The sequence below is a fragment of the Sander vitreus genome, chromosome 12 (genome assembly GCF_031162955.1).
Source record: "Sander vitreus isolate 19-12246 chromosome 12, sanVit1, whole genome shotgun sequence".
Lineage (NCBI taxonomy): Eukaryota > Metazoa > Chordata > Actinopteri > Perciformes > Percidae > Sander > Sander vitreus.
The window spans coordinates 5,542,083-5,614,171 of NC_135866.1; the positions used below are offsets into that span (position 1 = coordinate 5,542,083).

The 72,089-nt window shown below is 40.3% G+C and overlaps 4 protein-coding genes and 2 long non-coding RNA genes across 7 annotated transcripts in view; 4 read left to right on the forward strand and 2 right to left on the reverse strand.

Annotated features, from left to right (window-relative positions):
• Positions 1 to 4,400, forward strand: part of kirrel1b (kirre like nephrin family adhesion molecule 1b) — a 114,119-nt gene extending 109,719 nt beyond the window's left edge. For both annotated transcript variants that reach the window (XM_078263354.1, XM_078263355.1), the window contains exon 15: positions 1 to 4,400. This exon is cut by the window's left edge and continues 1,315 nt beyond it. The gene's annotated coding sequence lies outside the window, so the exon portion shown is untranslated.
• Positions 4,401 to 17,770: 13,370 nt separating this feature from the next.
• On the forward strand, positions 17,771 to 21,915 carry LOC144526136 (SLAM family member 6-like). The gene is given in 5 exon segments (XM_078263356.1): positions 17,771 to 18,026; positions 19,077 to 19,225; positions 19,227 to 19,380; positions 19,466 to 19,747; positions 20,548 to 21,915. Coding segments are annotated over 5 exon segments (774 nt in total). The 5' UTR covers positions 17,771 to 17,968; the 3' UTR covers positions 20,679 to 21,915.
• A 6,057-nt stretch (positions 21,916 to 27,972) lies between these two features.
• Positions 27,973 to 45,245, reverse strand: LOC144526659 (uncharacterized). Its single transcript, XM_078264271.1, has 6 exons — positions 44,991 to 45,245; positions 32,545 to 32,689; positions 32,180 to 32,459; positions 31,194 to 31,310; positions 29,740 to 29,783; positions 27,973 to 28,426 (listed from the first exon to the last, which is right to left on the reverse strand). Exons 1-4 carry the CDS (start codon positions 45,243 to 45,245, stop codon positions 31,304 to 31,306), a joined length of 687 nt encoding a protein of 228 aa, XP_078120397.1. The 3' UTR covers positions 27,973 to 28,426; positions 29,740 to 29,783; positions 31,194 to 31,303.
• Positions 45,246 to 47,713: 2,468 nt separating this feature from the next.
• Positions 47,714 to 56,403, reverse strand: LOC144526820 (ATP-sensitive inward rectifier potassium channel 10-like). The gene is made up of 5 exons (XM_078264491.1): positions 56,058 to 56,403; positions 54,225 to 54,436; positions 53,579 to 53,710; positions 53,241 to 53,418; positions 47,714 to 50,274 (listed from the first exon to the last, which is right to left on the reverse strand). Exons 1-5 carry the CDS (start codon positions 56,401 to 56,403, stop codon positions 49,883 to 49,885), a joined length of 1,260 nt encoding a protein of 419 aa, XP_078120617.1. The 3' UTR covers positions 47,714 to 49,882.
• LOC144526822 (uncharacterized) lies at positions 51,792 to 53,659 on the forward strand. The gene is made up of 3 exons (XR_013502780.1): positions 51,792 to 52,223; positions 53,255 to 53,421; positions 53,569 to 53,659. It is a non-coding gene; the product is annotated as an uncharacterized LOC144526822 (long non-coding RNA).
• A 1,696-nt stretch (positions 56,404 to 58,099) lies between the features above and the next one.
• LOC144526821 (uncharacterized) lies at positions 58,100 to 69,800 on the forward strand. Its single transcript, XR_013502779.1, has 2 exons — positions 58,100 to 58,439; positions 69,174 to 69,800. It is a non-coding gene; the product is annotated as an uncharacterized LOC144526821 (long non-coding RNA).
• The last annotated feature ends 2,289 nt before the right edge of the window (positions 69,801 to 72,089 follow it).

Sequence of the window (72,089 nt, forward strand, 5' to 3'; positions counted from 1 at the left end):
TGTTTCGATGTATTGCAGCAACGGGGCAGCTTGGACTATATATATTTGGCACTTTTTCATCCCTTTTCCTCACTCAAACCTGCCCAGTGGCCATTTCTTTACAAGATCTACCTTGATTTAAGTGGGACAGTTAGTGACCAGAGTGCCAATGCTTTTGTGCCAACACACACAAACTATTACCGTAAGGTGGGTCTTCTTTTGTAAAGAGTGGACAATAAGATGGTCTGGACAATGAGGTTTTGTACGTGCCATATCTTACAGGAAAGGAAAGGAGTGGTAGCAAGTGTCTCTATATGCTCATTCTTCTCCTCATCAGTCATTTTTAATCATCATGACGCATTTCTATTCTTAACATTTCAATCGAGGTCAATGCTGTGTACAGTATTTGTGAAACGAGGTGTGGCAGGAGCGCTTTTTTCATTCAATGAATTTCTGCAATTTGTACAAAAAGATACCTCCCCTACCCTCAAGTGTCAAAAAGTAATTGTTTCTCTCACTTGCACAGTAGACTAGTTTTTCTTTTCCATATTTATACCGAAACGTATGAAGAAAAAAAAATGGCATTCAGAAACATTTTATAATATTTTTATAAGGAGTTGTGGACCAAAGGTTCAGCGTTTTGGGTGAAACTCACTTTTTAATGTGTATGTGGTGAAGTGAACGTTATTGGAAACGTTTTGAGTTTCTTTAAGAAGTGACGGATGGTGTTTCTAAAGTGGATGTTGTAGACTTAAATTAGAACATTCAAAGAGCTTCATTCCAAAATGATAAATATCCAGCGAGGGCAAATCCGTTTGGTGGATATCTCTGTTTGGTGTGAAACTCTTTCACTGACTTCCAGCCTTCTGACTGGACTGCCTTTTTCAAAAAGTCGACGACATTAAAAGTGATGGCTGGAGAACCAGCAGTTGCTCACTTTGAGCTGTGCTGTGAACTTTGTAAGCAAAGGTTCAAGTGTAGTCTAACATATCAAAATGAAGGTACAGATGGTTCTATCTAGCTCATATGGTACTTTGTACATTTCTACGTAAGTACTGGTTTGTTCACTGCAACAGACAATTTGGTGGTATTTTATGTTTATGAGATTTTTTCCATTATATTGTATCAGCTTCGGTACGTGTGATTGGCCTTTAATGATCAGCGTTTAAAATGTCGCTACTAACCTCGAACCTCTACTGATGCAGCTACTGTACGTAAATCCCATGTTTAAATGGATCTCTACCGCCCCACTGCCAAATTATTTTCCCCCGTGAGAGAAAATCAAATGTGTCTGTCTGGTAAGATCTTGCAGTGTCTGAAACAGTAGTTTTGCTTACCTAACAAACATCAACTAAGTCCAAATTCCCACTATGATCAGCTTACAAAAGGCTTACAAAAGCAGTGTGGGTTGTACCTGTCTACTCAGTGCAGCTGCAAAGTTGGAATCGTCAAAAAATGTCTTGCTTGATAGTAATGTCTCGATGAGTTATTATAAGTAAGAAGTTATAAAAAAAGAAAAAGAAAGCCTTCTAAAAAAAAGTTGTTTCAACGGAAACTATGGATGCAATCATTGAGCCAGCACCGGTTTGAAGACATTTATTCGACAGTTGTAGAGAACTGAAAGCTTTGAATGACTAACAGTTGGCTCCATTTTGTATTCTCTGCGTAGACAAAAGAAGTTCAGGTGACAAAATCACATCTTTAGGGGAGCAAAGAAACTTTCGATTGGCTGTTGAACACTGAGCACAGTTTTGGCCAACTTATGGCCAAGTTATGCAAGCTATTTCCTTGGACGTTCCCCTGTACAGGAAATAATTTGACTTCCACCCCCTTAATAATAATGTTGCTTGCAGTGTGAACACAGAACTGAAAACATTTGTCCAAAGCAGCAACCCGTTCTTACTGTAAGTAACATCAGTGAAAGACAGTTGGCACACAAAAGTCCCCCCGCTTGTAGAATTAGTACACTATTGTGCACCTGGCTTGCACTCTCCATCGTACCATCGCACAACTTCACCTGTTACGGTGACAATCAGTGTTGATTAGACTCCACATCTGTGGCAGCAATCTTTACTTCATACTGAGCTGGGAATTATAAGGTTCCATCTCTAATGTTCTTCAGTTAGGGACTTTAAATAATACATGACTCTTTTAAACTTGTTTTGGTGACCCCGAGGAATTGCTTTGACTTTTATCTTGATGTTTTACCTTTGCTTAAAGTGCCCATATTATGAAAAAAACACTTTTTCTGGGATTTGGGGTGTTCTTTTTGTCTCTGGTGCGTCCACACACATACAAACTTTGAAAAAAAATCCATCCATGCTGTTTTGAGTGAGATACGGTTTCTGAATGTGTCCTGCCTTCAGTCTCAACCGCAACCATTACCTTGTAGCGTTAGCGTTAGCATGCTAACGCTAATGCTAACGCTAGCATGCTACCTCGTTCTCAATAGCAAAGCACTGCTACAACACAAGTTCACCATAATCTACAAAAGAACTACTTCCATGTGCGCCCTCATTTAGAAGAAGTCTCCCAGCTAATCCTGCCTTGTAACTGACCGAAGTTGGAGAAACAGCCTTTCTTTTACTGTCTATGGAGCTAGCTAGCTGACATGATCTACATCTGAGCTACTGCGCATGTGCGAGTGCAATCAAAGATAGTACAGAAGAAGAAGAAGAAAAGAGGTCTCACTCTGTAGCTAAAACAGAGACCAGGTGAAAAGAGGATCTGCAGCAGTGAGAGAGAGCTGTGCAGTACAACAAAAATATGGTGTTTTTTGAAAATTAAACCATGTAAACCTATTCTGGTACAACCTTAAAATACAATTATGAACCTGAAAATGAGCATAATATGGGCGCTTTAAGGGCACATGTGAGTAGTCAAAGTAAAGAGGGACTGTATGAAGAGTCACGCACTTGTATCTATAGCATACAATTTTAAGCAGTTCAAAATGATAGCAGATGAGACGGTGCTTTACAAAAGACCTGAGGCTGCGAAGTGAAGCCAGACATTTCAGCACCACCAGAGGTAATCATTGAGTCTTTATACTTATCAGCCATCCTATCAACCCTTCACAGATACAGTATATTATGGTAATTCTGTGCCGAGGGGCAGTAAAAATGGTATTTATTGCCCCTATTTGGAATAAACAATTTCAGAAAGGAATCGGCAGCCACGCCATTTCTAATTAGAATATCAGATGGAACCCTGTAGCTGCAAGGTCACTATGTAAACCGTTTCAGTAGTTATAGAGAGAAGAACGGCAGATGGAGCACCCTTTTAAATTTATATGGTTATCGCAGCCTTGGTGCTGCATACTATTACCTCTTTACAACCTTTTTACAGAGTTGTAGCTGTGCAGTATTTTGCATCGACTTGAAATGTCCTTATGACCTTGTGTAGAATGAGTACACATGACAACGGAGGAGGTACAAATACACGGCCGGGCCATTAGTCATTACCTCTTAACTACTTACAGTCTACTGACAGTGGGGACATATACTGTACATAAAAGACACCCGGGATGCCAACAAAATGCAAAACAGATGTTTAGATTTGATTCGGTGATGAAAACATATGCAGTTTAGAATGGAATCTGGAAGCGTTTACTTAACTAAGGTGTTATTTCATGTCTTTTTCCCCTCTTTTCCATACGTACCTCTCAGCGCGTTGTGTACTGATACGCTTTACTCTCTCCCGTGTTATATTAACAGCCACCTACCAGCTTCCAAATATAGAACCTGTCTTTACATGAAGAAAAAAAAAAACCTCATCACAACATAACTAACCTTCTCTCACAGCTTTCTTCCAAATATTCTTCAAGCTGATAACATATGAAGTAGGTATAGCAATCTTAGCTTGCATTAATGTGTGTGTGTTGGGGGGTTGGGAGTCTGCTTTTAGAGACTAAATAGCTTCATGAGGTCATGACATCATCCTCATTTATTTCTCTCTGAAAATCAGTATTTTGAATCTTCTTTTCTTGGCATTACTTTGTGGTGTTACATCACCAGTGAAGGAAATGACTTTGGTCAAAAATATGTGTCTAAACTTTTATATACAGTATTTTATTTTGTATGCATCGGATAGGGGGGTTGTGATTTATCAACCCAGCGAGAAAAAGAGAGAGCATGTATGTGTCTGTGGCCAAAACGACTGCTCAGCCAGGCCACAAATAGCCAAAACTCTGTCTCAACTAGGCCAACCCAGGCTAGATCCAGGCCAGACCCACAGCTAACTGCTCTGTTCCATGCTGTGCTGTGCCGCGCCATCCCTGGCCAAGACTGACTCGAGTGGCTTGGTGTGCATTTTTACCTTGTGGAGTCTTCAGCGAGTGCCAAAAGACTGTGCAAAAAAAACTGAACTGAGCAGACAAACAAATGCAGCAACCATTTGTGTTCATCGTGTCTGTGTGTGTGTGTGTGTGTGTGTGCGTGCTACCTGTTTATGTACATGCACATGTAAGTACGTGTCCATCTGTGAACATGCATGTGTGTGTACATGTGTGTTTGCAACCTGTAACACCTGTTTGTTTCCATACCATGTATACATGTGTTAGGACCACTGGACTGCAAACTTTAGGGTTTGACTGAATGTTTTTGCTAAACATCGCATATTATCAGCATATTTCCTCAGTGCTTTGTGAATAAAAAATGTTGATTGCTCCTAGCAACCACTACAGCAGCCTCCGTGTCGACTAGAAATGACATACTGTAGGAGGGACAGGATACGGCACTTGCAGCTGATGGTTAGGGAAAAACAGAAGACAAAGATCGGCCAACATTACCACAATGTCAGACTAAATGATGAAGTGAAACGTAATGCCAATTCAGTCTGATTAACAGGCTAGTGATTGGACTTCTGTAGCTATCCTGGTCTCTGCTGATTGGGTATCACCTGGCACATAGCCAATAAACGAGAGATACACCAACCAGACGAGAGAAAACATATCTTGAAGCAGTTGCACACCGTTTCACACCATTCCGAGGACAGGTCGTTCAACCAGGAAACTGTAGCTTTGATTGAACGTGCCCCTGAATTATCAAAAAGCACTTGCTGTCACCAACAGTCACCAAAAATAACCCAGGACTAAAATCGGAAGGATTACAACTTTAAACTGCCTTAAAGAGCTGCAAAGCGTAACAGACTTTTATCAACATTTTATTGTCAACTGACGCTTTAAATCCCCCCCCCGACCAATTTGGAAACGCTGTTTATTTGGAATGGAACTTGTACATTTCGAGGGTGTTTAATATTTTTGGAAAAGTAACCATATCAGTCCAACCCTAGTGTAAAGCAGGACAGCTGGTAAGACAGAGTGAAGGAGACATTGTGTGGCCTTAGGACACGAGGAAAGGAGGCGAGCTCGTCCCTCATCCAGCTGCTGAGCCTGTCTGCTCTCTGAAACAGCTGCACGAGCGAACAGGATTAATTGATGTTCAGCTATTGCTGAGCAGATATGAAGACGATGATCAGAGCAGTGGGAAGGATTCCATATTGCACTCGAAAATGTTGAAGAGGTGTGCATGTGGGTGAGAGAGGGACAGTGTGGGTGTTCATATAAGCATATTCTCCATACTCCAATTCTTTATTTTTATCCCTATATATTGTTCATGTGTATTATGTGTGTTGAGTACTTGTTTATTCCTTTTATTCAAGAAAAAAAAACTGTATAAAAACATACAAGATATTATTGAAATTTTCTTTTCTTTTCATGTTTGATTTCTGTTATTTGTTTTCAAATTGTATGTAATTATTTTTCCACAGTATTATAGAAAATAAAAGAAGACACAGCTTTTCATATTAAAAGCAGCAAAAGCTCCTTTGTTTTGAATTTATTTCTTCTTCTTGTTGTTGTGCTGAAACCTAGTTTACAGAGAGTTTATTTTATGAAATTATACTTTGTACTTTTAGAAACAAGGCTCCAGGATGTGGCTTAAAAATGCTCTTTACTTTGAATGAAGTTTGTGCATCACACATACTGCTGTTTATTCAGGTCAAACTCTGTTTGGCTGTGTCTATGTATAGCACTCCGGCAGCAGGGCATGCACAGTGTTTACCTGAATGTGAGCCTGACAGTGGAGCTCGGAGCACGACGCCAAGACAAACGTCTGCAGAGTCTCATTAAAAACTCATTTTTGCTCTGTCCTCTCCTCCTCTCTACTCTTTTTTTGCTTCTTCTCTTTCTCTCCTCCCTTCTGCCTAGTCTCTTTACCGTTCCTCTAATGCAGGGGTCTTCTACTAAATAATTTCCCTGAGGGGATCAATTCTGATTCAGATTCAACGTTTTTTAAACAAAGGACCCCTTAATTGAAAGAGACAGAGCAGAGACAGAGTGTTCCCCTACTCCATATATTGTATAAAATGAAGTGCATATAAAACTGGGCCTGCAATAGGGCAGCTTAAAGCCTTTATACATACCTTTGTTTTTTAATTTTGTTTAGGTTTTTCTGTCTTGTTTTTTGTGTTTAGATTTTCTGTGATTGTGAATCTTATCTGAAAATGGGACTTTGAAAACCTCTCCTCTCCTCTCCTCTCCTTCAGTCTTGTCTTTGCTCTCGCTCCTTAAATCGTCCTGTCAGTCCTTCTCTCATTTTCGTTTCCTTTTTTCTTCTCTAACCTCCTTTCTCCATTTTGTCTCTCCTTTCTTCTTCTCTTTCACTCCTCCACCTTGTCTCTCTTTGTTTTGCTTTGCCCTGTGTGTCCTCCTCTCCTACTTCTTCTCTTCAGTCCTCTTATCACATCACATCTCGTCTCCTCCTCTCTTCTTTCATTTGGTTTCTTCAGCCATGCATCATCATCTTCCCAGTCTTTTCCTCACATCGCCAACCTTCTCCTTTCCCTTCTTTTCCACCTCTCTTACCCTCTTCTGTGTCATCCTTTTGCATTTCTCCTCTCCTACTGTCCTTTCGCTTCTCTTACTGTCTGATATTTTGTCTTTCCTTGCATCCTATTGTCAATCATCCTCTCTCTCCTCTTTTTTCACCTCTTTCCCCCCTTACAATCGCTTCAGTTCTCCCTCCGTCCATGTCGTTTTTTTCTCTTCTCTTTTTTTGCCTCATCTTCTCATTCCTTTTTACATTACCTTCTCCACCTCTCCCGTATTTTTTCTTCTACATGTTTTGAGTCCTTTTTGTTTTTAGTTATTGTAATTCTTCTCTGAAAATGGTCCAATAAAGGGACTTTGAAAACCCCAAAAAACCTCCTTTCACCTTTCTCTCTTCTATCCTCACCTCCCCTTTTCTTCTTTGTTTTCTTACCATTTCAATGGTTTCTTTTTAAGTTGTGTCCTCAGTCCTTCTTTCACGTCCCCTACCCTCATCTCTCCACTCCTTACTCCTCATTTCACATTTTCTCTGTTCACCTCCTTACCTCCTCCTCTCATCTCTCCATCCTTCCGCTGATCTCCTCTCCTATTTCCTCTTCTCAGTCCTCCTTTCACATCTTCTAACTGTTTTGTCTCTACACTCTCCTGCCTCATCATTTCCCTTCTCCTCTTCTCTCTTCCCTAACTTCGTTTTGTCACTTCTTCTCACATCACAGCAACTTTTTCCTCCTCTCCTTTGCATCTTCCCTCGCTCTTCCTTTCTCCTTTTTTCTCCTCCTTCATCCTCTCACCTCTCCTCTTTTCAGATTTTGCGGTAGCTCTTCAATTCTCTCCAACTTTCTCCTCTCCCCATTTCTCCCACTGTCTACCTTTTTCTCCCTGCCTCTCTCTTTTCATTCTTCTCTGTTTCCTCTCATTTCCTCATTTACCTCTCCTCTCTCAATTCTTCTCCTCCCTCACTCTCTCACCTCTTACATCTTTTTCAAATCCTCCCTTTTCCGACTTGTCAGTCCTTATCTCAACTGCAACCTTTTTCTTACACACCATTGTCTCCTTTCTCTCCTCAGTCCTCCTCTCCTCTGAATGACAGGAAAAATGAGGGTGGAGAAAAAGCGAAAGCATGAAAGAAACAACAGAACAAAGACAAAGGACAGAAGACAGACAGGAAGCGTTTTAGCCTTCCTTCCTCATGTTTACGTAGTGTAATAGTGATGATCCTCTCCTCTCTCCTCCTGCTCTCATTGAGGAATAATGTCTGGAATAACCTTCAGCACTCCCGACTCCAGCAGACCCCCCTCCTTCTCCACCACCACCTCCACTTTCATTTTATCCCCTTGTTCACATTTGAAGCAGTCGTATGGATTATGGCCCCTCTCATGCTTGGCACCGCACTAGCAGCCTGAGATATATTATCATATTAGTGCAGAATGATGTAATGCATTTCAGGACATTTGTCCTTCGTACACCCTCTGTCCCTCCGCAGATGATGTCACAGGCTTTGTGTCTCCGAGGCAGAGAAGTCGTTAAGTGGGTTGTGTTTTTCTTCAGTTTGATGCTGTCGCCATCCTGTGGTGGAGGAGCGGTATTGAGCGCTGAGTGGAAAGACAAGGGATCGTTTAAATTAGGATGTAGGCAATTATTTATGACTGAAGCAAAGGATGATGTGACTCATAATAGATGTCCTTGGTGTAAGTGTACCAACGTCGTCTGCTGGGTTCAGGGACAGAAGAATGGAGACAGACCCTTTGGATATGACTTGATTACAAATCAGGGTCTGACCGATATGTGTTCTTGGAGCTTGTTGCCAATGACAGGATTGTTGGAGGAAAGCTGTTGATCGCTGTTTCATGTAATAATCAAGATCTTTTAATTCGGCCATTTTCACCATTAAAATAAATCTACATTTTCATTTTTAAAAAGTGAATAAGCACAGTACACATGTACGCAGGGATTTAGAAATACAGAGGTCCAAAAACTGAGGATTCCAAGGGGATTTGAGAAATTGTTATTCATTTGCCTAAATAAATAACAAAGCAAAAATTGTTAAGTTGCATGAATGATCTATAAAAGCAGGAATATGTAATTTATATTTTAGATTATATATTTATTACACTATACTATGACTTTTTATGACGTTTTTATGACATACTGTACATTGACTTTTTATTTTTTATGACATACTATACTGTGACTTTTATGACGTATTATGTTTTACCATACTATGACTTTTTAGGATATTATCATGACATACTATACCATGACATTTTTATGACATACTATACTGTGACCTTTTCTAATATTCAATGACATACTATACTTTTCATGACATTTTTTATGACATGCTATACTATGACCTTTTATGAAATACTATACTGTGACTTACTATACTTACACTATGTTATGACTTTTTAAGATATTTTTATGACATACTATACTATGATTTTTGATTACATACATACTTTTTCGCCGGCTACTATGACTTTTAGCACTTTTTTTTCAACGTGCTATACTATGACTATTTTTTACATACTATGACTTATTTCGACGTATCATACTGTGACCTTTTAATGGCTTTTTACAACATTCTGTAATAGGATTGTTTTCGACATATGTCATGCAGTGGATGGTTGCTCAGTGGTTAGCACTGCTGCAAATAACACCAGCTCGTAGGCACTACAGACTCTGACCTGGTCTGGGCAGGGTCTTTTTTTCAAAACTATCCTGTGACTTTTTTTTCGACATGCTATATTGTGACTTTTTGTGACATACTATACTATAGCTTTTTACGACATACTATACTATGACTTGTTATCACTTTTTTCGACATACTATACTATGACTATGTTTTACATATATACTACGACTCATGTCGACATATGACTTTTTTATCGCTTTTTAAGACATTCTCTGATATTTCCAATTAATTAGTGGGCGGTGGTTGAGTGGTTTGCATTGCTGCAAATAACACTAGCAGGGGCTTTTTTTTGGCACTATCCTATGACTTTTTATCAGTTTTTTTCGACATGCTTTATTATGACTATTTTTGACATACAGACTTTGATTTTTGTATCACTTTTTCCACATAGTGTAACAATGACTATTTTTGACAAACTATACTATGACTTTTTCAACCTTTTTACGACATACTATACTATGACTATTTTTTTACATACTATACTATGACTCATGTCGACATAGCATATTATAGGACTTTTTAATGGCTTTTTACGGCATTCTCTAATATGACTGTTTTCAACACGTTCAGCAGTGGATGGTTGCTGGGTGGATTGCATTGCTGCAAATAACACCAGCTAGAAAGCAATGCAAAATGCAAAAGAAATCTTACCGGTCCACATTAAAAAAAATGGTCCGGCCCCTCTGGTATTTGCCAGAGTTGCCAGATGGCAGATGAAACCAACGCAGACTCTGAACTTTGGATAGATCCTCAGTCTGGGCAGGTTCTTCCTTGTGGACCTTCATGTTCTTCAACACTTTCTTTGACATACTATGACTTTTTATCAATTTTTTTGACGTGCTGTACTCTGACTATTTTTTTTACATACTATACCATGACTTATTTAGACATATCTTACTATGACTTTTTCATTGTTTTTACGACATTCTCTAATATGACTGTTTTCAATACATTAATCAGTTGTTGGTGGCTGAGTGGTTTGCATTGCTCTAATGTAAATAAATGTCAGTCTAGTATGTCAAAAAAGGTTAAAAAAAAAAGTCATCGTACAGTATGTCAAAAATAGTCATAGTATTCTATGTTGAAAAAAAGTGAAAAAAAGTCATAATACAGTATGTCAGAAAAGTGATGTTGAATGTTTTTTTTTAAATCATAGTGTAGTATGTCAAAAATAGTTAAAGTACAGTATTTTTGACTAAAAAAAGTCATGGTATAGTATGTCAAAAAAAGCAATGTAGTATGTCGAAAAAAGTAATAAAAAAGTCATAGTATAGTATGACGAAAATTATTTTTTTTAAATCATATAGTATAGTATGTCAAAAATAGTCAAAGTACAGTATTTCGAAAAAAAAAGTACTAAAAATGTAATTGTATGTCAAAAATAGCCATAGTATAGTATTTTGAAAATAATTGATAAAAAGTCATAGTATAAAAAAGAAAAATAAAAATAAAAAGCTCCTCCCTAAATAGAACAGATGAGAGTGTAAATAACTCAGACAGTGGTTGCTACATTTAATGCCCAAAGCCACTGGACTGATTTCCATTAAACATTGAGGAACAATGCATTCCGGCAGCTGCATTTGGGCACTATATTTAAAGGTCAGACTTAAACTTTGAAATGCCTCAACCCCTACACCAGTAGTTCTCAAAGTGGGGTCCTTGGACCCATAGCTTGAGGGTACGCAAAATAGTTGGTTATAAATTATGAAGAAAAACAATGAATGATATGATGGGGACCATTTGCGCCAATAAAACAAGTATCGTCCATTACTCCCACTCACATTAACTTTGGGCCACATCAAGTCAATCATGAATCAATCACTTTGCGCAAGCCGCAACAAAGTGAACGAACCGTTATTGTTGGTGCGTAGCTTGAACAAATATCTGAGCCAGTCAAGTGCTGGGCCCAAACTAACTAAATTGAGAAAGTATGCTGACAGTCCAATTCGGTTTTATTGAAAACAGCGACGGGAGACCAAAATGCGTCATATGTCTTAAGATGCTAGCTAACGAAGCCATAAAGCCAGCCAAGCTAAAGCGACATTTGATTACAAAGAACGGGGAATATAAGTGCAAAACAAAATCCTTTTTTTCTGTAGAAAGAGCGTCAGAAAACACAGATGGTGACCCTGACCAAAACTTCGGAGAAAGCACAGAACACAATTGGACAAGAACTTCCAGCGGCGGTTAAAATGTGTGAAGTTATCCTCGGGACAGAAGCAACTAACACACTGAAAACAGTACCTCTCTCAAATGACACCGTGAGGAGGAGAATTGAAGAACTAGGGCCTACACATGCATCCAGATAGCCTCATAAATCATACTGACCGGCCCTTAATTTATGGTCCAAACAGGAACCTCATCAGACGTCTGATTTTGATGTCTGATAAATCTTAACATTGTCCTCTAGTTTAATAAAAGATAATCATTAATTTGTGATCCTTGTCAAGAAAACCTTAATTCTGCTACTTCCTATCACTGAAAACATGTCATAGCATGTTCAGTTTTGAATTGCTGGACACCTCACACGCTGAAATAAAATATCAAACTCTATAAATATTATGCAAATCTACTGTACGGTAGTAGACGTGAATAAATTAAGTGGATGACAATGAGGATTCCTGGCTATATAGAGACCTTTCTTTTGTGAACATTGACGTTCACTTTTTGGCAGCAGTTTATAATGCATATGTATTCAGAATGTTGCATCCTTCCTCTATTTAAAGATGGATTATTTGAGTCATTTTGTAAAAATCCCTGGCTAATAAGTGAACACTGGTGGCAGATTATTCCTCCTCAGTGTTAATGCCTCTAAAGCCTCTTCTTTCACAGAGAGTTTATAGATGCAGAGATTAATCTGATGAGGCTATAAACCAAACAGCGGGTCTGTGAACTGCTCTGGTTTAAGTACAAGGTTTGGCTGGGCAGGAGTCCAGCCTCAAACACTGGACCTGTAAAATATAATACAGCAGATATATAAACACTGCAAGTTGTCAGTGAAGCAATGAGCATGGGTTTGAGATTCAGGGGTTTGCGGATTGGGAAAGATTATGAGTGAATTGCATGTAATCGAAATGCAGATGATCCATTAAAGCCAAATCTGTCATTGTTTGTTCGACAGATTTGGCTTCTACTCACTCGCTTCTTTACTGTATGTCAGAATCAAAAGATTCATGTCGGGATTCTCTGAAGAAAACCTCTTCACTGTGTGTGATACACATCACAAGAAACGAACACCTCGCCATTATTATAACCAGAACAGTGACAAACATACAGTGCTTAACATACAGAATGTCAGGCATTACATAGGAATCAACCAGGCAATATAATGTGAATTTAACTGAAACACTGTACATAGACTGGATTTAGAAAAACAATAACTTCAACTGCATTTTAATACCTGATTTATTAATTACAGTATATGGGGCGACACCTGCGAGCTAGTATAGGAAGTCAACTCGAGCTGCAGTGCTGTACATGCCTCACTCCCCGTATCATTTACCAAACACACCTCCTCAATTTGGTGGTCTATTTAAGCTGCACAATTTCCCCATCTCTGCCTTGCCAATGTTGCTTCCACCTGTATCGCTGCCTGCTTTCAGCCCCACCAGCATCCACCTGCAGGCTCCAGCCAGGGGGGGGGGGAGCTGCTTTATCTTCACTTCCCAATATCTCATGTAAACCCAAACTGCTGGGAGCTGGCCGCCAAACACAATGTTCTGCTGTTATGATAAACATAAATAAATAAACATTTCAAATGTGAGTTTTCTGACTGAAATTTGTCTGGTCTACAGTCCTGACAGAACCACTACCTCTGTCTAATAACAGTTTTAACTACCTGTATCTGCAATGCAATGTAACTAATATGAATAAATTATAATTAAAAAAAAAACCTAAACTGCTTCACATGCTTATAGCCACATGCTGCACAGGGATCAGGGGCGCCGCCAGGAATTTTGGGCCCCATGACAAAAAATCGAATGCCCCCTCTGCGCAGCTGTTGTCACCACAACTCTAAGACCTAACTGTCCCATCAAAAGCTTTATATAACTCTAATTAAAGGCTTGCAACTGTCTTGCTTCTTGTAGTTCAATACAGTTAATATTGTCTGTATCTTACATGCAGGCTCAGGTAAGCTACTCACTGTTTCCAGCTGTCCAGCATCCAGTACAGTAGACAGTAGGTTGTTTTTTCGTGATGATCATTATGTGAGAAAATAATTGTTATTAATGTGTTTGAATTTCTGTCATTAATAAATATTTCATTTTCTTTTTTGTAATGGTAAAAAGAGCAAGAGAGACAGAGAAATCCCCACAGACTCCCTGCAATGATGCTAACTGGCATGTCATTGAACACAATGTTGCTCACCTTCTTCACTGGGACAGGGAGGGGCACAGTTAGGGGGAGACTGGGGTGCTGCTGACTCATCTGTTGTTAAGTCTGCTAAAAGGGGCAGGGACAATGATTTAATATGAATATCTTGCTAAACATTTCCCTGCACTGATTAAATGGTGATTAAATGTAGGCTAACACTAGTCTGTAGCTAGCTAGCTTATTTCACTATGGACATTAAGCCAACAGGTTAATACCACTCACAGACTATAGGCTACCCACCTTTCTTGGTGAAAACCAAGGGGGTAAGCTTCTTCTCGGACCGCGAACCTCCTATGGCGCCATTTTGATGCTAATAAGCCATCACCTCCCGTTTGCATTCCATTGACTGCCATTCATATTGGCGCCACTTTGACAGCGAATAACTTTACATCTGAAGTATTTAAAGACTCTATTTGTCCATTGTTTATTTCTAAAGAAACACGACAATATATAAAAGGCTCCATTACCTTGTACCTCACGTTATGGCTCCGTAGCAGAAGTTTTTGTAAAAATAGGCTAACGATTGTGTCATAACCACACAACTTACTGTCGCATAGTAGAGGAATTACCGTATAGTACAGGAGAAGCTCGCAGGCAGTTTTGTTTCACATTAGCTGTTTAAGTTTAATTACTAATGTTAACTAGCATTTTAGTTAGCAATAATTAGCCTGTGTCCATGTTATCTCCTTACATATACCTACGCTCTCCGTCTCTGTAAGATTGGGAATGATTGAGATTTCTCTTGGCACAGCTACCAGAAGACTTACAACTTTCAGACACGTTGCTCACGGCACATTTACGTTGTCTCTCTCACTTGGAGGCTGCGCAGTAACGCTCAACCATCACCGGAAAAGTGCTTCTAATGGCCTTCACTGGTCTCCATCCAGAGCAACGGGATCTGTTGGTCCATTTTTATATACTGTCTATGGTGAAAACTGGGTTACAGTTTGACACCCTTTACTTTGTCTTTCCTCTCTCTCTTTTCTCTCTTTCCTTTTTTGAAAACCAGATTTTGATTTAACGTTACTTGGTAACATTGTGGTCACTGTAGTTCTGGCGCATCTACTGACTGCAACTACTAAACACCGTCAGAGTGCGCTAAGGCAGGACCAAACAATTTCATGCAGATACAGGGGGGTGGTAGGTCAATATGGATGTTTACTTTTTGGTCAATGTGGATATTTAACTTTTACTGCCAAAAACAAGTAAAAACAAAGAGATCATTAATTGTATTATTATATTTGAAATATATATACTGAATGATGATGGTTTAATAATTTTATATTAGCTTTTACCTATTTTTGGGGGGCCCTGTCAGTCATGGGCCCTTGGAATTGTCCTAACTTCCCCCCCCCTATAGAGCTCAACAGTCCCGCCCCTCCTATGAGAGACCTTGGGTTCCAGAAGTAAATTTCCCATTCATTTCTCCCATTGATGTCTGGAAAAAGAGTTTTAGACCATGTCTTAGGCTGACCAGGTGGTACGTGACTCATAAGCATACAACGTATCATTTCGAGTAAAAAAACAGAAAATCCCAAAAAAGTCAAAGTTACAAGACTGTGTACATATCGTCATCTCAGAGCAAAGGAACTACTCATCCCATAAACCACCGCGCACCACTGAACAAAGGAAGCTAATGTTAGTTTAGCTAACAGCTAATTCGGCTAACCGCTAGCTGAGACAGCATGTAATAACTTTAAAAGACCCTCTAAATAAAACCTGAAAATAACCGTTAACATATATAACGGCTGTTACGTCAGCTGTAGACGACTTTACCCAGTTTTAAGTTTGAGTTAACGTTATTTTAGACTGAATCAAGCTGTCAGCTAGAGGTTAGCCGAATTAGCTGTTAGCTAAACAAATGTCAGCTTCCCGGCAGAGGCTAACGTCAGAAGCGTGGAACAGATCGTGATTCGTGCAGTGTCGTAAATCCTCGTGACGGATCGTGCAGGCAACACAGATCGGGTACTGACACCCCCCTCCTCACCAGCATGAGTTCCACCAATCAGAGGCATCACTGTGGGATTGTGGGACTGTTCAGGATTGTGGGTAATGAAGTACTTATCCAAGACATCGCGAATAAAAAACAGTTATCTCAAAACAAGGGTAGTGCCCCATGATTTGTGGTGTCTATATGAGCATATACAATCGCTGAGTCATGTCGGCATGCTGGTTTTAAGTCTACCATTGTCGGTTATGATTTTATGGCTTATACTCCAATTTGTCAATGGAGAAATTGCATTGTATTTTTACTTCCAGAACCCGCTGTGGGCGGGACTGTTGAGCTCTATATGACGCCCCTGACAGGGATAGGTATACAGATCTCTGACTTGACTTCTCTGTGTCTAGTGTTTCAGGTGTGTCTTTTTGTTATATATCACTGGTGTAAAGCACTCAAAAGTTCAGGTCAAATTAAATGACAGAACACATAAAATACAGAAGACTCACTTCCTTTTTTGTTATACTTTTGACTGGTTTTCTGTTAATTGTATATCTGTTTCCTAGTGCAGAGTGATTCTTGTATAAAGAGGCCTTTGCAGGTTCCCCTTTTTTCGACAAACAAAAATTCAGTTGGAACATACAAGTACAGTTTAACAGTTTACCACAGGTCTCTTCTGTTTTGCACACTGAGTCATCTGATAAGGCAAGAGCTATGAGAAAGGAAGTGGTTATTGTTGCAGTAAACACACAGTATTGTGTGGTTTTTTAAAGTAAAAAGAAATCACTATTTCTGCACTAACAAGGCTCAAAATAGCACCACACTTCCAAAAGTAGCATAATGAGGGTGCCTACATGTAAACCGAAGCATTGACAACTTTGTAAGTTTTAATAAACAGACAGTTTATTAAAAAGATAGATTATAAAGACAGTAGCGTTCACATATACAAGCAGGCGCCATCTTGGGAAAACAGTCATGACCAGTCGAACGACGAACTCCGTGCAACCAGTAACCAGTAACATGGCTCAAGCACGGCGTTCGTCGTTCGACTTTCAAGATTTCAAGCTAGAGACACATTCAAATAGCACAACTGGATGCTTCCATTCACATGATGAGTATCAACTGTAGAAAAAAAGGTATCAAGGGAAGTCTTTTGGTATCTGTATCACTTTAAGGGAAGTGGTATTGTAATTGTTTTTATTGATATCCAGTCCTATCAAATGTACTGTAAACCATTTTCTAACTAAGAAAATAACACATCAGGTTATTTATTTGCAAAGAAATAAACATAAAAAAGATACAAAACTGAAGTAAACAAGCAGAGGAGACAGTGGAAACCCCAGTTGTCTATTTTGGGTTAGGGATGGGCGATATGGCCTAAAATCCATATTGCAATATAAATTGCAGCCTCTTGCGATAACGATATATATCACAATATATAAATTATAATAGAACCATTTCAGAACAGGTTACATAGACCCTGAGGAAAGCCAAACTGCTAAATGTATTATTTTCTTTAAAGAGAAAGAAACGTAGTATGTAGTTTTGAGAACATTTATTATGCAAAACTGTAATTATACAACATAATGTTGCAGATAAATAAAATTCAAGTACACTAGTTGTAGAGACTTTAACAAAGAGAAAAGCTTAAAGTTTTGGGTTTCTTTCCTTTAGTGCAAACCATTCTTCTTGAATTATTTCATCTGGTATTTGTAACATTTTCTGAATTAACATTAAACTCTGGAATCTTAATAGTGTTTAAAGTGCAGATGGAGAGATTGAATTAGACAATACTTTCCAAAAAATGTGGTTTAATAAAGATGATTATGAGTTATTAAAGGCCATATTTGTTTCCATATGTTGTACAGGCAGGTAGTAGAGTAGAGGATGTAGAGTAGGTGTATCTTAGATTGATGGGAGCCATGACACAAGCCACACCCTACAGTATAGTACACACCATGCTCTATATATACTGGTTTCATTTGTGTTGCTCAAATAATAGTTGAAATTGATGAAATGGGACTATTTCTTTTGTAGAAACAGTTCCAGTTAAAACTCTTCTCAGTGGATTGTCCAGAGACATTTTTGAGAAGATTCATGCTGAGCTCAGCTCATAAATAGCCTTACCACTTCCTCATATGGTACATTTTGCAAAATGGAGCTGGTTGTACTTCTCTGTGCCGTTTCTCTGCTGCATTCATGTGAAGCACAAGGTAAGAAATGTATTTGAATCATATTCCCTGTTGTTGATTGATTTTGCCTGTTTTCAAAGTCAAAGTTGTTTAACTGTAGCACTTTTTCAGCAATAGAAGTTGGAGCTCATTTTTGAATTATATAACATTGAGAAATATATACAGATCTTAGAGATGTGCTAATAGTCAATTATTTCAACAGTGGTGCTAATAAAATGTAAAACTAAAACTTTAATTGAGATATATTCAGCTATACAGTTATGTCAGTTATTACCCCAGTCCTTAACCTTGGGTCACAAAACAAAATATATAGTATGTTAAGGCCCTCAAAAATGCGATTCATTTGGTAAAATAAAAATAATAATAAGTTTTCCAGAGGGCCTCCGCCAGCCGGTGGATGTCGGCGCTCGGGCTCTAATAATTGTGTGTTTCTCTCTTATTTAGAAAGTAAAATACAGAGCTACATTTAATTAAGATGTGCGTCATTCATTCTTGTAAGGCCTTACAGTAATACTGTATGCTGAGACAGAATGATCATTTTATCAGTTATCAGGCAGACAACAATTCTATTTCTGTATTTTAATATTATGTGTATTTTGATGAAGATGTGGATCCAGACACAGATTTTGAAATATCGTGAATCCCTTTTGAGTTATTTAAGTGACAAGCAGAGGAACACCCTTTAAGTCCTTTCTAGTTCTAGTTTTTTAAATTGTCTTAAGTTTTGCTTTGAATTTCAATTAATCTTTAACCTTTACAATCTGTGGAACTTTTAAAAGGTGGTTTGAGATGAATTATAGCCAAAAGTTTTAAAGGTGTAAATGAAAATAAAATAAAGACTGAGTAACGTTTTACTCAGGTTAGTTTCAGCTTCTCAACTCAAGAAAACTGTGTCTTGAGACAAAGCCTATGCAAGGCATTTTAAAAGACATCCCCATCCAACCCCTGACAAACTATTAACGCTCTTACTTGATCCTCCATGTGTTAGAAATAAAGTAGGAATGGGGTAGGATTCAGTCATACAATGACCAAATAACCAAATAACCATATATTGTGTCTACTGTTTTACAGAGCCCAGTGCTGAGACTCCTGTGTTTGTGCAGAAGGGAGAGGATGTGCTTCTGAATGTCACAATAGCTAATGTTGCTAAAGAAGATACTGTTACCTGGAAATTCAATAAAACAGTTAATTTAGTACGATTTTTACCTGATAAAGAACCAAAAAGTCTCTGATAATTACTCTGGAAGGATTGAGTTGCTTGTGAAATACTCTGTGAAATTGAAGAATCTACAAGAGGCAGACAGTGGAGTTTATACTGTAATAGTGTCTGGGGATACAGATCAACAAATAACTGGATACAAGATCACAGTCCAAAGTGAGTTTGTAAACATTTCAGACACTGATGGAGAGTTTCTGCTGCCATGTTTCTAAAACCTCTCCACCTGCCTCTCCCCCCTCACATCCAGTGTCTCCAGTTAATCTGTCAGTGGACTCTGTGTCCAGCAGCTCAGACTGGTGTAACCTGACAGTGAGCTGCAGAACACAGGACTCTCACATTAACAGCACCTTTAGATGTGACACCCACACCTGCAGTCAGGAGGGAGGAGAGAGACCACAGGTCACACCCTCTGCTGCTGATCTCCATGTCTACCTGTCCAATGGCTCCATCATATGTAACCATAGCAACCAGGTCAGCTGGACCAAGGACATGAAAACAATAAAAAATGTCTGCCGACATGCTGGTAAGACTGAGAGACTGAACTAAAATGATAATAGCCTAATGAACAGTTTGAAATTTAGACTTAGAGCATAAAAACACACAAACACAGTTTTTTTCAACAAAAACCTATATATAAGTTCTGAACATGACTAAACCACCTTGCAGGGTGAAATACAAACACAACTATTGTACAGAAATGTTATGTAACCCTTTTTAAATGCCAGACTGTGATCTACTCAGCATCCTCTGATCTCAACTATTAGTCAAAATAATTCATAATTTATGCTTTTTTTATGACAAAAGTGACAAAAACATTTTTTTAAAAGTGACAAAAGCATAGAAAAAAGGAAAAAGCAACAAAAGAAGTTCATTTTCAATTTGACCCGGAACAACAACAGGTTCATGGTCGACGGGAAGACAACACAACGGTTGAAGGAACATTAAATGACGATAATATTAAAAAAATAAATTAATAAATAAAAAAATAAAATGTGTTACTGTGTTTGGCATAGAATGGGCCATCTGCCTCTATAAGTGTATTAGTAAGCACAGAACATATGTGACAGCCCTTGATTGTGAGTGTTTGAATTAGCACAACTATATACCTGTTAAACTGAAGAATAAATAAACAATGCATCAACATCATGCTGTTTAACAGTCTGTAGAACTTAACTGCACTTTATTGTGCACGTATTTTGAAATGTAGGAATTAAACTACAAAGTACACAAAGATATCTTAACTGATTTGTTGCGTCCAGTCCTGTTGCCCTGCAGAGTCACAGTGTGGATCTGTTGAGTGAGTTTTGTAATGTTGTGTTCCAGGTCCAGAGATTGTCTCTGCTGGTCTCTCTGTGTGCCTGCTGAAGACAGCCGTGTTCTCCGTTGGTCTGATCATCATGGTGGCTGCTGTCATCACTGTTCACCTCATGGAGAAGCTCAAGAAGCACAAATAAAAATGTAAAGTTAAAGGTACACTGTGCAACTTTTCACCACTAATAGCACCATGAAACAGTTGTTATGAGTGAGACCCTGTTTTGTTTGTTATTGTGCATGAACGAGTCCTCAGAGACATGGTACATTCCTCCCACTGATGTCATGCTGTTCCACTGATTGACAGTAGGTGGCAGTAACAAACCAGGAAATGCATCAACAAAGGAGAGGAGGTAGAGGGCTGCCAGCCAGAAAACATGGATGCAAACAATGTAAGATTTAAAAGATATTTGTACAAAATCTGTGAAAAATGAATTTCAACTCATTTGTAAAGGTTAAATGATACTTTAAATGCAATTTTGCAAGTATAATCCATGTAAATATTGTTTCTTTAAAAAAAACAACTCCCAAGGGCACCTTTTACACAAATGCTGATGATTCTAGATTATCCATTGATTATACCCAATTATCACTGTGATCACTTTGTAAATAAAATTATTGTACAGAGATGTTCCAAAATACTTTAAAGAGGCACTATGCAGTTTTTCTTCGCTGTTTTCTCACTTTTTGCTGGCAGGTTTCTCTATAGAGCTCCCCCTACAGCTTTGGAATAGATATTTGGCAGCTCCTATGTTTACTTGTGTCTGAGTCCTCACTCGGTTGGTCTGCTGTTTCCTCTTTCTCTGTTCCTCCGACAATGCTTTCCAAGCTTTCTGCTTCTTTTTTGCCGGCTCAGCCATGACGATGGTGTGAAAAACTCCATCGCTACCTTGTTAGCCGGTTCCTGAATGGGCGTATGTGTGCAGTGCCGTGAAGCAATTTGTTACATCGCGAGACCTGATATCACGCGTTACTTCCTGAAGCTGAGACCGGCGGCTTGCCGGTCGAAAGTTGCAAGGCTGGATTTTCCGCTCACTAGGGGGGAGCAAGACGACCACCATTCAACTGGAAAAAAGTCCTATAACCATTCCAGTGACTCCGAAGCTGTTCAGTTAAGGTAAATTAAGCTAACAGAAAACTGCATAGTTCCCCTTTAAGAGCATGTTATCTCCTTAACAAAAAATAACAGTTATATTCTTATCATTAAGAGCAAAGATACAAGAAATAGCCTTGATGTAACCCTGAATGTTATTAACAATGCTCTAACAATATATATATGTGTATGTTTATATGTACAGTATGATTTGTTCATCTTTGGGTGACTGCAGTTTCTGCTACATGCACCATTATCTGAGATTCATTAAAGCTATACTCATTTTATATTTTGTGGTGATTTTGTGAATACATGGAAAGATCCCGGCCACTGGCCTGTGCAGGTTCCCCTTTTTTCAGCAAACAATGTCTGTATTCAGTGGGAACATACAAGTAGTTTACCAGTTTACCATAGGTCTCTTTAGTTTTCCACACTGACTCATCTGAGAATGCAAGAGGTGGTAAACATTGAGCTATGAGAGAGGAAGTGGTTATTGTTGCAGTGCAGTGAGCCACCAAGACGACACACAGTATAATCTACAGTATTATGTAGTTTTTATGCAGTGGACTCAATTTTGATGTGTTTTACTTCTTTTGTTCCTCATCTTTTTGTCCTTTCATATGACATGGAGAAAATTATCCTGAAGCTTACTCCAGGGGAAACTTGCAAAACTATTTCCTCCTAAGTTGATTAAAAAGACATAAATATAGTGCTACAATTTATTTAAATTACCTAAAGGAGACTGCATTACTCTTGTTTAGCATATTTTAAATGACTTCAATGTTAAAATTGGCTTACTACATGAGGGATTGAATTTAATCCCTCCAGTCTTTCTCAACAGATCTCAAGAATGTTTGGGTGTACGTTGTATGGAACCCATAAAAAGTTCTTTGCAGGTAAAATTAATGATTACTTTCATTGACTTTTGGGTGTTTTATTTAAAATTTGAAATGGTTTCAAAACAGTATCCTGACTAAACTTTGACATAAACCAGACTGAGATCCACTCAGCATCCTCTGATCTCAACTACTAGCCTAGTCAAAATAATTCATAATTTCTACAAACAAAAACTTTTGAAAAAGTAACAAAAGCATAGAAAAAAAGTTCATTTTCAATTGCCTCAAGTGTTCTCTCTGCGGCCCGACCGACTCCTGCCTCCAGTGTTCTGTCGGCGGCCTGGCCGACTCATGTGCCAGTTGCCTTGTTTAAGTTCAGTCTTTTCTTTACTCCTCCTTTAGATTGTCTGTTTCCATGTGTTCGGCCTTCGAGCGTTGTTCCCTGTGTCCTGTATTTCTGAGTTCCTGTTTTCCCTTTTTTTTTGACCATTGCCTGTTTTTTTCGAATTTCCCTTTGCCTATCGTTTACTAGACACTGTTGCTTGTGAGTTTGTATTAGCTTGCTAATAAAATCATTGTATTTTACTCACCTGAGTCGTGCATTTGTGGGTCCATTCTCTGGTGTGTGTGATACAGTGTGGTTGCTAAGTGCTTTGGGGTCCTTCTGTAAGTATTTTGAGGTAGGCTACAATAGTTCTGGAGAGAGCTTCAAGCAGCAAAACCACAGGCCAAGCAATCGGCCTGTTCTAAACGGGCATATTTTGAACACGCACTGTACTAGTAAATATTAACATAACACTATGAAAAATACTAATAATATTACACTATATTACAGCTGTTTCCATTGAAATGTTTGTGTATGGGAGAAGTCTTTCCATTAAACTTAAACACCGACAGCTTGAGCAACACTTACAAACTGTAAATGTATGCCGGTGTAGTAGTATGTAGAACACCATGCTGATTACTGTAGGACAAAAAAAACATTCCAGTCCTGCCTACCTGGAGCAGATAACCAATCATAGAAGGCCGGAGAAGGCCAGCTAAGTGTTGCGTAGTCTATATCCTCGACGTTCCACTTCCTTGATTGCTCCGTTGCCGCAGGAAATCCGCTAGATGCATGTATTTTCACTGATTTCCGTCACCTTCCGCTTTCTTTTTTGTTGGAATTTTAAACTCCGGTGGATTTAAGGACTATGGTTAACTGCTCCTCAGATCTCTGCAGGGTAAATACAGACAGCTAGCTAGACTATCTGTCCAATCTGAGTTTTCTGTTGCACGACTAAAACAACCTTTGAACGTACACATGTTCCACCAAAACAAGTTCCTTTCCGAGGCTATTTTGCAGAGGCACCATTGCTCTGTCTGGCACTTAGCACCGCCCGTGCGGTTTCTCTCCCATCACAGAGTAATTATCAGAGACATTTGGTCCTATACCAGGTAAAAATCATACCTATCATATCTTCTGTAGAAACATCAGCTGTGGTGACATTCAGAAGCACATCCTCTCCCTTCTGCACAAACACAGGAGCCACAGCACTGGGCTCTGTAAAACAGTAGACACACCATACAATCAAAATCACACAGTGTATATGTTTTTGGTCAATACTGAATGATAGTGCGTCATTAATATATTTCTAACGTATTGGACCATCAGTTAGAAATGTAGCACCTTAAGCGTATCATAGTTTATCAAGGGTTTATCAAGTTTATCTTGACTCAGCTTGCCTCAGCATAGAAGCCCACTGAGAGTAAGACTTTACTTACTCTTTATTTTTCTATTTAACAAGTCTTTCCTTTCTGCCTCTTCTGAAACTTTGAAAAAAAAAGAATCCTCTACCCCCTAACCCACATTATTGTTCCCCAGCTTGTGGAAACAGACAGTAAATTAGACAGTGAGTGGCAATTTCCACAGACTTCTTACTGAGGTAGTTACACTATGGGAGGAGTAAAGTTTGCACTTTTTCAACATTAGGATATAATGCATATCAAACCACCTCTGGAGGTTTTTCAAATGTTCCACTGATGGTATCTACTGTCAAGGCTAAATATTTATATTTAAAGCAGAAATTAAATGAAAATTTAAAAATAAGAACTAAAATGGATTCAAGAGTGCAAACCTCTACCAAGGATGCACACTTGTCTAGATTTGTCACTTAAATAACACAAAAGGGTTTACAGTATAATCTGTGTCTATGTCTGGATCCACATCCTCATCAAAATACAGAGAATATATATATATATATATATAGCCTACTATCAATTAAATTTGTTGACTGGCTGATAACTAATAACTAAAATGTCTCAGCATACAGTATTAGGGCCTTCAACAAGAATGAACACATTTTAGTTAAATGTAGCCCTGTATTGTACTTTCTCTTAAAAATCAGAGAGAAATACAATTCTTTTGTTTTGTAAAATAAAGTATGGGTAAGGGATGGGGTAATAACTGAATACATCTGAATATATACCAATTCAAGTTTTAGTTTAACATTTTATTAGCATCCCTGTTAAAATAATTAACAACGAGCATATTACTGAGATTTGTATATACAGTATCTCACAAAAATGAGTACACCCCTCACATTTTAGTAAATATTTCATTTTATCTTTTAATGGGACAACACTGAATAAATTACACTTTGCTACAATGTAAAGTATTAAGTGTACAGCTTGTATAACAGTGTAAATGTGCTGTCCCCTCAAAATAACTCAACACACAGCCATTAATGTCTAAACCGCTGGCAACAAAAGTGAGTACACCTCTATGGTAAATCCCCATAGAGGCAGGCAGATTTTTTTTTAAAGGCCAGTTATTTCATGGATCCAGGATACTATGCATCCTGATAAAGTTCCCTTGGCCTTTGGAATTAAAATAGCCCCACATCATCATCATACCCTTCACCATACCTAGAGATTGGCATGGGGTACTTTCCATAAAATCATCTCTCAATGCAAATCAAACCAGCTATTAGGCTAACCGACATAAAACCATGTCAATCTCTAGGTATGCCAAGCTCACTAAAATGTGAGGGGTGTACTCATTTTTGTGAGATACTGTATTTCTCAATGAGTTACAAAACACTAAGTTTCTCATCTAACTTCTAAATTGCTGAAATAGTGCTACAGTTCAACAACTTTGACGTTGGAAACAGACAGTCAATCAACAACAGGGAATATGAATGAAATAAAGTTCTTAACTTGTGCTTCACATGAATGCAGCAGAGAAACGGCAAAGAGAAGTACAACAAGCTCCATTTTGCAAAACGTGCCATATAAGGAAGTGGTAAGGCTATTTATGAGCTGAGCTCAGCATGAGTCTTCTCAGAAATGTCTCTCTGTGAAGAGTTTACTGGAACTGTTTCTACAAAATGTAATTCATTTATCATTTATTTGAGCAACACAAATGAAACCAGAGCATGGTTTATCATGTACTGTATGGTGTGGCCATGGACTTTAAAGATAATGGACAACCCTCCGAGCCTGAGAAGTGCCTTAAACCTGCATTCACACCAGGGTGGCGTCTAAACCACGGGTGTAAAAAGAAGCCCACTTCCATAGGAGTCTACGGGGAAATGACCCTACTGCTCAATTGCTTCAAGTCTTCTTCAATACAGCATGATGTTCATTTTGTAAATTATAGTCACATTTTATTTTAATACTGAAAATCTTGCAGGAAGCAACACGTACCATAGCAAACCCAGAAAACAATGAGCTTAAAAACCAAACATCACAAATGTCAAACGTCTCATTGCCGTCGAAGGGGACAGCACCCCCACACACAGCCTGTATGACACGGAGAAAGCAGCCTGACTCTGGTAAGGATAGGGATTTTTAGTTTTTTAGTTAGGTACTTGAAGGAATTGTGCAATAATGACAGATTCACACATTTTTCTTTTGTTTACACAGTAAATAAATAATTACAAATCTTAAAATCAAGTTCATAAAGTACCTTTCTTTGCATTCATTTGATTCCCAATCAAGATACACTGGTAAGAATTGCTTTCGATTGTTAATATGTACTTAAAAACTGTTCTGAAATGCAAAATAATAGAATTTTAATCATATAAATCAAAATATGCGATTAACTATAGAAATTCAGCGATTAATCGCGATTAAAACAAATTAATCGTTTGACAGCCCTAATATATATATATATATATGTATAAAGGCTATATATACCAACAACTAATGGAGAAACTCAAGAAGTACTAAGAAAAACGTATAGTTAAAGGTATAATGTGGAGTTTTGCATCACTAATAGCACAATGAAGCAGTTTTTATGAGTGAGTCCCTGTTGTTTGTATTGTGCATACAGGAGCCCTCAGAGGGACGTTGTACATTCCTGCCACTGATGTCATGCTGTTCCACTGATTGACAGTAGGTAGCAGTAACATACCAATAAATTAACCAACAAATGCAAAGGCCAGAAAACATAAATGTAAGATTTGAAATATTTGTACAAAATCTGGAAGAAAAAAAAATAGATTAAACACATTTGTAAAGCTTTAAAGATAGCTTTAAAGCTTTACAAATGTAAAGTTTGAAGTTTGACTTCATGTAAATATTTTTTCTTTCCAAGAAAACTCCACAGGGCACCTTTATATAAATGCTGATGATTCTTGATTATCCATTGATTATACCCAATAATTACTGTGCTCACTTTGTAAATAAAATTATTATTGTTATTATAATATTTGTATATTTGTTATATTCGTACGATCAAGACCAACAACACACAAAAATAGCCTTAATGGAACTCTGAATGTGGTCCTGTTCACAATGTTCTAAAAAAGATTGCATTCATGTTTGTTTATACAGTATGTACAGTATGTTATTATATTTGTTCATCTTAGGGTGGAAGCAGTTTCTGCTACATGCACCATTATTGGAGACGTATTAAAGCTCTATACTCATCTAATATTTGTTTGTGATTTTGTAAATTAATGAAAAGATCTTGTGTCACTGATTATCCCCTCTGGTATATTGTGAGTTTTTCTGCAAGGAATCCATCAGTGCTACTGTATTGTTATAGGAAACACTTGACACACTGAATGTAAAACAAAATATAATTTTTAATGACACATGGCTCAGTGAAAAAACTTTATGAAATGAATGAATGAAATTGAAAAGCCTTCCGTGATTGCGCAAACCCCACACCCCCACCCCTCCTCCATGCAGTTGCTTGTAGCCAAGGAGGACACGGAGAATTAAAAAAACATGATGGACTCTTCAGAAGACGTCATTATCTTCACTCGAGCTTCTGCTTGTGAAAGTTGATGGACTACAACATTTTGTAAACATAACCATACTGAGAAATGCAGAGAAGATTCCTAGTCCCTCCCTGTTTAGTCTGCCAGCCAAGTTAAGCTAACGTTAGCTTGTAGAGATTGTGGGATTTCCAAAACTTAATAAATAGCACTACACTAAACCGCTTTGCTAGCTCTATCGTGTTATACCTGAGAGGGGTTTAAACACACACACACACACACACACACACACACACACACACACACACACACACACACACACACACACACACACACACACACACACACACACACGCACATATATATATTAACAATATACTACAAAAAATACTAATAATATTACATTATATTACAGCTGTTTCCATTGAAATGTTTCTGTATGTCGTCATATCTATGTAAGTCTCTCCATACCAGAGCAGGTCACATGAACTTACATTACCTAACCCTAACCCTAACCCTAACCCAGCTAAACTGTAAACTGCAGCCAGCGCACTTTATGTAGAACACCATGCTGATTACTTGTTTGAGGACTTGGCAGGTTTATCCACCTGAGCATACACACTCTCTGGCTGAGTCGTGCCTCTTGTTGTACTGGAATCCACAGATCCAGTGTGAGGCCCTACCAAGCAGTAGGTGGAGGTCGGAGAATGACCTAGAACTTCACTCTCACTCTGAGGTGAGACTGTAGGTCGGACCTGGAAAATAAACCACATACAACGTTTAGCTATTTTTTTGTTTTCCATTTTTACTTTAATTCTACTACTTCACATCTAAAACATCCAAAGTTGAGTTCATCAAACTCTCTTGGCTACGAGAGCACAACACACTGCAGCTTAAACACAAGCACGTAAAGAAAGCATCTACATCACTGTGACAGCAGCAAATTACTTTACTTGATTTATTCTAGGACTGAAAATAATGGTTTGCAAAAGCGTCGACACTGAGTGCAGATTTCACCTGAGAGTATTTCTCTCACAATATTTATTGTGTAAGAGAATGCAGAAGTTAAAACAGTTTGGTTCAGTAGGAAGTCACATGTAGCTTCCGTTAACTGGTGTGTGCTAAAAAACGGAAGAAAAGGGAGAAAAAAAATTCAGCTGTGATCATGTAGTTGATGTGATGTGCATAAAAAAACTTTGGCCTAATGTAAATGATATTGTTGCAGTATTGTCTTTTCGGGCACCAGTATGAGATCTGATATTAGTATGAAGGTTTGAGAACACAACACATTTTGGAACATGCATTAGCTGTTTTGCAAAGTAGAACACAGTTTGGTCTTTTTGTCCCCTTTCCTCAAAAATGTTACTTTTTGTTTCAAAAGGATGCAAAAACTATAATAAAACACAAGCAGCAGGAGCTGGAACAGCTGATGATGCAGAAGTTGGTGTAGCAAGGAGTGACAGGTTATATACAGTAAATAGATCACCTGTTCCAGAAAATGTATAGTAACTGGTGTGTATAGGGATAATAAATGTAATCATGAGAGGCTCCAGTTTTTTATTTTAAAAGAGGTTTCTTAACTTTACCATTATCATCAAACTGGTCGCAATTATGGAAATTGTGTTCCTCAGTGTTAGAAAAATTGTGATTTACATTTTTCTGTCTTGTTAATATTAAAACCGTTTGCATGGAATGCCATATTATGCTGATGGCACTCTAACAAGATACCATGGAGCCATTGACTATCTTTGTCTGGAGCCTGAGGCCAGAACATGCACTCCCTGACCAGATAGAGGAGACGACATCGACTCTGACCAGATAAAGAAGGCTACATCGACTCTGTATTATGACTGAATTTCACTTATAAATAAGCTGATGCAGAGGGCTTCTCCTTAGTCATATTTTTCTGTGCTTTGCTGTAAGCGCTGCAAATTGACTCTACTTGCAAGTAAACTAACTTTATGACATTGTTAGTGTTTCTGTCCATCTCTTGATAAATAATTCTTTTAACACCCAGTGTGTCAGGCAAATTCGGGAAAGTGATTTTTTTTTTAAACTTGACGCTTACCTGAGGAACTTCATATACTGTATTCTCCACGCTCTCTCTTTTATCTGCAGGCAGTCATAAACAAAAAACATGTTGATTTGCTATATTTTTTCCTTTTTTCAGCTTTACCTTAACTACTTTACATTTAGGCTACATTTAGCCTACATGACATGAGCTGCAGCAACACTGAGTCCAGATTTTTTGAGTTAGGACGTTTTCACACCGACAGCCTTTAGTTCGGTTTAATCGAGAATAGAGTTTGTTTGCCCCGCTGGTTCAGTTCGTTTGGGCAGGTGAGAACGTGGCAATCAAACTCTGGTGTGCATCAAAAGCGGACCAAACAAGAGTACCGAGACCTGCTTCAAGAGGTGGTCTCGGTACGCTTTCATTCGAACTCTGGAGCGGTTCATTTGTGGTGAGAACGTGATCTGTACTTGAACCGCACCAACTATATATACTCCGCAAGTCTGAGCTAATGTCTCCTGTAGTCAGGTGTGTTTAGCAATCTGCGATGCAGAAGAGCAGCAAACTGTAGCAGCTTGCAGTGTTTCTATTACAGAAATAGACTGTAGTCAAGCTTCCCGTCCGTCACTTGTATCTCCGTGGTCAAACCATGGATGTATTAAGAGAACCAGCTGCCGCTAAAATTGGAGACAGACACCGGCAGAGCAGAGCGAAGTCTCGGTGACCAGAGCAGACGTAGTCACGTCGCTTGGGAAACAATGTCTGATAATTTTAATGAAATGAGCTGGTTTGACCACTAGACCAGAACACCTGTATTTACTTTCTTGTTCCCGCCTCCAGACATATCCGACCAATAAAAGGGCTGGACGTTCTTGCCTGATTTGTAATGACGCATTTTGGTAAGCTTGGATTTTTCCAGGTGTCAAACCAAACCAAACCAAACCGACCGAGGGCAAATCGCTCCAAGTTTACTACTCACCAACTGATTTGGACCAAAGCAAACGAACTACAGGTGTGAAAACGCCCTAAATGTCTCTATCTTCACACAGCAGCACACTTTAAAGCCTCTCTGTGTAGGATTTGGTATGTTGTGATGTTGGCAAACTACTAGAGCTTGTGTTATAAAGTCAAATGTGCTTTGGCAAACAGCAATGCTTGCTGGGATCTAACCAGGGGATGCTAAGAAGGAATGGACTAAAGCATGAAGAATTCACAATGATGATTTTCTCTTTTTTGTCTACAGTAAAATAGAATGATATGAAAGATGCAATAATCACATATAAATCATAAGTCCCCATATAGGGACTTGATGTTACACAGAGCTTTGGCACAACATTGGCTATGATAAACATTTGTGGATTCCCATCCACACTGTATACTGTATGAAAGGTTACCTAATAACAGAAGTGGGTTTACAGGTATGGCTGATGATGAACTTTGCTACAACACTGAAATCCCATGTACAGGTAACATATATATCTTTGTTAATTAAAATGCATGCTTGGACTTACATTGTCCTCTCTTTTGATGATAACAAAATGCTGCTGCTACTACAACACATATGAAGACACAGAAACCTATGCCAATACCAGCAGCCACAGAGATGGCATTGGTGGAAGGTTCAGGAACTGTAAAAAAGAAAAAAGAAGCCAGGTAAGAAAAGTAGGCCTGGTTTAAGCCATGCAGCTTAATTGAGAGTGTGTCACGGTTGCTTTTGACGGACTGCAGTTTGAATTAAACAAATTCATTGGTAATAGATCTCAACTGTAAGAAATCATTTAGTTTGTTTCATTAAACCCTAATGGGTGGAACTAAACTGTCACAAACTGTTCACTTTAAACCTACCAACCTTCCAAAGGTCACTGAATGATCTCATTTAAACACCACCTGCCTCTTAGTTTTATAACACCAACCTGGTAGAGCTAGTTCTGGCAGTCAAAATGTTTAAATTCCACTGACCTATTTCTTTATCACCTACTTTATATTAACACTTGATGCTAGTTGATAGATAATGCTTATATGGTTTTGTTTTTTTGCTAGGTTTCACTGAAATATGTGTTTATTTAAAAGAAATATGTAAAAACTACATTTTATATCCCTCTCCCCCACAGACACAAGTTTATGTGTTCCATGTCCAAGAAAACGCTGTTCACAGCAGCTTACAGTAAAAGAGATGAGGACAACATATCGTCTAGAGGTTTTGCATTGCAAATGGTGCTTTTAAAATACCATACCCAATATGGTTTAACTCAATAATTAATTTCTGCCACCAGAACAACTCTTCATTGAGAAATGCTAAAATCCTACAGCCTACGCACCCCTTGAAAAATACATTGGTTTAACCTAAATAAACCTAATTCATGTCTCGTACCAAGGTAGAAATAAAAAATGTATTAACTTGGACATATAAAATGATACTTATAAAAGCTTAAATGCTCTAAGTCTAACCAAACTGTGCATTGTTATCAGCTGTTTGTGGTTTGTCTCTCAGTCTTACCAGCATGTCGGCAGACATTTTTCAATTGTTTTCATGTCCTTTTTCCAGCTGACCTGGTTGCTATGGTTACATATGATGGAGCCATTGGACACGTGGACATGGAGCTCAGCAGAGGGTGTGACCTGTGGTCTCTCTCCTCCCTCCTGACTGCAGGTGTGGGTGTCACATCTAAAGGTGCTGTTAATGTGAGAGTCCTGTGCTCTGCAGCTCACTGTCAGGTTACACCAGTCTGAGCTGCTGGACACAGAGTCCACTGACAGTTTAACTGGAGACACTGGATCTGAGGGGGGAGAGGCAGGTGGAGAGGTTTTAGAAACATGGCAGCAGAAACTCTCCATCAGTGTTGAGATTGTTAATAAACTCACCTTGGACTGTGATCTTGTATCCAGTTATTTGTTGTTCTGTATCCTCAGACACTACTGCAGTATAAACTGGAGTATGTCTCAAGCAACTTAATCCTTCCAGAGTAATTATCAGAGATTTTTGGTTCTTTATCAGGTAAAAATCGTACTAAATTAACTGTTTTATTGAATCTCCAGGTAACAGTATCTTCTTTAGCAACATTAGCTATTGTGACATTCAGAAGCACATCCTCTCCCTTCTGCACAAACACAGGAGTCTCAGCACTGGGCTCTGTAAAACAGTAGACACACCATACAATCAAAATCACACACAGTATATTGTTCTTTGGTCAATACTAAATGTTACTGGGTTACTGCTATATTTCTTACATATTGGATCATTAGTTTAACATTATGAATTAACTTCAGCAAATGTCTCTAAAGATGCCTTGTATCAGATATGTCTCTTGACTCAGCTTGCCTCAGCATAGAAGACTTGGCTAAACTAAGCCCACTGAGAGTAAAGTCTTGATTTTTATTTTTAACATGAAAAAGTCTTTCCCTTCTGCCTCTTCTGAAAATTAGGGAACTTTTTTCACCTTGTCCTCTTTCTCTCTCCGCTCTTACCCACATTATTGTTCCCCAGCTTGTACAGAGGTGACAGACAGACTATTAGACAGTCAGTGGCTATAACCACAGAATGAGGTTGTTACACTACGGGAGGAGTAAAGTTTACACATGCATCTTGGAAAGACGGACATGTTTTCAACATTTGTTAAGGGACTGTTTGTTATTTATTTCAGGGGCCACCGGAGGAGTTTTGGGATGTTTAGTCAAAATAGACCTGACCCTCCCTTCACCAGCAATACATCTTGAATGACCCTCCAAAATGATTTGGAAAAGAGGGATGACCCTCCCCAACTATTTATTAATGCTTTCTATACTGGTCTGCACTTGGCAAAGACATACAGGTAGCCATCGTATTTTTACATATGTGACTAAACCTCTGCATTCTCATCTTACGCATCACACTCCTCTGTTATGGTGTGGTGGCCATTTGAGTAGATTTACTCACTAACATTGTTGTGGAAACACAATTATACAGTGGCCGACAGAGGCAAACGCCCTGCAACTTAAGAAAACACACACAAATAGACAAAACACAAGCAAATTAAGAAAACAACTTCATTAATTTGACAACACATGCGCAGCATTCAGCAAACGCGCTGCAAACACACACCAACACACCAAAGTACAAAGACATAGCGGACCAGACGTGAGCTTTTATTTTGAAAAGCCAAAGCTCGGGACGGCACCAGCCGGGAGGGCATGAAACGGGAGCATAGACTATATATTATTAATACATTATGTTATTAATAATAATAATAATATTAATTTAATATACAGTCTATGGAGTTCTCCAGGCTGCAGCCATACCCGACTCTAATAAAAAGACTCTAATTTGCTTGTGTTTTGTCTATTTGCGTGTGTTTTCTTAACTTGCAGGGCGTGGATGTTATCCACTGTAAAGTTGAATATGTATTAAAATGTAAAGCAGAAATTTAAAAAAAGAACTAGAACAGACTTAAAGAGAGTGTACCTCCACCATAGAGTTTAGATTCTCTGCCCGAGCCCGAACCGGACCTGACGGTCGGGCCGATATTTTCCGCCGCTATCCCTTGATCAAGCATTTGTGTTTTTTTAATCATTACTTTATTAGCCTTATTCGGTGGGGAGAACGCTATGCCTCGCTATGGGTCGACTTTTTTTTTTACGTTTCTCATTCGGATCCATTTGCGATCCATTCCATTCTGAATAAACAAACAGCGGAGTTTACATGCTTCGTCCTTGTTGCATCACGAGATCACAAGATAATTCTAAACAGATTTCGGCCCACGTATTAAAAAATTGTCGGGTTTAAATCGGGCTCAGGCTCATAATTACAGTTAATGTGTCGGGCCAGGCCGGGCTCGGACGCAACGTGCACGGGCTCGGATAGGGTTGGGCTTGATTTTTTGGGCCTGATCTAAGCTCTACTCCACCAAGGACACACAATCCTATAAATGTGTTACTTAAATAACACAAAGTGTTTACAGTTTATCTAAATGTGTGTCTGAATCCACATCTACATCAGAATGCAGATACAATTGAAATACAGAAATAAAATTGTTGACTGTTGATAAGCTGTCATTCTGTCTCAGCATAGAGATTAGGGCCTTGTACAAGAATGAACACATTTCAGTTAAATGTATCCCTGTATTGTACTTTCTCTTAAATAAATCAGAGAGAAACACAATCGTTTTGGGACCCATGGGTAAAGAATGGGGTAATAACTGTATATCTGATAGAGATGGAAAGTATCGAAATAAATGTACTCACGTTACTGTATTGAGTAGTTTTGTTGTGTATTTTGTATTTTCAAGTAGTTTTTAAAATCAGTAATTTAAAATGTACTTGATTACGTTTTGAGTGAAGTATTGTATTTCGCTACATTACAAATCCCATCCGTTACTGAGTAAAAAAAAAACAAAGGAAGAAAAAAAATCGCGCCTGGAACCACTAATAGAGCATCAGCGTCAGTTCTGTCAGGCCAAGTAGTCAAGACGCTGCTAACCGCTATTGGCCAACAACAGGTGCAGTAGCGCATCGGCTGGTCAACTTCCCTCGCTACTAATGGCTACACCCAAACAGGGCGCCCTACCTAAAGCTGCTTCTAACTGCTTGCTGCTCGCATCTATGCAACCCACCTCCTCCCCTGCTCCACCTTGTCGTGTATAACGTGGCATTTGCGTCTATGTCATCGTTGCTGCTCTGTTCATATGGCTCTATCTATATCTATATAATACCTAGCTAGACTGGAAACAAAACAACAGACACACTTGGCCAAAGAGTAGTACATACCTGCAAACTAGTCGCTTTTTGGCGAAAATCGCCGTTTGAGTGGGAAAATGTCATTCACGTAACTCATGTAGATCCTAAAAGTTTTTATTTGGGGGTCCGAGACCTGGTGCTAATACGGCACCGGTGCCTTAACGACCGTTATCTACCGGACCGAATAGCAACGCGGATTTCGGTGCCTTATTTAGGTGCCACTTAAATGCCTGCACTTCTCTCTGATGCTCCGAAAACGGACGTTAGAGGGAACTGAAACATCGTCGCACGGGACGCTAGTCAACACTCATCTTAGCAGCAGCTAACGTTAGCCTACCGTTAGCTAGCAGCTGTAGTAAACACGGTTAAAATGCTGACAGCTAAAGGGTGTAAAGTGACTGTATTTCACTGGAGAGGATTCTAACACCAGACTGTAGCTGCCGTTGTCTGAAAAACAGATTCAGCCTCACCTCGCCAGCCTCGTGGTGCATTCAAAGTTATTGTAAAATACCCTTTTCACATCCAGTGGTTGTTTTCGCCATTTTGTGCTCTTTTTTTTTTTTTAGACCAACTTTTTATTGTTTTATATTTTTGAACATACAGAACAGACAAATACAATTGAACAAGGTGCTTGTTTTTTTAAATATATATATATATATATACAAAAATCTTTCTGTTCAGGCACCGTTTTAAAAGTATCGTATCATGTTGATAAGAGCATTAAAATGAGAAAAAATAATGGGACAAAAAGAAATCAAGGGACATTTAGAATAGAGAAAAATGTGCGATTAATTGCGAGTTAACTATGACATTAATGCGATTAATCACAATTAAATATTGTAATCGTTTGACAGCACTACTATCTATATATTGGTCTTTTATTGGACTTTTAGTCTAAGTTAACACAGGTTAACATATGAACGAAATATACGCCCATGTTAACTGGTGATATCACAATTTAACATGGGCAAATGCAAGCCTCGAAACAGTGAAGTAGGTTCATCTTTGCCTCACATACCAAAACCTAACAAACTGGCATGACCACACTTCATTCCATTTTGGGGGTAAAAATGAAACACGTCAGTCATGCGCAAACATGATCATTTATCATTGTTATTGTGGGCCACCTGTTCCATCAATCCTGCTTTCAAGTTTCCGCTCATTAGACAACAAACTGGACTACATCCAACTTCAACGAAACTCCCAACGTGAGTTCAGAGACTGCTGTGTTTTTGTTGTTGTGGAAACATGGCTCAGCTGCTGGTCTCTGTTGCAGCCAATCTGTACCAATGTATCCCAGTGGTCTACATGTGCGGTAGTTTGAATGCACATAATGTTGTAAAAGTTTTCTGCTGTAAAGACCGTAGACAGTATGGAAAAGACGGAGCCTGTTTAGCGATGATTCAAGATGGCTGACGCTCGTTTTGCAAAAGTTGCTAAGCCAATATTAAGCAAAATAGTAATAATAACAATAATGGCAATACAATATCAAATATCAATAATAAAAAAATAAACAAATACCATAAAAATACAAATCATAACTCTAAGAATTAATTAATTATTTAAGTGTAAGATCAACAGATACTGTAAGTCTTGAGACCCCTCTTGAAGGATCCAAAACTATCACATGAACGTCTGTCTGCAGGGAATGTGTCTGACCAATCACGGTGGGTGTGGGCCGCCTGGGCCAAAAATGCCAGGGCCGATATTTTGTCCCAGCCCAGCCCTGGGTCTAGACCACACTCTATAATATACAAAGACCCAACAATTCCAGTAATTCCCCCAAGAGCAAGCATTTTAGTACGACAGTGGCAAGGAAAAACTCCCTTTTAAAAAGAAACCTTGGTGGTGAGAAAAACTTCCTTTAAGGGATAAACCTCGGACAGACCCAGGCTCTTGGTAGGTGTTGTCTGACGGTGCTGGTTGGGGGTGTGATGAACAGTGGCAATAATAGTCACAATAAAGATAATGGAACAGTGACTAGAAATGGTAGTTGTAGTAGTTTATGGCATAGCAGGGCACTGCAGGGCATTGCAGCATTCTGGATCACCTGGAGAGTCTTAAGGGTTTTATTTGAGCCTCCTTATAGTAAGGAATTACAATAGTCCAGCCTGAAAGTAACAAATGCATGTGTGGCGCCAGGTTTTGAGGTTAATATGTTAATATTGAATATATGCTATCCATACAATTTAGAACAGTTTAGTTGCTCGCGTACTCATTATTTTTGTTATTTTAAGATGCATGTAGTTACAGCAAGAAAGACTGTCTAGCGGTGTTTAAGTCAGTTGCACTCCTCGCCACTAGGAGGCGACATTGACCAGTAAATGGCAGAGTGAACTCTAGGGCGCAGAAGCAACGTGAGTTTAGTTTTGAAGAAGCGTCTGTTAATGTCAGCATGCTTGTGGAAACTACAGTGCAACTTATATTGTCTTTCTTCTGTTAATTACAGAGTTTTTTTTAAAATTAAAATATGTGGCAACAGATTCATCCTTCTGTCGTCAATCTGCATCTGCTACACATGGACTAGTTTTTCAGCATTGTGTTGAGACAGGATGTTCCTAATTGTGGAAATGTTACAAAGGTGAAAAAAGGCTGTTCTTGAGGTTTGTTTTAAGTGGACGTTAAAGGATATATCCTGATCAAAAATAACTCACTAACTAACTAGAGTTCTGACAGTAGTGCTGGAGGCCAGGGCAATACCATCCAGGGTATCTATATCTTTAGATAATGAGGTTCGGAGGTGTTTGAGGCCCAGCACAATAACTTCAGTTTTGTCTGAGTTTAAACATCAGAAAATTGTAGGTCATCCATGATTTTATATATTTGATGCATGCTTGGAGTTTAGTTAACTGACTGGTTTCGTCTGGCTTAATTGAATTGGGTGTCATCCCCATAACAATGATAGTTTATTGAGTGTTTCCTAATAATATTGCCTAGAGGAAGCATATATAAGGTGAATAGAATTGGTCCAAGCACTGAGCTTTGTGGAACGTAGGTTAACTTTTTTGATGAATCTACATTGTGAAGCAACACTTGGAAATAGTGATATTTAAAAAAAATATATGTCTCTACAGCCTTGTAATTTAGTGTATTTTTTTAGTAGTATTTTTAGTAGTATATAAGTCTGCAATAGCACCCTATTCTCTAACAGGGCGCTATTGCAGACTTATATACTAAGGTTTTGATTACATTTTTCGTGAAGTAAAGTGGGCTTGTCTAAGGCATGAAACTCCAGGGTTGAAAATGAGTCCCACTCCGGCCTTGATCTAGGCTGCCTACCAGGCGCCAAGTCTTTCTGTAGGCGAGAACGAGATGGAGGTCGATCAGTCGAGCGACGACGGTTCAGACTGTTTCAGTCCTATTTTCACTACATGGGAGAGATCCTCCCCGCAGCTACAGTTTTGTTTTATGTAACTAAGTAACTTTTACTTAAAGTACATTTTAAATGAACTACTTATTACTTTTACTTGAGTAATTTTTCAGATAGGTATTTTCACTTGTACTTGAGTAATATTAACCAAGTATTGGTACTTTTACTTGAGGTCAATATGTTAGTACTTTTTCCACCTCTGATATCTGAATATATATCAATTCATTTGACATGCTATTAGGATTGCTTTTGAAATAATTGACTAAGAGCATATTACAGAGAATTATACAGAGATTTGTATACATTTCTCAATACTAAATACTTCAAAATTGAGTTCCAATAAAACATTACATTTCATACTTCTATACTGCTGAAATAGTGTTAGAGCAACTTTGACAACTTTGACTTGAAAACTGACTAAGTCCATCAACAACAGGGACTATAAATAAAATAAAGTTCTTACCTTGTGCTTCACATGAATGCAGCAGAGAAACGGCACAGAGAAGTACAACCAGCTCCATTTTGCTAAATGTACCATATGAGGAAGTGGTAAGGCTATTTATGAACTGAGCTCTGCGTGCATCTTCTCAAAAATGTCTCTGGACAATCCACTGAGAAGAGTTTTAACTTGAATTGTTTCTATAAAATAAATAGTCCCATTTCATCAATTCTCCAATTTAACTTATTACTCTATTATTTGAGCAACTCAAATGAAACCAGTACATATAGAGCCTGGTGTGTACTGTACTGCACTGGGTGTGGCTTAGCCTTAGCTCCCATCAATCTAATCTACTCTACTTCCTCTACTCTACTACCCGCCTGTACAATCAAATATATATAATATCAAATATGGCCTTTAATAACTCATAATAATCTTCATTAAAACATTTTTAGAGAGAGTTGTCTAATTTGATCTCTCATCTGCACTTTAAACACTATTAACAGCAGAGCTTAATGTGAAAATGTTACAAATACCAGATGAAAAAAAAAGTTCAATTTCCAACATTCATATCCATCATTCTCATCCTTGCTTCATCATTGTCACACTTCACCATCACATATAGAATCATTATCAGTGACTTACTACATCACGTTCCCATTCTCAGCATTCATCTCTGGTGGTCCTCCCTGTATTCCTGTCGTCTAGACTGGAAATAAAAGGGGCTTGGACAAAATGTTTGTTGTTTAATTTGACAATGTTAGTAACTCTAAAAACACATGGACATGCAGAAGGCTCCTACTTTACACAGAAAGGACAGCTTCTTTGATGTTTACAGTAACATTTGCAACCCACAATAACCTGATGGGCATTTATATGTATGTATGATCAGAAGACATGATCTCATTTGCCTGGAGTGGTGTGATGAACTCTCCCTTGGCCTACTGAGTACATTTGAGTGAAGGTATGAGTAATTTAAAGCAGTAAGTCTGGTATGATCACTACCTGAGCTAAATGTTATCACACACTGCTTTTAAACTTGTCATTAATGTAATCTTCTGTCTGAATTGTTGGTTGTCAACTGCTGTTTTGCCTTACTTTAGTTGTTTGGATTTTAATCATTTTAGTACATCTTTGTTAGTGCCCCAGGACACTCTCCCTGTTTAGTTTGCTTGTATTTTAGGTTATCAACTGGTTTATTGTGTTCTTTATTTTGTTATTTTGCTTTGCAGTGGCGCTAGTAGCTAGCTTGTGGTGGAGACTAGGCACGTTAGTGTGGTTCCCTTCACAGATTGTAGTGGTAATGGCACGGTGACACGATTTGCAATTGTAATTGTAATAAAATCTTTTCTACCATTCCTATTGCAATTTGATTTAAACCTCATTTCTAACCATCCCTTTTATAGGCACTTCGGTCATAAATTATCCATTAATAAATTAATATTTCTTTTGTAACCACGTCTCTCACTTACTTCAGTTAGTGAACCTGTTTAGCCTTTTGTATAACTGGGGTGCTTGTTGAAGTAGAAATAAAGCTATCTTGGGGTGAGAGTCCCCAGGTGGCGTTGTTAGACTCAGGTGGTGGCTCCTCCCCTAGCACCACCCGCCTTGCCACACTAACATGACTACTCAACACTACTTTTTAGTTTCTAGGTTTTCAGCAGTGATAAATCTGTTATGGTCAGGCTGCAGGCATCAGACAGCTTTTCCGAACTAGCGTCCGTGGCTAAGCGAACTTCTGATAGGGTGGGCCAACCCGTTCAAAAGCATCATGGGAAAGCTAAAACTGCTTTAGCATCACAGCTAACGACAATAAAAGGACCGAAAATGAATAAGATATGGACAAAAGACTACCAAATTAGATCTAAGAATATGTATTTATTGCACAAATTCCTCTGAAAGAAATGAGTTCTAGGAAAAGAAGCGCAGACTGTGGACCGGTCTTTTACACTTCTCTGCATTCTGAATAAACCAAGGGGGTAAGCTTCTCCTTGGACCACGAACCTCCTATGGCGCCATTTTGATGCTACAAAGCCATCACCTACCGTTAGCATTCCATTGACTGCCATTCATTTTGGCGCCACTTTGACAGCGGATAACTAAACATCTGAAGCGTTTAAAGACTATTTGTCCATTGTTTATTTCTATAGCAACACAATGTATAAAAGGCTCCGTTACCTTGTAGTTGGCAATAATTAGCCTGTGCCTATATGTTATCTCCTTACATATACCTACGCTCTGTCTCTGCAATATTCAGAATGATTGAGATTTCTTTTGGCACAGCTACCAGAAGACTTACAACTTTCAGACACGTTGCTCACGGCACATTTACGTCGTCTCTCTCTCAGTTGGAGGCTGCGCAGTAACGCTCAGCCATCACCGGAAAAGTGCTTCTAATGGCCTTCACTGGTCTCCGGCCAGAGCAACGGGATCTGTTGGATCTATCTATCGTGTGGGGGGGGTTTGTGTGGAAGAAAATCTTTTTTGCTTGCCAATTACATTGAATCAAGAAAGCCAACCACTTTTTTTTTTTTATAATTTAAATTCATAACATTTTTGGGGGGTTAAACTGGCCACTTTTGATTGTTAACCCCCATCCCCCAAATTCTACATTTGTGCATAATTGTAGACCAACTCAACTGGCAGATTGGGGAGGGGAGTGATAGTGGTCATGTAATATGGATTTATTTATAATATTCTGAAATTAGTGTTCATAAACAAATGTATGGTCTTTCAACAATTTCAAGTGAATAATATAACCATTTACAGAAAATATTGTTAAAGCTTGTCATGTGGTGCCCCCCCACTGGTTGTGAATGGTTGGTACCCCTGGGCACTGGCCCAAGTGCCCTTATGGATAATTCGGGCATGCATACGAGAAGTCGCAGTACGCAAGAAAAAGTGCAGGTACGCTTAAGAGTAAAATGTAGAAGTGCCAGTACTGAGTACCGGCCCACTTTGAGCACTGATAAATATAAACAAAAAAAGGAGAGAAGTAAGCAACATATACATCATTTACACATCATAGCGTACACACACTTTATAAATTCAGGGACCTGATGCCCAGGGAAAGAAACAGTTTTTGGGTCTATTAGTCTTGCTCTTGTGTACCTCCTGCCAGAGGGCAAGAGTTTGAACAGGTGCTGTCCTGGGTGTGAGGTTGGCAGTGATTGCCCTAGCTCTCCTGAGACGAGGGTAGGGGACTGCCAGTGATACGTTGTGCTGTCTTTATGACCCTCTGCAGGTTCTTTCTGTCCGCCAGTTGGCATACCAAGCTGTAATGCCGTATGTCAGGACGCTCTCGATGGTGCTGCGGTAAAAGGCCACTAACATTTTCTCCTCCAGATGGTTCCTTCTACATATCCTTAAGGCACTGACACACCAACCCGAAAATCGGCCGTTGGACGTCGTCGGACAGTCTGGCGAGGTCGGTGACTCGAGTCTGTTCGGTGGCCGACCTGACTTGTTGAATCGGCCAGTGGGATTGGGATCTGATTGGTGGAGTGCTAGCCCTTGACTAGCGAATCAGTGCACAAGAAAACCAGAGAGCTGACAACGCCAGTATCTTCTTATTACTAGCCATCGTATTTTCTTCCGTCAGCGAGTAATGACGACAACAATCCTTGACTACTATCAACACTCTCTGATGAAAACAATGACTGACGACAGCGTGCTCTGTGTTTACTAGGTTGAGAGAGATGTTCCGTCATTTCTAGTTTTAATTTTTTGGGCGACAATACAGATTAGCCACGCCTGCTGTTATGGAGACGTATTACATCTTGCGCACGCGCAGATCGTACGCTCGTCGGCATCGCTTCAGTGTGTTCTGAGGCACTTTTGACCAACTCGGGGAGACGGGAGCCGACTGATCAGTCCGACTGCCTTTTCTGCTGGTCGGCCGTCAGGTTGGTGTGGCAGAGCCTTTAGGAAGTGGAGTCGCTGTCGCGCCTTTTCTACCACCGCGGACGTGTTGACAGTACAGGAAATTGCAGCCAGCGCAGTATATGTGTAATACCATGCTGATTACTTGTTTAAGGACCTGGCAGGTTTATCCACCTGAGCATACAGACCCTCTGGCAGAGTCTTGCCTCTTGTCGTACTGGAATCCACAGATCGAGTGAGAGGCTCAATGTAAATGATATTGTTGCAGTATTGTCTTTTCGGGCACCAGTATGAGATCTGATATTAGTATGAAGGTTTGAGAACACCACATTTTGGAACATGCATTAGCTGTTTTGCAAAGTAAAACACAGTTTGGTCTTTTCGTCCCCTTTCCTCAAAAATAACTTGTTTCAAAAGGATGCAAAAACTACAATAAAACACAAGCAAACATGTACGCAGCATGAAGAAACACATTGCAGTTTAAGTAGACTACTTGCCAGACCTTTGCAGCAGCAGGTTTGCACAGATAGATTGTGGTGCGTCTGGAAGTTTACCAGGTCCAAAGCATTGAACAGGCACAAGTAGGAGCAAGCAGCAGGAGCTGGAACAGCTGATGATGCAGAAGTTGGTGTAGCAAGGAGTGACAGGTTATATACAGTAAATAGATCACCTGTTCAGGAAAATGTATAGTAATTGGTGTGCATAGGGATAATAAATGTAATCATGAGAGGCTCCAGTTTTTGATTTAAAAAAAAACCTTTCTTAACTTTGCCATTATCCTCAAACTGGTCACAATTTTTTAAATGGTGTTCCTCAGTGTGTCAGGTAAATTCGGGAAAGTGATTTTTTTTCTTTTTTTTCTTCTTCTTATTTGACACTTACCCGAGGAACTTCATATACTGTATTCTCCATGCTCTCTCTTTTATCTGCAGGCAGTCATAAAAAAAACATGATTTGCTATAATTTTCCTTTTTTCAGCTTTACCTTAACTACTTTACATTTACATGAATTGAGCTGCAGCTACATTGAGTCCAGATTTAGTGTCTAAATTTCTCCATCTTCACACAGCAGCACACTTTAAAGCCTCTCTGTGTAGGATTTGGTATGTTGTGATGTTGGCGAACTCCTAGAGCTTGTGTTATAAAGTCAAATGTGCTTTGGCAAACAGCAATGCTTGCTGGGATCTAACCAGGGGATGCTAAGAATGAATGGACTAAAGCATGAAGAATTCACAATGATGAGTCTACAGTAAACACTGGTAATAGAATGATCTGAAAGATGCAATAATCACATATAAATCTACATATAGGGACTTGATGTTACACAGAGCTTTGGCACAACATTGGCTATGATAAACATTTGTGGATTCCCATCCACACTGTATACTGTATGAAAGGTTACCTAATAACAGAAGTGGGTTTACAGGTATGGCTGATGATGAACTTTGCTACAACACTGAAATCCCATGTACAGGTAACATATATATCTTTGTTAATTAAAATGCATGCTTACATTGTCCTCTCTTTTGATGATAACGAAATGCTGCTGCTGCAACACATAGCAAGACGAGAGAGATACCTATGCCAATACCAGCAGCCACAGGGATGGCATTGGTGGAAGGTTCAGGAACTGTAAAAAAGAAAAAAGAAGCCAGGTAAGAAAAGTAGGCCTGGTTTAAGCCATGCAGCTTAATTGAGAGTGTGTCACTGTTGCTTTTGACGGACTGCAGTTTGAATTAAACAAATTCATTGGTAATAGATCTCAACTGTAAGAAATCATTTAGTTTGTTTCATCTAACTGTAACCAAACTGTACAATATTATCAGCTGTTTGTGGTTTGTCTCTCAGTCTTACCAGCATGTCCGGGGCAGACATTTTTTATTGTTTTCATGTCCTTTTTCCAGCTGACCTGGTTGCTATAGTTACAGATGATGGAGCCATTGGATAGGTAGACATGGAGATCAGCAGCAGAGGGTGTGACCTGTGGTCTCTCTCCTTCCTCCTGACTGCAGGTGTGGTTGAGACATCTAAAGGTGCTGTTAATGTGAGAGTTCTGTGCTCTGCAGCTCACTGTCAGGTTACACCAGTCTGAGCTGCTGGACACAGAGTCCACTGACTTAACTGGAGACACTGGATCTGAGGGGGGAGAAGCTTTTAGAAACATGACAGCAGTTAAACTCTCCATCAGTGTCTGATTAATCACAAACCTACCTTGGACTGTGATTTTGTATTCAGCTTTTTCTGTTGGATTCCTAAACACTTGTACAGTGTAATTCCATTGTCTGCCTTTTATATTTCTTTAGTAAGTAATTTAGAGTAATTTTTTTTACAGAAAACTCAATCCTTCCAGTGTAAACAGAAGAGACTTCTGGTGAGTTATTAGGTGAAAATGATACTACAAGGACGTTTCATTGAAGTTCCATGAAACAAATTTCTCAGGACCATCGGATTTCTTGACATTCAGAAGCACAGTAGACACACCATACAATCAAAATCACAGTACGGTTATTCAGTCAATACTGAATTTGGGAAAGCTGAGTAATTAATTCATACTTTAGTAGGCTAACCACAATGGCGGAAGGTAGTTTTGAAGATGATATGGCCGAAGGGGATTTTGAAGATCTGGTGCGCGAATCCGATGCTCGTGGCTACCTGTACGAGCCGCAATACAGCGAAGAACAGTTGCGGATGATGGAGGAACAAGAGGCGGCCGTAGCAGCTGCTGCAGTAGAATGTAAAATGTTTGTTTGGCAAAGACTTTTTCAGCAGCAACCTTACAATTATGTGCATTCAAACTACCGCACACGTGTACCACCGGTATACATTGGTACAGATCGGAGAATATGCAGGAAACTTTATTACGGACGGAATACTCAACACTACGCAAGCTTCGCCTGCTAGCAGACCGCTAGCCGGGGAAGGGGACATCGAAAGCGGTGTGTGAGAAAGGAGCGAGGGCAGGAGTCCGAGCTAGATGAAAAGCTAATGCTAGCCAGCCACCTGTCCCATCCATCCTGCTTGCAAATGTCCGCTCATTAGACAACAGACTGGACTACATCCAACTTCAACGAAACTCCCAACGCGAGTTCAGAGACTGCTGTCTTTTTGTTTTTGTGGAAACATGGCTGAACAACACTGTACCGGACTCCACTATCCAGCTACCAGAACTGCTAGCCTTCCTACTGTAGGGTAAGTCTCGTGGAGGTGGGCTGTGCATATACTGCATGTTAACACGGACTGGTGCAGAAAAGCGGTGCTTGTATCCAACTACTGCTCACCGCTGGTGGAGTTTGTGACTGTTAAATGGCGACCATTCTACATTCCACACAAATTCACAGCGGTGTTTACATCCCACCAAGCACTAATGCTACCAATGCGTTAGCTGAACTTTACGGAGCTATAAGTGAGCTCCAAAGCGCACATCCGGATGGACTATTTATTCTTGCTGGTGATTTCAACCACGCAAATCTCAAGAAAGTTCTTATGTTCTACCTTCACCTCACGGTGAATAGTAATTGCACTTTATGTATAGTCTATAATGTTTGTGCACTAAATGTAGCCTGTCTTGTTGCCGTTTTTATATAATGTCATCTTTATATTTTAAATATTTTACAGTGTATATGGTTGAAATGACAATAAATCCCACTTGACTTGACTTGACTGCACTCTGAAACCAGTAGGTGTGGCTTGGGAGTGGCTTCGTAGGAAAGCGAAGCAAGTGCATTCTGGGAGTTCATCCACATGAGCAAAAAACACATTTTCTGACTTTTCTTAGTCTAGAAGGCACCAATTTCTAAAAGAAATTCACATTTGTACTACATAAATGACCCAATTTAAATACATATTCATCTTTCTGGTGGTGAAATATCCATTTAAACTAAAAGATAAAAGGGAAAGTGAAAGACAACGAGCAATAATGCAAGTCACACTCAGTCGGGCTTTGAACCGATGGAGACAATGGCGGGATTGTAAATGATTCAAAAACGACCCCGAATTGGCCCTTGGGTATGTTATATGTCTATTTCATTCATAAAATAACTTTACAATGCACAATGTAGTTGTACGCCATTAAATTACGTTCTTTCATTTAGCACTTCGTTTTGTCTTTTACTCCATGTTTGTGTTGGCCTACTATTTTCTTTTCCCTTGTCCCCGTGTACCTGTGTAAAGTGTCCGTAGGTTGTATGAAATGTGCTATATAATAATCTAAGTTATTATTACGTTGGTTGCTACAACAATCTCTTAATGCTTTGGCTCATGACACAGTGACAGTGATAACCGGTTTAGCTCACGAGACATCCAAAGTAGGCTAAGTTACCGCATGCAACACTTGAAATGAAACAATGCATCTGTAACTTACTCTCTTATTGTAAATGAATGATTTTCTGTCTGAGAAAAACATTATTCCCAACTACAGTATATGACCTCCCAGTAACGCTAACTCGGTAATATACAGTGGGTAATAAAGCACCGTAAAGAAAAGACCTTTAGGACAGACGTGGTAAAAACACTACCACTTTTGTCCAAAGGGGCCGCTAGAATCAACACAAACTGAAAGTTACAAATAGACACTTTAACTTGTAAATCTATTATTTGAGCAACTCAAATGAAACCAGTATATATAGTGCATGGTGTGTACTATACTGCAGGGTGTGCCTTAGCTCCCATCGATCTAATCCTCTACTTTATTACCTGCCTTTACAAGACATGAAACTAAATAAGGCCTTTATTAACTCATAATCATCTTTATTAAACCATATATTTTTTGAGAGAATTGTCTAATCTGATCTCTCCATCTGCATTTTAAAACACTATTACAATTCCAGAGTTTGATGTTAATTCAGAAAATGTTACAACATATACTTAACATACAACATAACATTATCATATTCATCATTGCTTCATCATTGTCACACTTCACCATCACATATAGAATCATTATCAGTGACTTACTACATCCCTTTCCCATTCTCAGCACTCATCTCTGGTGGTCCTCCCCGTGTTCCTGTCATCTAGACTGGAAATAAAAGGAGCTTGGACAAAATGTTTGTTGTTAATTTGACAATGTTAGTAACTAAAAAAACACATGGACATACAGTATGTTCTGACTTCACACAGAAAGGAAAAGCTCACTCATACATATGTATGTATGATCAGAAGACATTATCTCATTTTTATCAGTCAGTTTGCTTAAAGCCACGGAGAGAAAGAAACTGCACTTACAATTAGTTTTGTAGGAAGGAAGCATCTGTCTATGTAAAGTCTATTTTAACTGCTTCAAGTTCAATTATATTCATTGTGTAAGTGCTTTTAGTGGTATCAAAATATATATTCCTATGATAATCTTCCTAAGGTGCTAATTGTACATCATGTACTTCCATAAAGTGCTAACTTTCTGTTTTGAAACAGCAGTAACAGTCATACAGGAAATGCTCACACCATCAAGAGATTCAGCACAGAGCACCATGAACACAGAATATTCATCTGAAGTTTGTCTTCTTTCCAGTTGTAATGCTACATTAGTTTAACAGAAAGTGCTTTAGCTTAAATATTACACTGCATTGCCTGTACAATACACATACATGTCATGTTGTTTGTCTGTTTAAGTCAAGAACTTCTGTCATTTTACAAAATATCAGTATCAGGGTGTTGCAACAGAGTAGTGTAGAGTCCTAGAAGAACTGGCATAGCATTACTCATTGGTGTTTTTTTTATAGTAATAAAAGCAACACGAGTTAAAACTCAACATCATATGACTTCTAAATGTGTAGAACATACACTGTGTGTATTAACCACATGTTTTTTACAGGAAGTGTAGGTTTTACCCTGTCTGTGAGTGTTTCCTGCCCCCTTATTACACTAACTTCACAGTCCCCTGTTAACCCTTGAAATTGGAAAACCCCACTTATATTGACTCCGACAAGTTTTATTCTTTGTGATTCAACATTTAGTAAGCGGGGGAGGACCCAAAATAGACAACTGGGGTTTCCATTGTCTCCCCTGCTTATATACTTCAGTTTTGTGTCTTTTGTATCTTTATTTCTCAGCAAATAAATAACCTGATGTGTTATTTTCTTAGTTAGAAAAGGGTGTACAGTATATTTGATAGGACTGGGTATCAATAAAAACAATTACAATACCACTTCCCTTAAAGTGATACAGATACCAAAAGACTTCCCTTGATACCTTTTTTTCTACAGTTGATAACTCATCATGTGAACGGAAGCATCCAGTTGTGTGCCACACAAACACGCCGTAGCTGCTGCAGCGGGCCAATCACATATCACAATAAATTGAAGAACGCTTGTGGTGGTTGGCTGCGAGAATAACCATACAAATACTATTTTTTTCTAGCTCTGGGTACAAAAAGGATCAAATTTCGGCATTGTTTGACCAGAGAGAAGTTTCACCATTACTTGGTACTGGGATATTACCATCAATACCTTAAAGGGATTGAGGACCAATACCCACCCCTAAAGTGTGAGGTGCATCACTCAAATGTAAAATGTAACTGCAGTTATGCTGTCACATGAATACAGTCAAACCAGTGTAAAACATGAGTCATCCCAGCAAATGCACAATTTGACAAACAATGATAAACTTAGTACATACAGTAGTCCATAGTCTTCCATATTTCCTTCCTGCATCATCTGGTGCTACTGGGGCATAGATAAGTTAAAACAGTCTAAAAAGACAGAGTTGTTTTGATGATGTTTGATTCATTTGCTATTGCCATTGCACTTGGCTGTCTCCTGCGTGTTGCTCTCTATGACACGCTCCCTTTTCAACCATTTCATCTGTTCACACATTGCTGATGCGAACACTGAGAGGAGTGTCTCTGACGCGGCCACGTTCCTCCCCTCTCTCCCTGTAACTCTGCTCCAGACGGATCTTCTCTGGATCGGACCCCTCAGACACAGCACCCCCGTTGCTCTGGTACCCATGCTGGGGGCTGGATGGTTTGAAGATGGGCGTGGTCTTGGTCTTAGCCACTTTGTCGAAGAAGGCAAAGTCTGCTACGTATTTCCCCGATGGGGAAAGGGAGACTACAGGTGGAAACTCATAACCCCAGAGAATCTCATCGGGCAGGTAGGAGGTGCGAACCTGGCAGGTGGCCGAGGTCGGCTCAACTGTAGCGCTCATGATGACCAGCAGCTCGAAGTCTGCCAACTCTGGATCTGTCCAGCCTCCACCTGGGGGAGGTACATGAGATGGGTGGAGATGGCACATTACAGAGGGGTGTGAAAATAAGTGGAAGAGGATGAAAAGGAAAATGGGAGATAGGAAATAAGAATTAATAAAAATACTAAAAGTAAAGTCAGTTTTCCCTAGGTTTGTGGAAGACATAGGTGCACGTATTTGGCAGGGGAGTTAAGGGGTCCTCCTTTAAGAAAATGTGATTTTTTTTTATTTTACATCACTTTGGACCATTATTATTACCGTGTTTGTGTCTGAAATGTTGAAAAAGCTCGAGCAGATAAATAAATAACACTCAAAAAGAGACAAAATCATTAATAGATCATAATCATTAGATCGGAGGTAATCATTTAGTTATTTTTGAAAAGAAAAAACTTCTTTGGCCTTATAATGGTAGGGAAAACCCTGCTTAAAGGAACATTGTTATGTTTTTGACCCCCAGGATTGCTATAAAGTAATGTTGTTATGAGCAGTTCCCCATTTTGTTTATATCGTGTGATGCTTATAAGGATGCACATGTATGCACAGGCAGGCTCTATGAATTCCTGCCAATTAACCGTTTGTGGGGGTAATGCACCAAGAAATATGGCAATGCCCCATTTAAAGGAGAGGAAAAAGAAGTCTGCTAACTTCAATGCAAATATAATAAACTAAAGGTGAAGAAAACAAATGGCCAGGAACGGTAAGGAAACAAGAAAAGGAAAGTCAGTATTGAGGAAAGGAAAATGCAGGAAGAAATAGAGGAACTGAGGTTGGAAGGAAAAACGATACTACTAGGTATTGAAATACCTCTCAGGTTGCAGCAAAGAAGACGACGCAATATGAAAAAGTAACTCTTCAAGTTATTCTTACTCTAAACATACTTGAACTATTCAAGTATATTTTCACTCCAGGTTTTGTGCTAGGAACACCAGCTGGTTGACCTTCTCTGGTTTTAAAGCTGACCTAGTGCATGTAACAATATTACCCCCAGTACTAAAAATTCTTTCTGAGGGGGTGCTGGTCGTTGAGATGCACAAGTACTTTTTAAGTTGTGTTCATGTAGCCACCACCGGTCCAGAGGTTCAGACTCATAATTATAATAATTATTATTATCTATGATAGCAGCTTTACACACTGACATGACTCAACCTGATCTATTATCAGTTATTTATGCTGGCGTTGTTTTTCTGCAGGTGCTGCAGGAAAGGATAGAGGAGTGGAAAGGGCTGTAGGTGTGTGCAAGAAAGTGGTCTCTGGCTTTTCTTACTTACGGAAGAAAAAGAGTGCACTCTCTAAAGCACAGCAACGTCTCCATCTTCCCACACACCAGCTGGTCACAGAATCACTAACCAGGTGGGGCTCAAGACAAAAGATGCTGGCAAAGGTCCTAGAGCAACAAAAGGCCATCACTGAAGTTCTGTCTTCTGACAAAAACAACAGGCACCTGATCTCAAAGTGGCAGGATATTGACGTCTTTGAGTCAATGCATGAGGCCTTAACTCCTATCCTGGAGTTCACAGACTCCCTTTCTGGGGAGTCATATGTGACGGTCTCGTACGTGAAGCCTGTGCTCCACCTTTTCTGCTCCAATTTGCTGAAAGTTAATGAGGGGGACACTCAGTTCACAAAAGAGCTGAAGAAGAGGATGCTTTGCCTCTCACTGAAAAACAAAAAGTGGAGAGTGAGCTGGAAAGTACCTGATGTGCCCTGATGCAGACAGTGAGACTGAACCTCTGGACCGGTGGTGGCTACATGAACACAACTTTCCCAGATTGTCTCAGCTGGCGAAAAAGTACTTGTGTATCTTAGCGACCAGCACCCCCTCAGATAGAATTTTTAGTACTGGGGGTAATATTGTTACATGCATTAGGGCAGCTTTAAAACCAGAGAAGGTCAACCAGCTGGTGTTCCTAGCACAAAACCTGGAGTGAAAATATACTTGAATAGTTCAAGTATGTTTAGAGTAAGAATAACTTGAAGAGTTACTTTTTCATATTGCTACGCTGATTTTATATTTCAATCAATGTTACTGTACTGTACTGCATCAGGTATGTTTTTTTATGTTACATATGTAAAGTCTACCTCAGTTTTATTTTAATTTCTCCTATGTTTACAAAACACTGCACATATTTTAGCTTATAGCTTGTGGACTTCCTAACACTAAACTTGCAGATAATAGTTCTTCTCAGGTCTCAGGTTTCTCTATGTTTATATTTAACACTTTGCACTGTTTTATTACATTTTATTAAGCATTTCTTACATATTCTTTAATGTTGCACCTTAATGTTAAGAGATAATTGTTAAGTGTTCATTATGTTTACATTTTAATTATTTGTGTGTTTTCCATGGTTGTGTTGACATTTCTGCCTTTATAACTGAGGGGATTATAATCAGAGGAAGGTTCAGTTTAAAATCAAAATGTTTCAATTCAATATATTTTTCTCTATTTTAAATAGGTCATAAAAAATATCAATAATTACCGATATCGACCGATATGAAACACTAATATTGTGATACAGTTTTCAGCCATCTGCATCTCTACGTACTTTTTCTTTCCTCAGTACTGACTTTCATTTTCTTGTTTCCTTATTCGTTTACACCATCTGAGCTCAGCTCACCAACTACTACAAAGAGGACATGCATGCGGAATATGCACGTTACAATCTTGTCACATGATTTATCAGAAATAAACTCTTTCTACATCAGATTTTATTACTGAAAAGCTTGCAGGAAAGCAGTACGTACCACAGCAAACATCCCAACTGATTATGTTCTTTATTTGCAGTAAAATCCATCCTTGTTGCCATGTGATGCTGCCAGAAAGTACTGCAGAGCTGTGTATGAGCTGTGCATCTCATTTTAAAGAGTTTTCTAGTGTATTCTACTCACCCATAGTGTTTGATGAACTCGGTGTAAGTGAAAAGATTGCAAAGATAAAACACCTTCTACTTGCAACACCCACCAATTGTCCTTGTCTTACCCTTGTCTGCCCAGGCTCGCAGTGGACTGTTGTCATCGATGAGGTGGTAGAAGGTGAGGGGCAGGATGAGGAAGGGGCTGTCGCTAGACGTGTCCACTTGGAAGGGAACGTTCCTCTGGTCCAGACGAACCGTCTCCCCTTCCTTGGTCAGAGATGTCTGGAGCAGTTTTCCACTCACCTGGTGGGAAACAATATGCAAAACGTTTTTTTAGCTCAACTGGTTCACAGTTTGACACATTGTTCATACACATGACATCTACACATAACTCGTAGAATTTGTAAAAATGGCTGACATATATGATAATATATATTCTCTATCTCTACACAGACTTACTTACCTGACAGCCGAGCAGGAGACTCTTGCGCATGTTGGCCACCCTGATCATCAGGCAGGGTCGGCCTTCGTGGGTCGACACCACAGCATGTTGGCTAAACTTCACCGTCTCACCTCGCTTCTTTGGCCGAGCAACCTGAGCAGAGAAAGCTCAATCACTTTTGGTTTCAGTCTGATAATCATTCATAGGACTCGTGGAAGTGTCTTGCACATTATGCATTTTTTGATTTTTCCTGTCTTTTAGTGTGTTATATAGTTTTTTTCACTTCAAATTGAGGTTTCTCTCCCACATACAGCACTTTTTCTCAGCTGCCTGAAACACTTTGTCCACATTCCTGTTTGAAATTCCTCAATTAGTGATGTCACTGATTGAGAAAGCCTGCCCAGTTTTTCATATGTGCGGCCCATAAAACTATGGGCCGCACATATGAGCAAGCACAGCCTCGGCAGTGGCTTGTCTGAATTTGGTTGACCAATCACAGTTCTTTGGTGTTGCTTTAAGGTAGGAGAGGTAATTTGAAAGTGATTACGAAAAACCATTTCTGTTTTACATTCTGTAACAATTTGTATGACTATGCAAACTGCATGGTTCTATGTTTAAAGAAATTTTGCTGCTCACTTTGCAGCTGGATGTGTTATGCATTGGCTACCTTGGCCAGGAAGGTACCAGTGATGAAGATCTCCATCAGCATGGTGATGACGAGCTGGACTATGAGGAGGATGATGGCTGCGGGACACTCCTCAGTGATGCAACGGAAACCATAACCAATGGTGGTCTGGGTCTCCAGGGAGAAGAGGAAAGCCCCCGTCAGGGTCTGCATCTGCATCACACAGGGGGTGTGGTTTGACGGGGGGTCGAACTCTGGAGGAACAGGGGGGAAAGGAAACAAAAGCTCACCTGCTTGTTGAAAATAACAACATCAGTTTGTGTGCCGTTTGGTTTTTTACTTCTTCTACCTATTATGTTGGTAATAATGTCTCAAAAACTAAAGTGTCTGCCACAAAAATATCCTCTTGGTATTACTCTGTGCTTTATATAACTTTTTCTTCCACACTTGAGCGAACACTGTAAACATGAGTGACAAAAAAGGAAGTGTGGAAGAGCAGGTGTCTTACTAAAGATATGAAATGATTTCCCACCCTCACAAATGTCTAATTTTATCAAGGTTAGTTTAAGCTCAAAATGTTGTTCAGGAAATACAACAAACACCAACATCTATACGTCTTTTTCAACTCTGCTAGAAAGAATGCTCACCCTGTGTACACATGGATGAAGGTGTATTCAATCTTACCTTAGACACATAAAAGACACGGTTGCTTTGAAACTGCAGTTCGCACTGTTTCCAGTGACACCCTGTACCACTGCATGCAGCTATGACAAACTCAGTTTCACTAAGGGCCACACTGGAAAATAAGAATTACATCCAGGGCCAGTTTATCATTTTTCATTTCATCGAAAAAGCATCTTTGACTGTATTATTGCATGTTTCATATCTCACTTACAGTTTGGTTGACATAAAACCCCAAAGCCATCAAAGAAAGAAGCGACAAAAAAGGTTGGAAAAAGTGCAAAATCATCAGAAGAAAACGTCGGAAAAGCCGCCAAAAAACGGGGGGAAAAAGGGGCAAAAACATTGAAAAAAATGTGAGAAAAGCCTCAGCAAAAGTAACAAAAACTTCGAGAAAAGTGTCAGCAAAAGTGACAAAAACTGACTACAAAAAAAATATATATACTATTTCTAAAAAAAGCTGCAAAAACTAGGTGGGACAATTGTATTGTGAACCTAAATTGATATGCGGGCCGGATCAAAATTTCATATATTCCATATTCGGCCTGCGGGCCTTGAGTGTGACCCGTACACTATCACGCCACCCTAGTAGTCATATTCTGACCTATTCATACTCAAACTAACCTTATACATCATCACTTTACTTTCTACTTTGCTTTCGTCATAACTACTAGGGCCACCAAAGTAATTGGCCATTATAAACGTAAATATGAGTCATAATTACTGCTTGAACAAACGACTTATGGGGGAGTTTTTCAGGGAAGGAAACTCCCGCTTTTTTTTCTTTGGTGTGAATGATGCTGAAGCTGTTTGTTGCACTTTGTCATGCCATTTTGTCCAAAGTAACATGAACAGAGGTTTGGCAACAAGAAGTAGTGACTGAGAATTTGCTGTTAAATCCTAAGCATCAAAGCATTACATATGCATGACTAAATATACAACAATCAGTTTTAAAAACATCTGCAGTTATGTTACTGTATGTCATCACCTTTTTCTACATGACCCCCTGTCTGACTCAGTTAAAGGGTCTATTCCGCCAATTTTTTTTCTCACCCCTATACAGATAGTTCCAGTTTTAATGCTGAGTTTTTGACATATGAGATTTTTATGGTGACCCACATAGAACTGTGGGTAAACCATATGGAAATGAAAATAATTTTTGTTTATGCTGCAAAAGATTTGCCACACTCTCACCAAGAAGGTCTCCGTGCACCAGTGCCATCAGATACCACAGCACCCCGAACAGGAACCAGGTCCCCGCAAACGTGGCCGTGAACAGGAACAACTTGTAGCGCCACTGCATGTCCAGAAATGTTGTCCAGAGGTCCCGCATGTACAAAGCATTCCGGCCGCTGACGTGCTCGATGCGCACGTTGCTACGCCCATCTTTGGACAGGACACGCCTCCTCTTCCTCAGAGTCCCACCCCCACCGGATAAGCCACCACCCAGTAAGGGCTTTAAAACATCGGTCTGTGTTTGGGAGTGGCACACCTTCTGAGGGGAGGAGCTACGAGAGGATGGAGGTGTGGCAGATGTCATCTGGTGAATAAAAAAGATGGAGTTAAATCATTTCTCTGATTAACTTGTTTCCTGCCAGTGCTGTTAATGGGCTTGTATGGGATTAGTCTTGCATTGCCAGACCTTCCTCCACAGCACTGCGGAGGAGGGTCTGGCTAGTCCACACAGAATTCTGGGATGGGAGAAAAACGTGCTCTGGTTTATTGGCATTTCTTTAAACCAAATTACACTCATCTTGTGCGGTGCTAAACGCCGGACGGAGCAACGGTGGCTCTGCAAAATAGCCTCGGGAAGGAACTTGTTTTGGTGGAACATGTGAACGTTCAAAAGTTGTTTTAGTCAACAGCAACAGAAAACTCTGATTGGACAGATAATCTAGTCTAATCTGGAGTTACCCTGCAGAGATGTGAAACGTTGTCGATATAGATTAGTTTAGGGTGATTTTGGGTGATTTGTTAAATATCTTACAGAATATACAGCATCAGCAGTAGCTTATGATCTGATTAAGACTAGTGACTTTCTGTGGCGTGCAGGGAAGGCTAGAAACTACCCACGATGACTTGGTTTTTCCCTGCAGCCACCTGCTCTCATTCTCACAGGGAATTTATCTCATGTGAGCCTAGATACTTGAAATCAAACCTGTTATTGATTATATTTCAAATATGTTGTAAAAAATAAAACAGTGAAACAACTAGCACACAAGTTAACATCAAACTGTTGCTTTGAATCATAAAGCAGGAAACCACAGTTTTAATCAGTGAAACAAATCAAAACAAACAAATGTTGTCAGTTGAAATTTGGTGGAAATGTAGTGGGAGTTCCCTGAGGTCCACACACACACACACACACACACACACACACACAAACTAAATTATACTGTGTGTGTGTGTGTGTGTGTGTGTGTGTGTGTGTGTGTGTGTGTGTGTGTGTGTGTGTGTGTGTGTCTTATAATTTGGACTCAAAAACTGTGTGATTGCTTTAGACTCAAAGCTGTTGAATTTAAACAATACTGAGGCCCTGGAAAGATTAAGGGCTTCCGTATTAAAGATTAAAAGATATACTAGAAGAAGTAACTTAGCTACAAGCAGACATTCTTGCCATGGGAAGTACGTTGCACACCTAAAAGGGTGAACGTTAACAGCTAACAAGAGGAAACCGCATTTCTTCATTGGTTTCAACATCTTCTCCTATTGAAAATATGAAGCAAAAGCACTGTTTCTTTAGAATGTACAGCTAATAACAATACTTATGTTTCTCTTTTTAAGGTATGTGTCAGTATTCTAGGAATTTGTTTAAGTAGGTTGGAGGATAAAGAGATTTATTCCAACAAAAAACAAATGAGTGACAACCGTGGAAATTAGGAACAGCTATAATCAAGAGCCATACAGTTTCCTGTCAGTGTTTTTCTCAGAATTATTGCAACGTTGTGGACTGTGAACCAGGTTGTGAACTACATTTCGAGAATCATGACAACACATGAAACCAAAACCACACGAGAGAACACAGACGTGGGACTAGAAAAGAAATACTGTGTCAGACATCTGTCTGACACAGTATTTCTTTTCTAGTCCCACGTCCCACCAGTGGACTATTGTCTATTCAAATATGTCATTAAAGATGTTTTAAACAAGTGAAAAGGTTAGGGGCTACGTTGGTATTTTTTAAAATTTAAAAATGATATTTTAGGGACAGTGGATATTAAAGCGCCCATATTATGCTCATTTTCAGGTTCATAATTGTATTTTAAGGTTGTACCAGAATAGGTTTACATGGTTTCATTTTCAAAAAACACCATATTTTTGTTGTACTGCACAGCTCTCTCTCACTGCTGCAGATCCTCTTTTCACCTGGTCTCTGTTTTAGCTACAGAGTGAGACCTCTTTTCTTCTTCTTCTTCTGTACTATCTTTGATTGCACTCGCACATGCGCAGTAGCTCAGATGTAGATCATGTCAGCTAGCTAGCTCCATAGACAGTAAAAGAAAGGCTGTTTCTCCAACTTCGGTCAGTTACAAGGCAGGATTAGCTGGGAGACTTCTTCTAAATGAGGGCACACATGTAAGTAGTTCTTTTGTAGATTATGGTGAACTTGTGTGTGTTGTAGCAGTGCTTTGCTATTGAGAACGAGTTAGCATGCTAGCGTTAGCGTTAGCATGCTAACGCTACGAGCTAACGGTTGCGGTTAGCCAGAACGTTTCGGCTTGTGACGTCACAAGCCGTGCCAATTTTGAACAGCTCACCCGGAGACTGAAGGCAGGACACATTCAGAAACCGTATCTCACTCAAAACAGCATGGATGGATTTTTTTCAAAGTTGGTATGCGTGTGGAAGCACCAGAGACACAAAAGAACACCCCAAATCCCAGAAAAAGTGTTTTTTTCATAATATGGGCACTTTAATGGACATCAGTACAAGTACACAATGTAAATATGCTAGAGTTAGCACCATAGCTAATTTTCATCTAGGCAGATACATAAAAAGAAAAACATAAAAACAGTAACACCCTCATAGTTTGAGAGGCAAGACAAACACTAACAACAACAGTCAAGACAAAATACACCAGAACATGTGAATGTCACACATAGTGAAATGTGACTTTGGTTTTCTGTCCCTTTACTGACAAAACAGTTTGTCCAAATGTGGTGTGCCTAAAAGGTATTACACAGTCCCCTGTGGTGGAGGCATTTGTACTACCACCACTCTCAATTCTTTGAAAGAAGTCAGTCAGTGGGGGAGGGCCTCGATGATGTATAGCCTTATATACAAAACAGGCATACTTAAAAATTTTACAATTCTCAAAACTCACAATAGTTTTGTGTTTTTCCAGTATGCTACAGTGATGAAATGATAACGCTTTTTTATCTAAGATTTTAATGGCTCTCTTGAAGAGTACTTCAGTAGGCTTAAGTGTTTTCATGTAAGCTAGCGACCAATTTGTAAAACAGTACTCAATGTGTGAGAATATCATTGTGTGTAGATACATTCTGGCAGCACTTAGACTGAGAAATGGCCTGATTTGTTTGAAATTCTGTAGATTGAATTTAATCTTGTTTACCACCCTTTTTACATGACTTTTGGTATGTCAAACATGTTGCTCCATAAGAAGAATTGCAATGACATTTTGTACAGACAATAATGGTCCCTAGATAATGAATCTCAATGACATCAGTGATCCTCTCACTTTTCTTGTAGCACCATCTTCAGGATGAAAGTTGTGTCCTATACTTTAGTTTATGACCACATACCTGCAGAATAATGTCATGAGCCTCAGCTGGACTTTGTGTTTACTGCTAATTAGCAAGTGTTAGCTTTGCTAACATGCTAAACCAAGATGGTGAACATGGGAAACATTATACTCTGCTAACATCAGGGTGTTACTGTTGTTTCTGTGAGGCGTTTAGCATGATAACCGCTGGCATCGTTGCATTTACTAAACTTTTAGCTATCTTACATTTCCTTTTTTGTAACTACAGCCTCACACATCTGCGTGTCTGTAGATTCTTGTTAGGTCTTGGTTACAGGATAAAGTAAGCTACTTGATAAAAAGTGTCAACACCAACAAAAACACTTTTCAGCTGATATCTTTACGGTCTTTAAAGACATATTTGGGCAAACGGGACTGATTCTGAGCTCTTATCACAAGAAAAACACCATGTTTTATTGTCTGTAATATAGGGAAAATTAAGTTCAATATGGCCACAGTAATATATGTGTTTTTAATGTTTTACACTGTGGGATGTGTGCTCTTGTCAGGACATTCAGATGATCTCTACCCCTGTCACCCACAGACAGACAGACAGTAACTGTATCTCCACACATTTGACACGCTCACTTACGTCCAAGAAATTATGTAGGCCAGTAGGAAGAGGATAGCCCACAAGAGAGGATGATAAGAGAAAAGAAGAGAAGAAGAAAGAATATAATTAGGATGAAGATGTACTGCAAACAGAGTCACATTTGTCAGCTGGAGGAGAGAGGAGTGAATGAATCAATTAAGGTAAACGTCTTCGAAAAGTCGGACGTTTATCTAGATAAAGTTTATCTAAGGCTTTAGTGTAGATTCTAAACAGAGAGGCCTTTAGTGGACAAAGAGTGAACTACTGACTGGTAACTGGAGACGGCAGTAAGAGTTTGGTAGGAATAGGCCAAACGTTTGGCTTTCTGGATGCTCTGATCAGGACTCCAGCCTGACACAGGGGTCCTTTTGCAATCTTTCTCTCAGGTGTTCTTAGCTGCTTTATACTCAGGATCCTCGCAAGTCTCTCTTTTCTCTATCTCACACACATTAATGCAAAGCATACAATTCCACCTGATGAAGATGTTAAAAGTGCACTATAAGGCCAAAAGTATATGGACACCCTGGGGACACCTCTAGCTCACCCGTTAGAGTGTGAGCCCCAATGTAGGCTGAGTCCTTTGCAGCGGCCGGGGTTCGACTCAGACCTGCAGCCTTTTGCTGCATGTCATGCCCTCTCTCTCTCTCTCTCTCTGTCTCTCTCCCTCTCTCTCTCTCTCTCTCTCTCTCTCCCTCTCTCTCTCTCTGTCTCTCTCTCTGTCTCTCTGTCTCTCTCTCTGTCTCTCTGTCTCTCTCTCTCTCTCTCTCTCTCTCTCTCTCTGTCTCTCTCTCTCTCTCTCTCTCTCTCTCTCTCTCTCTCTCTCTCTCTCTCTCTCTCTCTCTCTCTCTCTCTCTCTCTCTCTCTCTCTCTCTCTGTCTCTCTCTCTCTCTCTCTCTCTCTCTCTCTCTCTCTCTCTCTCTCTCTTTGTCTCTCTCCCTCTCTCTCTCTCTTTGTCTCTCTCCCTCTCTCTCTCTCTCTCTCTCTCTCTCTCTCTCTCTCTCTCTCTCTCTCTCTCTCTGTCTCTCTCTCTCTCTTTCTCTCTCTCTCTCTCTCTCTCTCTCTCTCTCTCTCTCTCTCTCTCTCTCTCTCTCTCTCTCTCTCTCTCTCTGTCTCTCTCTGTCTCTCTCTCTCTCTCTCTCTCTCTCTCTGTCTCTCTCTGTCTCTCTCTCTCTCTCTCTGTCTCTATGTCTCTCTCTCTCTCTCTCTCTCTCTCTCTCTGTCTCTCTCTCTCTCTGTGTCTCTCTCTCTCTCTCTCTCTCTCTCTCTCTCTCTCTCTCTCTCTCTCTCTCTCTCTCTCTCTCTACCCCCTTTCCTATCTATCTAAACTATCTCATAAAGAAAAACAAAAACAAAAATGTATGTAGTATGTGGACACCCTGACAAAACAATTGTTGAATATTAGAGATGCACCGATTACAACTTTCTAGGCCGATTCCGATTTCCGATTTTCTTTGAGTTAGGCCAGCCGATACCGATTTTAGCCGATTCCGATTTCATTTTTTCTAACCACTTTACAGCACACACAAATATTTATTTTCTATATTTTCTTTAATAGAATGTTACATTTTGCGTAGAACATAGAACATTTTTTAAATAGATAATTGATCGCTATAAAATACAACTATATAAATTACTCCTGGTGTGGGAAATTAACACACATCTAAAGTGCAATGTTATGGAAGAACCATTTCCTTCTTTTCACATCCAATATCCAACTAAACAAATGTGATATATTTAGCAAACTAAACTTCTCTATGTATGAAAACAGGGAAAACAGGTAATGGCATCCATCCATCCATCCATCTTCATCCGCTTATCCAGGGTCGGGTCGCGGGGGTAGCAGCTCCAGCAGGGGACCCCAAACTTCCCTTTCCCGGGCCACATTAACCAGCTCCGACTGGGGGATCCCGAGGCGTTCCCAGGCCAGGTTAGAGATATAATCCCTCCACCTAGTCCTGGGTCTCCCCCGAGGCCTCCTCCCAGCTGGACGTGCCTGGAACACCTCCCTAGGGAGGCGCCCAGGGGGCATCCTTACCAGATGCCCGAACCACCTCAACTGGCCCCTTTCGACGCAAAGGAGCAGCGGCTCTACTCCGAGCTCCTCACGGATAACTGAGCTTCTCACCCTATCTCTAAGGGAGACGCCAGCTACCCTCCTGAGGAAACCCATTTCGGCCGCTTGTACCCTGGATCTACCCTGGTTCTTTCGGTCATGACCCAGCCTTCATGACCATAGGTGAGGGTAGGAACAAAAACTGACCGGTAGATTGAGAGCTTTGCCTTCTGGCTCAGCTCTCTTTTCGTCACAACGGTGCGATAAATTGAATGTAATACCGCACCTGCTGTGCCGATTCTCCGACCAATCTCCCGCTCCATTGTCCCCTCACTCGCGAACAAGACCCCAAGGTACTTGAACTCCTTCACTTGGGGTAAGGACTCATTCCCTACCTGGAGAAGGCACTCCATCGGTTTCCTGCTGACAACCATGGCCTCCGATTTAGAGGTGCTGATCCTCATCCCAGCCGCTTCACACTCGGCTGTGAACCGATCCAGTGAGTGCTGAAGGTCACAGGCCGATGATGCCATCAGGACCACATCATCTGCAAAAAGCAGCGATGAGATCCCCAGCCCACCGAACTGCAACCCCTCTCCACCTCGACTACGCCTCGATATCCTGTCCATAAATACTACAAACAGGATTGGTGACAAAGCGCAGCCCTGGCGGAGGCCAACTCTCACCTGAAAGCGAGTCCGACTTACTGCCGAGAACCCGGACACAGCTCTCGCTTTGGTCGTACAGAGATTGGATGGCCCTGAGAAGGGACCCCCTCACCCCATACTCCCGCAGCACCTCCCACAGTATCTCCCGGGGCACCTGGTCATACGCCTTCTCCAGATCCACAAAACACATGTAGACTGGTTGGGCATACTCCCAGGCTCCCTCCAGGATCCTTGCGAGAGTAAAGATCTGGTCCGTTGTTCCACGACCAGGGACGGAATCCGCATTGTTCCTCTTCAACCTGAGATTCGACTATCGACCGAACCCTCCTTTCCAGCACCTTGGAGTAGACTTTACTGGGGAGGCTGAGAAGTGTGATACCCCTGTAATTGGCACACACCCTCTGGTCCCCCCTTTTTTAAAAAAGGGGAACCACCACCCGGTCTGCCACTCCTTAGGCACCGTCCCAGACTTCCACGCAATGTTGAACAGGCGTGTCAACCAAGACAACCCCTCCACACCCAGAGCTTTAAGCATTTCTGGACGGATCTCATCAATTCCTGGGGCTTTGCCACTGTGGAGTTGTTTAACTACCTCAGCAACCTCCACCAGGGAAATTGATGCCAATCCCCCCCTCATCCTCCAGCTCTGCCTCTACCATAGAGGGCGTATTAGTCGGATTTAGGAGTTCCTCAAAGTGCTCCTTCCACCGCCCTATTACCTCCTCAGTTGAGGTCAACAGCGTCCCATCCTTACTGTACACAGCTTGGATGGTTCCCCGCTTCCCCCTCCTGAGGTGGCGAACGGTTTTCCAGAAGTACCTTGGTGCCGACCGAAAGTCCTTCTCCATGTCTTCTCCGAACTTCTCCCACACACGCTGCTTTGCCTCTTTCACGGCAGAGGCTGCAGCCCTTCGGGCCCTTCGGTACCTTGCAACTGCCTCCGGAGTCGTCTGGGATAACATATCCCGGAAAGACTCCTTCTTCAGTCGGACGGCTTCCCTGACCACCGGTGTCCACCACGGTGTTCGTGGGTTACCACCCCTTGAGGCACCTAAGACCCTAAGACCACAGCTCCTCACCGCAGCTTCAGCAATGGAAACTTTGAACATTGTCCACTCGGGTTCAATGCCCCCCAGCCTCCACAGGGATGCACGAAAAGCTCCGCCGGAGGTGTGAGTTGAAAGTCTGTCGGACAGGGGCCTCCTCAGACGTTCCCAATTTACCCGCACTACCTGTTTGGGCTTACCAGGTCTGTCCAGAGTCTTCCCCCACCCCTGACCCAACTCACCACCAGATGGTGATCGGTTGACAGCTCCGCCCCTCTCTTCACCCGAGTGTCCAAAACATATGGCCTCAGATCAGATGAAACGATTATAAAATCGATCATTGACCTTTGGCCTAGGGTGCTCTGGTACCAAGTACACTTATGAGCATCCCTATGTTCGAACATGGTGTTCGTTATAGACAATCCATGGCTAGCACAGAAGTCCAACAACAAACAACCACTCTGGTTTAGATCAGGGAGGCCGTTCCTCCCAATCACGCCTCTCCATGTGTCTCCATCATTACCCACATGCGCGTTGAAGTCCCCCAGCAGAACTATGGAGTCCCCGACTGGAGCCCCATGCAGGACTCCACTCAAGGTCTCCAAGAAGGCCGAATACTCTGAACTCTTGTTTGGTGCATATGCACAAACAACAGTCAGAGTTTTCCCCCCCCCCACAACCCGCAGGCGTAGGGAGGCGACCCTCTCGTCCACCGGGTTAAACTCCAACGTAGCGGCGCTCAGCCGGGGGCTTGTGAGTATCCCCACACCCGCCCGGCACCTCACACCCTGGGCAACTCCGGAGAAGAAAAGAGTCCAACCCCTATCCAGGAGTATGGTTCCAGAACCAAGACTGTGCGTAGAGGTAAGCCCCACCAGATCTAACCGGTAGCGCTCCACCTCCCGCACAAGTTCCGGCTCCTTCCCCCCACAGAGAGGTGACATTCCACGTCCCCCAGAGCCAGCCTCTGCTGCCCGGGTCTGGTCCGTCGAGGCCCCTGACCTTCACTGCCACCCATGTGGCAGCGCACCTGACCCCAGCGGTTCCTCCCACAGGTGGTGGGCCCATGGGATGGAGGGATGTCCGCCACGTAGCTTTTTCGGGCTGTGCCCGACCGGGCTCCGTGGCAAACCCGGCCACCAGACGCTCGCTGACGAGCCCTCCATCTGGGCCTGGCTCCAGACAGGGGCCCCGGGCTTCCTCCGGGCAGGGTCACTTCATCCCTTCCTCGATTTTTCATAGGATTTTTGAACCATTCTTTGTCTGGCCCCTCACCTGAGACCACTTTGCCTTGGGAGACCGTACCAGGAGCACAAAGCTCCAGACAACACAGCCCTCAGGTTCATAGGGACACACAAACCTCTCCACCACGATAAGGTGATGGTTCCCGTAGAGGTAATGGCAATAAAATATAAAAATAACAAATAAAAATAAAATAAATATAGCCTTAATGCAGTATAAAGATATTCCTCAAAACACACACACAGGCCTGTGTCAACAGTAACGTTACCTGAAAACAGCGTGTAGTTCCTTTTTTTAGCAAGTTTTCTTTATGTGTCATTGTGCATAAATGTGAACACTACCGTTGCTGTCAACGGGCTTATCGGCTAACGTTAGCTACCGGCGGTTACCTCGGAACAATCCAGCAAATAGACAGTACCCTAGAGTGCCGTTTAACAACAAAACTAAACTCTTTAAAGATTACTGTGTTTTTAATGTTGGTTTTAAGCGGTATGCATCCCCACTAACCTGGAAAGTGTTTTAAACAGTATTGTTAATACAGCGTGTCGGAGAGATACAGCGTCTCTTTTTTTTTGTCTCCTACAGCGGCCAGCGGGGCGTCAGAGGCAGAGGGACCACAACGTTTGCTAACGTTAGCTTCTTGTCTCATCTGGGGTCTGATAAAGTCATCAAAGTCAGTGTGCCCAACGCTATTTTCCGCGTGAGTGCGGTTTTCCAGTTCCAGTTTCTCAGCCTCGGAGGGGAGAGAGAGCGGCTGACTGTTCGAGCCGTGTATAATTACGACTTTATGACATTTCATAAACAGCTGATTGAGCGGCAGTGCGCCGCTGCTACATGCATACAGCGAAAACCCTGCATGTGCACGTGTGGTGCTGATGTTGCGCGATGTAAATCATGCGGCGCCCGAGTGCATTTGACCGGCATAAAATCGGCATATGTCAGACTGACCGGCAGGTCGCCGGTCATGGCCAATGACGTGAAAATCGGCCAATTCCGGTCACCGGCCGGTCAATCGGTGCATTTCTAATGAATATGTAATTCTCTTCTGGTTTCAGGCTTTCCAGAAAATGTTGGAGCTTGGCTGCAGTGATTAAGCCAGATAACCCCCCCCCCCCCACCCAAAAAAAAGATGTTCAAAATTAAAATTTTGCTCAAAAGTGGAGATTGTGTAGTGTATTTTCTGACATTTAGGCTTGGCTTGCAGTCAGCATTTAGCTCATCCCAGAGGTGTTGATGGGGTTGAGGTCAGCGCTCTGTGCAGGCTAAGTTCTTCCACAACAAGCAAAAAAAAACATTATTCAGACTTTCCTTGCTTTATAGCCCAAATGCAGAAAAACAGCCCGGGACCAAATGGTGTCCATATACATATGGCCATATACTGTAAATCTGAATAGCTTTTATGTAATGCTGATCACGGAGTACACAGGCAATCAGTTTAAATTACATCACACCTTTGTGATTATGCAAGGGTGAGCCCCTCAAAAGCTTCATAATTACAATGACACCATTGAAAACTTCACTCTTACAACTCTGCATGGCCCTCTCCCCCAATCTTCTCCTACACACTCTACACACGAACACAAATTCCACTACAGCCATACACTATATCAGATAACTAATAGGGCGGATGGCAGTGAGTGAGTGAGAGGGAAAAGAGGGAAATATTTTTGACCAACCTCTCCAGTAGGATGTATTCCATCTCCATGGCAACGCAACAACTTTACTGTAGTGCCGTGCCTCAGTGACTGAATCCAAAAACTGAATCAAAACTTTTTCTTTTGCCGGACAAAAGGGGCGCTGAATGTTTTTCCTGATCTCCCTCTTTCTCTCTCTCTCTCTCTTTCCTCTTTCTTTCTCCTTCCTTCTCTCACTCCTCTGTGTACACAGGAATGCTTTGTTAGGAGCTGAGATAAAAGAAACAAAAGACACCATTGACAAAAACGACTCTGTGCCCATCAGTGTGTGTGTGTGTGTGTGTGTGTGTGTGTGTGTGTGTGTGTGTGTGTGTGTGTGTGTGTGTGTGTGTGTGTGTGGTTATGTGAGAGTGGGATTGCAATTACATGCGTATTTCTGTGTACGTGTGAGTGACTGTAGGCGTACATGTGTGATTTTGCATGCATGTATGTGTGTTTGTGTGCAATTATTTGAAAAAGAGAGTACAATTGTGTGTGTGTGTGTGTGTGTGTGTGTGTGTGTGTGTGTGTGTGTGTGTGTGTGCGCGTGCGTGTGTGTGTGTGTGTGTGTGTGTGTGAGAGAGAGAAAGAAAGAGATGAGTGAAAGGAAAAACGATAGAACGGAAGAGAGGAAGGGAGAGAGAAAGAGATCTGTGACAAAAGGCCCTCGTTAGTATTCTGGAGTGAGGAGTAAACCCCCTTCTTCTCTCCCTCTCCGTCTCCCCCTCACACACACGCTATTTCTTTCTCTCCCCCATCAGTTTGTTTCGCTCTCACCTTCTTTTCCATTTCTCGTCTTTTCTTCTTTTACTTTAAATCATTTCCCTTTATCCACGCACAAGGCGCCAGAAGAAGATGTGATTTCATATAAGAGAATAAAAAAAAACAACTTCCCAATCACTGTCACTTAATGCCCTCCTTGTTTCCCTCTCTTTCTTCTGCAGTTCGTATATCAGATTTCTTCTATAATTGTTCCTCGTGTTATCAGATTGGCAGACAGATACTTAACACTCCACTCTGGTATTGACGGGGATGCAGTGCAGGTGTGTTCAAAATAGGAAACTAATATGGGTTGAGAGAGTAAAGGGTTCCTTAGAAAGCATAAATTACTTCTTGATTGATTGATTGATTTAATTTGATCACTGAAACACACAAACTCTGCATTCAATCATTGGGAATAAAAACACAATAAAGCCCTATGAGTTATTTGTATTGTGCTCCTATAACTTTGTGTTTATTTGTTTGTTGAGTTGCATTTGAGCTGCTGTAACGAGGGAATTTTCCCAGTGTGGGGTCAGTTTATCTAATCTCATCTCATCTTTTCTTATTTCTGGTCATAATTTCCCACTTTTTTTAACTTACTACATTGCAGCGAACCGCCCAAAGAGAGCGCTAAATGAATGTTTAATGAGCACTGCCTTGGTTTGGTTCACATTGTGAACTGATTTAAACTCAAATTTCTTTTTTTATAAATAACTTTTAAAGCTTTATTCTATCTTTTGTGGTGCATTTAGAAAATAGATACTGTCTGTGTTCTTTTTATACAATAATGGGATGAAAGAAACTGACAGTATATGTCATATCTGATGCTCTAAAACCCAACTCAGTGATAACATGTGAACGCTGATAATATATTTCAGTTTCCCATAAACTCAGCTTCATTCACCTCTGATGTGCATCTGGTGAAACTTTGCGCCAAACTCCACAGAATGTCGCTGCACAAAATAACATCAGAGGGTTATTTAGAGGACAGCTTCAAACTTGGCCACAGTTCATAATGCAGCTGTGAATAGAGCTTTCAACTGTGAGCAAGTCATCCATCATTGTGATGCTTCTTACTGTCATGTAGTTAGCTTATTACAGATTTTCCTAGAGACAATGAACATTATCCCTCCAAAGTTTAGAGTTGGTTGATTAATGTAAGAACAATGTGGCTTCTGTGAATTTATGATTTCACATTAATTTCAAACTTTTATCAAATGTCAAAATTACAGATTCCTTTAAATAGCTTTTTACTATTTATTTTTTTTTACCAGTGAAAAATAAAAATGATGGAGCAATACGTACATTTCCTTTCTGGATAAGTCATTATCCAGGTATAGGTAAGGGGGGGGGGAAAAAACGTACCTTCACCGTAGCCTATGAGAAATATTTTTTTCATTTCCCGAATTTAAGAAACAAATATATTTTGTGGCCTTGCAAAATTCTTTGTGTATTTCTCAGATATTCTCATTGCAGTGTATTGCTGAGAAATGTGTTTGCTTACCTTTACAGCTGGGACTGCAATCTAACTGAGCGGTGCAGAGAGGAGTGGGGGAGCCCCGAGCCTCAGCCTTCCGTCCACATGTCTGCTTTGTTGTCATACGCCGGCTCACATCACTGGGACAACTGTAACTCTGCAGGAAGAGTAACTTCAGCAGCCTGCGTCCCACAACACTGACAAACCATTGAGGAGAGTTATGGAGACAGTCATTGGCTCATGGAGCTCCTGTTTCTGACCCAAAGCCCGGTCTCACTGCTCGCAAATTCTACCAGAGGAGACAGGACTTGGCTTTATAAGGGGCATCTCTCTCTCACTTTTACTCTTTCCCTCTGTCTCTCTCTCCCTCACGCCGGAATTCATGTTGTGTTCTACTCACGTCTGTGTAATTGCTGTAATAATTGATTGCCACTCCCCCCCCCGAGTCTCAATTTGGAATCAGAATGGCATAAGGGACCACAAATGCAGTGCTTAAACTACTTAAACAGCTATTGTGTATGTATTTGTTTGTGTTTCTGTATTTATTGTTTATTCTTATTAATGTTTAATATGTTTGTTTGTTTGTGTATGTATGCACCAATCACCATGGCAAATTTCACATAGGGTAACTAGTGTGGCAATAAATTCCTTTCTGATTCTGATTCTGTGGTCTTGAAAAAAGAACTGAATGAGGTTCTGCTAAACTTTTTTTCATCAGGTTTTGTTGCATTTGTTGTTGCATCCTTCCCTCGCCTCCCAACTTAATGCACAATGTCCAAATAAGTGCAGGAGAAACACACGCACACACGCACGCACACGCACACACGCACAAGCACACAGATGCACATGTTTAGGACCTCACATGTACGCTCTCCACAAATGCACTCTGGCACACGTGCACACGCCAAGAAACGGCCCCAACACACCACCCTCTGCAGTGTGCACACACACACACACACACACACACACACACACACACACACACACACACACACACAAACACTCTTTTGGGGGGCACCACAGAGCCCCCTATTCATAACTAGTGTGCCCGGCGTTTGCTGTGTCCAAGAGTGTCTGTACGGAGCGTCCTGTTAAGCTCAAACACATAAAGAGGGCCGTCCGTGAGGTGAATACGGCCCCTTCTCCTGCCTCAGGAGAGGGTGACAAAGCATTATTTAACTGAAAGAGGGAGAGGTGGAGGGAGTTAATGAGGACCATTGGTCAAATGTGCTGAAGAGTCTGATGCAAAGTTCAGAAAAGGCCTCGTTTTAAATGTATTTTGTGGTATTTTTGTGTTGTTGACAGCTACTTGAAGGATGTTAAACAAAGATGGAGGCTAGTGTATAACATAAGACCTTGGAGCTGGAAAAGATTCAGTTTCCTGCTCAAGAGCACCTCAGTAGAGTGGCTTTGTAATTGGAGGACTTGAACTCCTGTCTCGGGGCCCTGCCTCATCAGTGGCACCAAATATTTGGTACCAAATATATAAATCCTTAGAGACCCACCATTGACCCATTTTTATCTTTTTTTGGGGGGGGGGTCAGGGGGTCTTTAGGGGGAGATAGCAGGTCAACAGTATATGCCACATAGAAGTGCTAAATCATCTGACAGCTGGAAGATCAGTCTGAGATGCAGCTCAGCACTGTGTGTCAAGTTATCTTTCTAGTCATATATCTGTAATTAACATTGTGTTCTGGTTAGGCACTTGTTCAAATGTTGAAGGTTTAGAGTGTATAAGGTCTTGGAACATTATGGTGGAAGTATATGATGGCCCCTCCCATGCTCACTCATGTCTTATAAGTTGTGGTACCAATTTCTGGGTTGAAACCATTTGTTACATAGATTTGGTGCAAAATGCAACCATTTTTGACCACTCAAGAATTTATGAAAACGGTCAGAAATCTCTCCAAACTCCCACAATAAGACATTAAGACCCAGAGGAACACCATAAAAACTGATTCTGTCATGTGGTATCAAAAGCTTTTGACATTTGGAGATTTGCGTTTTTTTGGCTATTGGATGGCACTTCTGTTCTGGAAACTGCTCAGAAACCCCTTTGTTGTCAAATATACCTGGGAAAGCCATACATCCTGAATGCCCTAGGTGTCTAGTTTGTTGTTGTAAAGTTTCATGAGGCCGCGATTATCCTTGAGTTCACAACAGGTCATTTTAAACACTGAGCTCAAGTTTCAGAAAATGGACTAACACATCAATACAATGGGCTCATTGAATCCACAAGAGTCTCAGCTTTCCAGTCACACCCAATTTATGCAACTCTGAGACTGTTTATGGACCCCCGTATGCAGAAATATTCAAATACATTATTTTAGAATGACACATTTAGGGTGTTTTAACCCCTGCCTTGTTTAGTTTGAATCTAAATCTAAATCTTGGTTTGGGCAGTTCACACAGCAATCACACTTGAGTGCAGACTAAAACAATTCTCTTGGTCCAGTTACAAGCAAACTATATTAGTGAAAACGTCCTTATACTGCATGTTTTTTGCCCTAAAATGCATGGGATAAGCATACAGTGGGCATGTCTATAAAGGGGAGACTTGTAGAACACATTTTCATTCAGATATCTTGAGGTGAGAGGTCAAGGGACCTCTTTAAAAAATATCTATGCCAGTTTTTTCCTCACTAAAATGTAGCCTTACTTTTGAGAACAAGGCTGACACTTTGCATCAACATGTTTCACTTCTATGAGGAAATTACTCACCATGGTGGTAAGCAGCAGCCTCTTTGATACCCAAAAATAGAAAAGAAACAACCACCCAAACTTCAGATACTATATATATTCACATGACTTTAAAAAATGTTTAAACAATCTCTACACACGGTGTCCCTGAGAGCTCAACACACTGCAAATGACAAAACATTTTCAAAACCTTGACATTTAGACAACGTGAGAAAACGCAGCTAAATACAGAAACACGCTGAACTTTAGTG

Bases quoted from the DNA above. Each gene is read 5' to 3' on its own strand.
- LOC144526659 (XM_078264271.1), bottom strand. From the start codon at position 45,245: ATGTTTCTAAAAGCTTCTCCCCCCTCAGATCCAGTGTCTCCAGTTAAG. The intron at 32,690-44,990 runs GTCAGCTGGAAA...CAGTTAATTTAG, and splicing joins TCTGTAACTATAGCAACCAG to TACGATTTTTACCTGATAAA. The intron at 32,460-32,544 runs GTGAGTTTATTA...CTCCCCCCTCAG, and splicing joins ATACAAGATCACAGTCCAAG to ATCCAGTGTCTCCAGTTAAA.
- LOC144526820 (XM_078264491.1), bottom strand. From the start codon at position 56,403: ATGACATCTGCCACACCTCCATCCTCTCGTAGCTCCTCCCCTCAGAAG. The intron at 53,419-53,578 runs GTAAGTAAGTCT...GTTTCCCACCAG, and splicing joins GTCTCCTGCTCGGCTGTCAG to GTGAGTGGAAAACTGCTCCA. The intron at 50,275-53,240 runs GTAAGACAAGGA...TACCTCCCCCAG, and splicing joins GCGAGCCTGGGCAGACAAGG to GTGGAGGCTGGACAGATCCA.